This window comes from Oculina patagonica, chromosome 10 (genome assembly GCF_052425735.1).
Source record: "Oculina patagonica isolate OP01 chromosome 10, crgOcupat, whole genome shotgun sequence".
NCBI lineage: Eukaryota > Metazoa > Cnidaria > Anthozoa > Scleractinia > Oculinidae > Oculina > Oculina patagonica.
In genome coordinates, this window is record NC_135767.1 from 14,642,430 (window position 1) to 14,702,507 (window position 60,078).

Genomic DNA, 60,078 nt, shown 5'->3' on the forward strand with positions numbered 1-60,078 from the left:
TATTTTACCTTACGTTTGCCTTAGTTTTGCATTTCTACGCTAAGTCATTGGTTGAAAAAAAAAAAAAACTCGAGCCACCTTCTCAACCAATTAGAAGTGGAACCAAAGCCATTAATCGTCGCTCACTTACTCACGATTTCCTACGCTTTGCACCGGCTACATGTAATTCTTTTGAGTTTTGTTGGCTCACTGGATTGTCTGTTCTTTGTGATTACTGCCCAGAGTGATTATTTGGTTTTTGTTTTACGACACTCAATCGAACATCACTCTAACTTTACATTGATGGTTTTTCTCCCACGCTTCTAGTTCCACAAAGATTATCCATCTGCCAATTCAGAAAACATTAAGGTTCTTTAAGTCAATTACACTTTTTAAGGATCACAAAGTAAAACTGTCTTTTTAACTCTTTCTTAATGTCTCTCTTGAAGATAGCGTAAGCTAACGGGTTAACGGCGGAGTTCAAAACCAGAAGCGGCACTTTAAATTGGTTATCATTACATGGTGTGTTATCACTGAGAATATACACAAAACTACAACGCAAAGCAATTCCGTAACTCACAAGAAATATACCGATGACAACTGCCATCATTTTGACTGCAGCCTTCTCTTGAGTTTTACCCAAAACATGCTGGTTGAATCGTAACTGTTTTGCTAGGGTCCGGGTTGACTGATCGTGCTTCCAAGCAACAAATAACATAGATGCAAAGCAGAAGATTATGACAGCAAACGACAGTAACTCAAAGAACATACACACCCAACCAGAAATGGTATTTAAAATAGGCTTTTTAAGACTCAGCCAGAGTGATGAAACGGACAGAACAAAAGTAACTGGAATTGCCCAAGATATTGATATCATTTGAACGACACGGCGGCGCTTCATAAAAGTCAAGTATTGTAAAGGTTTCACAACGGCCAAGTAGCGATCCAGTACCAAACTGCACAAATTTGCCACCGATGCGTACGCGACAGCCACCTTATATAGTCAATACCGTCAGCTAGTAGGCCTTGCGAGTTGCATCCACTCGAGATCTCGCAGAAGAACTGTGAAGGGACTGAGCTCATCCCCATACAGAAATCAGCCACTGCTAATGAAACGACGAACGCGTTGGTTTTGGTGCGAAGCGTCCGTGCTCTGCAAACAAGAAAAACAATAAATCCATTTCCAGTCATCGTCAGAATAGAAAGAAACCAGCCGAGAGTCTAGAATCAGGCTTCCATGTTCTAGTTAAGATTTTTATTTGTTGTTCAAAACAAAATTCGGGTATTTTAACCCTATTCAGACCGGGCTTTTTTGGACCTTCTCAGACCGGGGGGGGGGGGGGACTTCGGAAGCCCCCCTATGTAACTACCAGGATATTTAAGCAATCACCATGAAACTTATAGGATGTATTGTACGTCCGAAACTCTTTCTTTTGGTATACGTCACGTGGGATGGTGACGTCACATCACGTGACAATTACATCATGATGTAAAAACAGCCGCCATCTTGGATCCGCCATCTTGGATTTCAAAATTTTTCCAAAATGCCAGAAAACCACCCAAAATCATTGCAAAGTACTCAAAATGAATAAAAATGTACTTTAAACCCGTAAAAATGTAAAAATAATGCCGTTTAAGTTGATTTTTATTAACAGAAACACGCAAAATTACAATTTGGGAAAACATGCCTGTCAAAATGCCGTTGCCATGGTGATGTCAAGTTCCTGACACATCATCCAACCCTACCAATTTGTTGCCAGATAAATTTTAGGAAAACTCAGAAAGTTTGGTAGCGTTTGGTAAAATCTTTAAAAAGTTAAAAAAGTTCAAAGTCAACGCGGGCCTCAAAAGCCCCCCCTCCCCCCCCCCCCGGTCTGAATAGGGTTAAAGTAACCATTTTGGTGTTTTGAAATACTTTGTGCTTGATCATAATCCACATAGGGGTCATGAATGGTCCCTCAAAATGTCGCAGTGCTCGCAATGCTCGCAAAATTTTAGTGGCTGCTCGTTTGCTCGTGCTCGCACATTTTTACAAGTGCTCGCATGCTCGTTTTTCAGTGGTGTAACTTTTTGAAAAGTGCTCGCTGCTCGCAAGGTTAACTTTTGTCAGTGCTCGTGCTCGCAAAGAAAAACGCTTTGCTCGCATGCTCGCAAATGCTCGCAAAGACCATTTGATACCCCTCCAAATGAATTAGATTTCTCTCTCTCTCTTCGTTGTAGCTGGATGTCAAATCTTCATGGGGCGACAATAATGTTTTTTGGCTATAATATTTTTAGGACACTTATTTGCAATCAGTTTCTTTAAATCAGCAACTTGCAACAGAAAGTAATTAAATGATTTGGCATAAGTAAAGTTCTTGACACACAAAAAATAGAGGAGACTGTAGTTAAAGCAACCTCTAAAAAATCTGAAAAAAAAAACAAAACAAAAATAAAACGCTTTTCCGATCTCTAGAGACATCCGTTTTTGGTCATCATCATCTCCAGAGTGAAACTGAAAAAAATATCTGATTCTGGATTCTCGGTTTGTCGCTTTCAATCTCTTCCAATGGGTTTCTTCAATGCGTCATCACTGTTAGATTGGATAGAAGAAAAGAAACACATTAAAAGAGTCAAACTCACCATAAGAAAATGTCAATCAAAAATATTTATTAGGTGACTTATATTTTAAGCTTTAAGAGATACTATACCATTATTTATCCGACGAAACAATAACAAAACAAATTTGGCCATCACTGCGGCTGTGGAAAATTTGCGTTAGCATTTAAAACGAGATTTAAAAGAAAAGAGTGAATTTTCCGGCAAGCCCAAATGATTGTATCGACCGACATCACTTCTTTACATAACAGCAGGAACTTATATGAAGCTAACTGCTGTTTGCATAAGTTCGTAATCAGTAAAAACTGAACGGTGCATTTAAATTAGATGCTGGCCCAGGTGGTTAAAAGCAACTTTTATTTTAACAGGATAAAACAACGCTTTCTCGGACTTTTGAAATAGCCGCTCCTGTTTATCATCAAGATATTTTAATCTCTCTTCAGTGTTGCTGGAAAATGGAAACCTGGTTTTGGATTCTTGGCTGGTTTCTTTCCATCTTGACGATGGCCGGAAATGGATTTGTTATCTTTATCGTAATCAGGAAACGCCAGCTTCGCACCAAAACCAACGCGTTCGTCGTTTCATTAGCAGTAGCTGATTTTTGTGTGGGGGTGAGTGTTGTTCCTTCACTGTTTTTCTGCGAGATATTGGGTGGATGCAACTCACAAAGTATGTCTTACAAAGTGATAGCCTTCACATGGGACCTGTTCTTGTACGCATCAGCTGTGAACTTGTGCAGTTTAGTACTGGATCGCTACATGGCGGTTGTGAAACCTTTAAAATACTTGACTTTTACGAAGCGCCGCCGTGTCATTCAAATGATTTCCTTATCTTGGACAATTTCATTTACTATCGATGTAATTTTAAGATCACTCTGGTATAGTTCAAAAACATCCCTCGTCATAAATATTTACGGATGGTTTTATTTAGTTTTTGAGTTACTCCTGTCCGTTATTGTAATTTTCTGCTTTTCATCCATGTTAATTGTTGTTTACAAGCACAGCCGATCTGCCCGCAACCTAGCCAAACAGTTAAATTTCAACCATCGAGTTTTACTTAAAATCCCTGAGACATCTGCGGTTAAAACGATGGCACTTGTTGTATGTTTGTTTCTTGTGTGCTACGGAGTTGCTTTGCGTTGTAGCTTTGTTTATGTTTTAAGTGGTCACAAATCTTGTGATGATTTCCATTACAAGATACCTCTACTAATTTTAAACTCCGCCGTTAACCCGTTAGCTTACGCCATTTTCAAGAGAGACATTAAGAAGGAGTTTAAAAGACTGATCTATTTTGTGATCTAACAAAAGTGTAACTTTCGATCAAAAAATTTGTAAATTGTCGTACTCAAGGTGGTTTTTCTCGGCATTTTAGCGAGGTTGTCTTTAGGACAATAGCGAGCTTAAGCAATGACGACAGGGACACCGGGAACAACGCCATGTGAAAAATGGATTTATGTTTTTTAGTCGAGAATCTCGCAATTTTTCAGATGTATTCAGTATATCTATTGGTTTAAGAACTAGCTCTAGCTTAATATGTAAAAAGAGCGTTTAAAGTTAACCTTCGTCGCTCACGTTCTCCAAAATACGGAGAATTTGGTCATTTCACGTTGTTGTTTTGCAGACAACAACCAAAAGAAATGTACTATAATTTCAAACGCACGTGCAGAATCATTATTATGTCGATAAAACCTTTTTTGGTAACGTTCTAGTTCACGTTGTCGCCGTAGTTTGCTTAAGCCTGGTTCTCATATGATCGTCCCGATCGCCTCTGTCGCTTCTGCCGCTTCAAAAAGTTTGCTTGCTCCAATCACCTCAGACTTTGCTAACGACAGAAGCGACAGAGACGATCGGGGCGATCATATGAGAACCAGCCTTTAAGCTCCCTTATGAAGTTCAATGTTCCCCAACGCCACCAAAATAGAGAAGAAAAACGACAACAACAGCGATAACTGAATCAAGCAGCGTGTGCAAAATGTCAAAAATGTTTCAATTGAATATGCAAGACTAATAAAGCTTTGTTTAGAAAATAAAATGCAAAAACATAAAAAAAAACATATAATGTAATTGAATCGCAGCTTGTTTGAGTGAAGCCTGAATTTCAGACATCCCTCTGTGCTCGCCTACTCGCCAGACGAGACGTCTGAAAACATCTGGGCCTAATGCCGTCCGGTGACGTCACTACTACACTTTGGTTTTAATTCATGCGGAAAAGTTTCTGTTGAAGCCATGAAATTGTGAAAGAAAATCGCTTCAATAAAGGATTACAGGGTATAAAATTGTTTTAATAGTAAACTATTGAAAACTTGAGACAAATGAATGAGATTTTAATCGACTGCAGGCTATATTCTTTTACGGAACCGACTTTAATAATCTGAACTGATTTGCTTTATCTAGCGATCAAAATATAATATGTTACCCAGCGGACAAATCGTGAGTACTTAAATGAATCAATTTAGACGGTAACAGAGGCATCAAGAAACGGAATTCAATACAAAAATATCCTACTTGACCGTGGGCACTGAGTTCAGAAATCACTTGCTCATCGAGGCTGCACTACATAATTAAGCGTCGAGCGGCTTTGTTGACAAAACAAGAATACGTAAAATTTGGCAAAACACTGCATGTCGAAGCGACGAATGCCGCCAACTTAAAACCTACCGATTTCCATTACTATTCTTCATCCGTAGGTAATCTAATAAAGTAATAAACTCAAGGTAAATGACTAATAAATTCATTTCTGGGAAGGTGAACTCATTCCAAACGTTTTCAAATTACAATCCTCGCGCGGTAAAATTCAGTCATAATTTCACATAATTATGCAAATAATTTTTAAATCAACCAATCAAAATCACTACCCGGTTTTCGGGTAGTGACGTCACCGGACGGCATTAGGCCCAGATGTGTTCAGACGTCTCTTCTGGCGAGTAGGCGAGCACAGAGGGATGTCTGAAATTCAGGCTAGTTTGAGTGGATAACGCAGCAATTTATGAATGTGGGAAAGTATCCTTTGCTACAAGCGAAGTCAAAGGAATAAGCGTAACTGCAGCTGTCTGCTGGCCCACCATTAGTGCACAGGTCTACAAAGCCTTAGGCCCCGTCCACACTGACCCGGGTAAATTTGAAAACGCATCTTTTTTTTTCTCCGGTTAGGCCAACCGTCCACACTGAAACGGCGTTTTCGGTCACCGAAAACGGAGCTTTTCAAAAACGCTCACCAATGAGCGTTTGGACTTGGAGCGTGAAATAGTGTATTTTTATATTTTATTGTAAATAATTTTAGAGGGCCACTGGTTTGTTAGTATTTTTTATGTTATTTTAGTGCTACCCTCGTTAAATAAAGACTTTACTTTTACTTACTAATGAAGCGTATCGTTTTCAAATTTACCCGGGTTAATGTGGACGGAAAACATTTTACGCGGCGTTTTCAAATTTCTCCGTTTTCAAATTTACCCGGGTCAGTGTGGACGGGGCCTTAGTTATCAGTCACCATTCTGGTAACAGTATCTCCAGTTTCTCTCAAGTCCGTGGTGTATAAGTACTGACATCTGCAGGCCACGCTTAAAAAGCGTCTTTTCTAAACGCCTCGGTCACCAATAGTCACCAATAGTAACATGGCTTCAAACGCGGCAATTTTACCCCTGGAGTTTAATATTAAAATCTTGCTCAGCAATCATCGCGGAGAACTTAAAACGATGCGAAAAATCCCTGTGTGGTTGCTTGTTTGTTTGAGAACTGTAGTAAACGAGTTCTTGTCGTGTGGATTGTTCCAATTTTCTTTTGGCTTTGTGAATGCAACTTAAAAGTAATTCTCTACTAATTTTCTCTCTTCCGTTTTCTAACATTGATTATTTCATTTTAAAATTTCGCCGTTTTCGTCCACTTGCTTATGGTTTTTAAAAAATTTGAAATGAAAGCCTGGTATGATAATGGTCACGTGTGGTTACGTATTCTAAGGGCCCAATTATATGGCGAATTTCAGCCCGGGCTGAAATTTTTATTGTACATGGAGAATTTCAGCCCGGGCTGAACACCTTTAAAATTGAATAATTATCGTGGCCGCCATTTCCTTTTGTTGAAAACCACCAAGGCGCATCCGCAAGCTCACTTTCAGCCCAGCAAACCGGGCTGAAATTTGCCATGTAATCAGGCCCTTTAAACTACGTCGTGTTTTGAGATAATAAACTTATCGGAAAATAATATGAGAGGTAAATACTGTATGTCAAAAGAATTACAAAGAAAGCTTCGATTACCCAACTAGAAAGCAAGATGGTCGATTGGGTCAAGTTAACCCTTGCCCAGTCAATAAGCTTGAAGAACGAGTTTAAACTAAACAAACGCGCGCAATATGTCATTAAAAATTTGCATTGAAGCGGTCTTTTTTTTCGCATTTTTTGGTTAAAACAAGGAAACTGTCCCCTTTTGTCGATAAAAAGGATTAACTTCACATTTTACTTTCAATTTCTGTCAGTTTATGGTGTTGATTTTGGCAAACTAGAACTAAAATAGGAACTTTGGCGACACGTTATCTGACTTGGAGTCCGGCTTCCCGAATTAACGATTCATGATGGCTGCGTTATCAGTTATATATTTAATAGTTTAGAAACCACTAAAGGGGTCCTACTCGTCGTGCCAAAACGACAAATCTTCATGGGGTGACAATAATGCGTTTTAGTTAAAGATCTTATTTTAGGGCCCTTCTTTGCAATCAGTTTCATAATAACACAGGCAGACAAGTCGCTGTGTTTGAGGCCTCGCGACGTAAGCGTCACGGTACGCGCTATTTGATCCCATACATTCACTGCAATTTGTAACGATTGACTCGCAGCTCGAGTCAACTGATCGTGAGAAATGCTCCATAAAATACTGAATTTCGCATCTTCTGATCCTAAACATTGATCTACTGTAAGCCAGATAAATAAATTGTTGTTTCTAAGCACGATCGATCTGCCCGCACATGAGACAGTTACGTTTTAACCATCGAGTTTTCTTTAAAACTCAGGAGAAGTCTACAGTAAAATTGATGATAGTTGTCGTATGCCTGTTTCTTGTTTGTTACGGAATTCCATTGCGTTTTATAAAATAACTCAGATACTACGCGCGCTCTGATTGGTCAAAAACCTATGTACTATTGTACCGGTAAAGTCCCGCTTCTGTCCCAACATGGCCGCACTACGCTCGATTACGCATAAGGACGAAGAATTAACTTAGTTTAATGTATTCTTTTGGTCTATCTAATGGTTAAAACGGAGGATATATGATTATCGTAAATGATCATTATGAAAATTTACTGAGGGTGGATCACAAAATTGAATTTTCCCGCCCACAACAGTTGAGCAAAGGCACTAGAGAAAACAAGACAAAACGCTGAGACAAACACTGACTGAGTGAGCAGTAACAGAATGAACAGGTCCGCTTTCACTGGATTGGAAAAAAATGGATATGGTTACATTCAACATTAACTCGGAAATGTTATTTAAAAGGAAATAAAACTGATCGAATTTGTCGCGATGAACTAGAATTATTTTGATGGCAAAACCTCACACTGAGTTCTTGTACGCGCTTAAATTATATCTTCAGTTTTACGAGCTTTCAGTGCTTTATCTCAAGTCCGTTATTCGGCGAAAACAAAAGAATACGGAATAAATAAATTCAGAACAAATTTCTAAAGAAGTGTTTGTGGAACTAACCTTTATTCTCAATACCTTCGTCAGTCTGTGAAGTTTGTAAACTTGCAAAGTTTTCGTGCAGTCTTTTACCTGCTTTTACTTTCGCGGTGAATGACTCCGGCCACAATTTGCTAGATTTCCACGTCAAAGAACTTTAAAATCGTTGAATACATTTTATACCGTGACAGTTTGTCTTTTTCCTTTCCTTTATTATGACTTTCATAGCTTTAAAGGAACTTTTAAACGTTTTTGTCGCGTCGAATTGTGGATTTTGTGTGTGGAGCTGAACCTGTGATTTATTCTTTCGGCCGCTGTGATTGGTTTACCGCGTCATTCGATGAACTTGTTGAGAATAAGACATTTGATCACGAAAAATAAAATAGATTCTTATTTCTTTGAAGGACGTTTCCTATAGTTATTTCATAAAAGCAATAAACCACACTTTCTAGGGCTTTACTGGCGTAATAAAGCCACTTGGGATGTTGGGAGAACACTGAAAAGCTTGTAAATCACTCGCCTGACGGCTCGCGATTTACAAGCTTTTCTCGTGTTCTCCCAACATCCCGCGTGGCTTTATTACGCCAGTAAAGCCCTAGAAAGTGTGGTCTATTGCTTAAGGAAGCCTCGGGTGGATTATATCATTAAAGGCGTGAAAAAAGCTGTCGGAGGTATCATGTTAGATGATTTGGCGATAAGTCACTTTAACTACTTTTGTCCGCTGGTCCCTTGTAACACACACTCAGTTACTCTTGAGTGCTATTGTAATCTTTTTCTTCGCATCGATGGTACATGTTGTTTGGAAGCACGCCCGATCTGCCCGCATCCTAGCCAAACAGTTACGTTTTAATCATCACGTTTTACTTAAAACCCAGGACAAGTCTGCGGTTAAAATGATGGCAATCGTTACAGGTTTGTTTCCCCTGTGTTACGGAGTTTTTCTGCGTTGTAACTTTGTCCTGGTTTCTAATGGTGAGAAATCATGTACTGATAATCTCCAGTACAAGGTAACTCTTCAGATTTTGAACTCTGCCGTTAACCCTTTAGCATACGCTATCTTCGAGAGAGACGTTATAAGAGTTTAAAACACTGATCTTTTTTGTGATCTAAAAAAAGCTTAAGTAAGTTAAGAGTCTTTAAAGAAATATATTTAGTTTAGTTTAATATATTAATATGTTTAATATACACTCAATTGTTTTAATTAAGGTAGCTCGCGATCGTCGTCGAGATGTGTACATCTAAACTTCAGCGAAAACAAATTCGTTAAGGAGGACGTAGGAGAAGTAAACGACAGAATTGAAGGTAAGGTTACCAATAAAAATTGTAGAAATGAACAAAAAAATGAAAATGAAAATGTAGAAAATAAAAGCCATGCGACGGATAAGGCCACAATGACTGCGATATCGATTTGCGAAAAGGGTTGTTCTTGGCGAGATTTGAATTGTAACCAAATATCTTGGCAGATGTTGCATTCACTCGCCGAAGATTATACATGAAAGACATTTTTCTTTCATTTGATCCCCAAGACGTTTTAAACTTCCATTCTTTTAATCGAAGAGTTCGATATTGAAAACGTGCCTCAATCCAGAATTCAAGTTTTGATTGGGTTAATGACGCTTAGATTAACCAAGCTGATACTAAAATAACTTGTAAAATATCACACAGTCCACTTTTTTGCATGCAAGTAAAATGGACACTTAATTTACCCCTGTCTTCTCTCAACATTCGCCTTTATCAACCCTCTCAGAATCCCCAAACAGCCGTAATTATTGTTTTGGTATGGCAAGACAATGTGCATAATCCGTGATATTGATATGGTTAAACCATGATCTTCCTTTCAAAAATACGAAGACAAGTTATTGGAACTGAATGGGAGGCGTGAAAGTCAAACAAGCCAATCAATGGTTGCGTCATTTCTGTGATTGGTTAGACGTTAATAGAAAACTCAGTATGTCAAAACGTCAATCGTTCAAAATCTTTTATCCGTTACTGATGCTTTCAGCTTGTTGATAAGGCTTAAAAAACAATAGAACTTGACGTCAAGGCGCATCACGATGATGTTTCCTGATGTAGAATTAATAAATATAATTTAAACTTAAAAAAATAATAGAAAGAGGAAACTTTGCAGTTATTGCCGATACGAAGGATTATCTCAGCTTTCAACAATGTGCGATTTTTTATATCGTTTAGTTATCGAGAACGCAGACAAGAATTAAATGCGAAAACAACTAGTTATTTGAATTGAACTGCAGGTGTGAAATACAAAGAGCCCGGTTTGTGTTTGCGTCATGCATCACTCTCAAGAAGCTTAGAAAACCAATATAAAAATGATCATATCGTCATCAAGCTATGACATATGACATGTCATGAAGGCTTAAAGACTATTTTATTCATCCATTGCCTGCGATTAGAAGAATTATTGGCTATCTCTTGATGGTACGATATCGTTAAATAAACCAGGCATCCAAATATAAATAATGCAATGAATTTGGGGTGTAGATATCAATCAAGAGCTGATTGGTAGTTACGTCATAACCTCTTGTTTGGCAAGGAGCTCGAAAAACCCATAAAATACGTCTAACTCGGCGTGTCAAAACTCGTCTCAAATTTTTTATGGAATAACCAGAAGGGTAAAAAAGAAGCAACGTTTCATGGTAACCATATATATGAGATAAAAAAAGATTACATGTCCAAAATTCCTTTGTCGCAGATTTAAGGCTGATTAATTTTTTTTATTTTTTTTATTTTTTGGTAACTTTGCTTTCATAGCACATAAACAAGAAAAACTTGCTCCTATTGCTGATATGAAGAATGTTTCCACTTACAATGTTTGTATCCCAAATAGAAACTTCGGCAGGAAGTCATCTGACTTGGCCTGGAGGTCGGCTTGTCTAATTAATGCTGCAAAGTGTTTGAGTCATCGCTGTTTGATTGGTTAGAAAAAAGAAACAACTAAAAAAGTCATACTTGTTATGTCAAAACGTCACTCAAAAATCTTTATTGGGTGTTTAATGTTTTAGCTATAGAATATATTTTACCATTTTTAGTTGAACTAATAACAAGAAAAGTTTAGCTATCAATGCGGATGTGGAAAATTTGCCTAAGCTTTTAAAACGTGATTCGAAAAATAAGCGAATTTTCCTGCAAGCCCAAATGATAGCATCGACCGACACGACTTTACCATGATAACTGAGTAGGAGCTTGTGCGTAGTAAGATGCCATTTGAATTAGCTAAGTTCTAATTAAAAATTTGAGCAATGAGGAGCCAGATGGTTATAAAAAAATAAACATTAATATAAATACGATAAAACGACGCCTCGTAGCTCTTTTTAAAAAACGCGTTCCTATTCATCATCAAGATAACTTGAACTCTCTACAGTGTAGCTGGTAATGGAAACCTGGTTCTGGATTCTCGGCTGGTTTCTTTCCATCCTGACGATGACTGGAAATGGATTTGTTATCTTCACTGTTTGCGGAAAACGGAAGCTTCGAACGAAAACCAACGCGTTCATCGTTTCATTAGCAGTGGCTGATTTCTGTGTGGGGATGAGCTTGGTACCGCCAATGTTCATCTGCGATAAAGTGAGTAAGTGCGATTCCCAAGGTGTATCTTCCAAGGTGTTAGTCTCGCTATCGGAGCTGTTCTCGATCGCATCAGGCATGAGCCTATGTACTTTAGTACTGGACCGCTACATTGCCATTGTGAAACCTTTAAAATACTTGACTTTTATGAAGCGTCGCCGTGTCATTCAAACTATTTCCTTATCTTGGACAATTTCAGTTTCTTTCACTCTATTTGTAAGGTCACTGATTTATAGTTACGAAACGTCTCTAGTCATGCAGTATGTTATTGACTGGTTTTATACAGTTCTTGAGTTATTCACTTGTGCTATTGTAATCTTCTGCTTTGCATCCATGTTAATTGTTGTTTACAAGCACGATCGATCTGCACGCATATTAGCCAAACAGTTGCGTTTTAATCAACGAGCTTTCTTCAAAACTCAGGATAAGTCGGCGATTAAAATGATGGCTATTGTTGTATGCTTGTTTCTGGTGTGTTACGGAATTGCTTTGCGCTGCAACTTTGTACGTATTTTTAGTGGTCACAAATTATGTTATGATATCCAATATAAACTGCCTATTGTTGTTTTAAACTCCGCTGTAAACCCTTTGGCTTATGCCATCTTTAAGAGAGACATTCAGAAAGAGTTAACAAGACTAATCTATTCTGTAATCCATAAAAAAGTGTAAGTGTACTTATACAAACTCCGGATAATTAAACTAATTTACAGGGTGGTAAACGGTGAAGCACCAACTGCATTGTCACACCTAGCGAAATAAGCCAGGATTTCTTACAGCCTCAGAAGAAACAATAACATCGTGGTCCCTAGATTTAATTCATACTTTGCAAAAAATTCAATTGAACATAGGGGGGCCATCCTATGGAATGCTGTTTCGTCGTATAATACAGGATCCCAATTTCCGGTTTTCTATCGAAAAGTGAAAAATGACAATTATATTAAGGAGCTTAATTTCAATGCTCAGTCGGTTCAGTCGCTCCCTAGGCATTACAATGACTTTAAATGTTACTGATTGTTATGTAATTAATTATTTTTATAGTAGATACGATCCAATTTAGTATATAAGCATTTAGTTGTAATTTAGAAATCTATTAGTTTATTAGTATTTTGTAATATTTAGTTTAATACACGACCCCACAAGCATTGTGCTTTAAACCCTATCGTGTGTAAATAAAGGTTTTGATGATGATGATGATGATGGTATTTTTAGCTGCAATGTCTTGTCTGTTTTAGTAAAGGTAGATAAACTTCAGATCTAACGTTTATCACAAAGATCAGGAGATAAAATTGTTTACTTCCGTACTTTATATAGGGCGATCTTTGCTGATGTCATTGTTTACATTTTGCCTAATTAGCGCGCATACGAATTTGCGTAGAGAAGGCATGCATCATGCTATAAAATTATACAAAGTGACTCCAGTTAATTATCAGCGAAATTGCCAGCTCTTTGTAATATTTAAGAAGATATAAGCGTTCAAAAACTGCAAAATTTAGGGGTGGCAAAAGCGCTAATGAGCCATTCATTCTTTGTCAAATATCAAGTTTTCAAACCTGCGTCACAGAAAATGTATTTAATACATCGGGCTTAAATGTATAGCGAAAGTTAATCGTACCAAGTAGTTTCAATATTCAGAATTGATATTTTTATAGCTAGCTTTTTCTAGCGCTTAAGCTCATGAGACAAATATTGTAAAGAAAGACTAAAAGCTGCCTACGCAAATATTTTTAACAGTGTACATGTAGCTGAACAAAACCAGAACATTTATATAACACAATTATCTAGACTGTAATTTAAAAATTCGTATTTTTTTCTAGAGCAAGTTTCGCGCGCCAGGGCACACGCTTTAGGCGATCCGCGTCTTGCCGCGTCTTTTCCGCCTGCGTCTTACCAGAAATGATTGTTTAAAGAGAAATAAAGAACGACTGTTTATCGGTCTAAGCGTTATCATGATGCTATTTGATGTTCAAGACATGATAAAATCCCTTAAACTCCGCAGTGTCTTTAATAATGCGTAATGCAATGAAGCTTCATAAGACAGATCATTGTGCTAAAAGGTACCGTATTTATTCGATTGAGCGCCCAACCTCGAATAAGCGCCCACACTGAAGGTAGGAAAAGTTTATAAGCGCTCAGCCTTAAATACGCGCTTACCCCCACCCCCCTAAAAGAGGGCACAAGAGGAATTTTGATAATAATTGAAGTTGAGATTGAAATCGACTAAGTACTACCTAAGAGGCTACCCCGAAGGCCGAGATTGTTTAGTCTTTTTACTGAAAATTTTCATGTATTGAACAGTTAAAATTCAGTTTTGGTGCATTTTCACGTTTAGTTATTATACATTGTTTTCTTGAAAAATAAACATACTACTTGCTAAAAAATGGTGAAAACTTAATAAGCGCCCACCTCGAATAAGCGCCCACTCTCAAGGTGCCAAAAAAGTAATAAGCTCCCAGTGCGCTTAATCAAATAAATACGGTAAACCGAGAACTCCAATAAAAACTTCGACGACAAGTTATCTGACAAGGAAACTTGGGAGGGCGGGGAAGGATCGAATTAGCGCCGTTTGATTGGTTAAGAAGTTTGGAAAATCAATTTAAGGATGACAAAATAGATACGCATGTTAAAACATTAAATAAAACTTTTATGATGAAGTCATTGATGTTTACAGCTGTATGTAAATGATCAAATGTATAATTCAAACTTTTAAAACGAAATTTTTGCAGTCATTGCTTGCGACATAAAGGATTTGCCTTTGTTTCTAACATTGTGCATTAAATCGTGATACTATTGATATGGTTTAACTTAAACTCGGACAGTACAAAACACAATTATTCGAACTGAATGGGAAGCGTGAAAGTCAACCAAGCCAATTGATGGTTGCATCATCGCTGGGATTGTTGGAAGCTAAGCAAACCCATAAAAATTGTCAAACTAAGCCTGTCGTAAATAATGTTTTCAGCTTTTTTATATTTAGGTTTAAAACAAAAATAACTTGACGTCATTGCGCATCCCGATATGTTGTTCGTTGCAGAAATAATAATTTTTATCGGTATATAGTTTTTTTTTAAGAAAACCGAATAGACTTTGCTGCCATTGCCGATATAAAGGATTGTCCTTGTTATAACAATGCAATTTTTTTATATTGTTAAATAAGAACTTAGACAAGAAATGCGAGGACATATAGTTCCCCGAATTGAGTGGCAATCATGATAGTCAAAGAGGCCGATTTGAGTTTGTGTCATGCATCACTCTTTAATTGGCCAAGAAGCTTGGAAAAGCAATAAAAAAATGATCATGCGGTGATCAAACTATGACATATGACATGTCATGAAGCCATGTAGACTATTTTTATTCATTTATTGTCGGCTATTGGAAGAATCATGGGCTATCTCTTGATGGTATCGATATGGTTGAATAAAACAGACCTCCAATTAAAAATATCGCAATGAATGGGAATTGTAGAAGTCAATAAAGAGCTTATTTGTACCTACGTCATAACTTCTTGATTGGTTAAAAGTTCGGAAAACAAGTAAAATATGTCTATGTCTTTTATGAATTGACCAGAAGGGTGAAAAAGAAGCAACATTTCATGATAACCATATGCGAAAAGAAAAGATTGTTCAAATTGCCTTTAACCGGTTGTCGCAGATTTTATAGTCAAAAACAAGAAAACTTGCTCTTATTGCTGATATGAAGGATCAGTGCCTCAAATTAATTAACAATGTTTGTAATCCAAATAGAAACTTTGGCAGGAAGTCATCTGCCTTGGCCTGGAGGACGACTTGTCTAATCAATGCTGCAATGTGTTTCCGTCATTGCTCTTTGATTGGTTAGAAGGAAAGAAACGACTATATCAAAACGTCACTCAAAAATCTTTATTGGGTGTCTAATGCTTTAGCTATAGAAAATATTTTAACATTTTTTGAACTTATAACAAGAAAAGTTTAGCTATCAATGCGGATGTGGAAAATTTGCCTTAGCTTTTAAAACGAGTTTCGAAAAATGAGCAAATTTCCCTGCGAGACTAACAGATGGCATCGCTTGACATCCCTTCTTTACATAACAGTAGTAGCTTGTGCGTAGTTAGATGTCATTTGAATAAGTAAAGTTCCTAATTAAAATGGAACGATGCATTATAATTAGTTGAGACCAGATGGCTATAAAACAACCATTATATAAATATAAGCTAAGACAACGCGTTTTCGGTCTTTTGAAGTACTCGCTTCTATTCATCATCAAGATAATTTGAACTCTCCACAGTGTTGCTGGAATATGGAAACCTGGTTCTGGATTCTCAGTTGGTCCCTTTCCATCCTGACGATGACTGGAAATGGATTTGTTATCTTCATTGTTTGCCGGAAACGGCAGCTTCGAACCAAAACCAACGCGTTCGTCGTTTCATTAGCATTAGCTGACTTTTGTGTGGGGATGAGCGTGGTCCTGTCACTGTTCTTCTGCGAGAGAAGTGGGTGCGACTCCCAAGTTGTGCTTTACAACCTGATAACTTTCATATGGGAATTATTTTCGTACGCATCCGCCTTGAACTTGTGCAGTTTAGTACTGGATCGCTACATGGCCGTTGTGAAACCTTTAAAATACTTGACTTTTATGAAGCGCCGCCGTGTTATACAAATGGTTTCCTTTTCTTGGGCAACTTCTATTACTTTTACTGTGTTTGTTAAGTCACTCGAGTATAGTTCAGAAAAGTTTCCTATCATTAATATTGTAAACTGGTTTTATGTGGTTTTTGAGTTATTTTTATGTTTTATTGTTACCTCCTGCTTCGCATCCATGTTAATCATTGTTTGCAATCACGATCGATCTGCCCGAACTTTAGCCAAACAGTTACGTTTTAATCATCACGTTTTGCTTAAAACTCAGGAGAAGTCTGCAGTCAAAATGATGGCGGTTGTTGTATGCTTGTTTCTTGTGTGTTATGGCATCTTCTTGCGTTGTAGTTTTGTTTATATTTTTAGTGACCACAAATCATGCAATGATCTCCAATACAAGCTACCTATTCAGGTTTTGAACTCCGCCTGTAACCCGTTAGCTTACGCCGTGTTCAAGAGAGACATTAAGAAGGAGTTTAAAAGACTGATCTATCATAAAAAATGTAAATAAATCAGTCGCTTTCATAAAGATATAATGTTAATTTGTCAATATGGCATGTTCGATTCGAATCTAAGGCGGCTCCCTTAAACTGGAAATGGAAAATAAAGGAACTGGCAACAGAAAATAAGTGAGAAAAAGATAAAGAAAACTAATGTAATTTAATTTTACTTGTGTTCGAGGCAATAGACATAGCAAGCGTATCTCTAAATGGTGACGAAGATTTGTTATCTACCAGATAAATCCATTTGTACTTCTAAATAAACGACATACATGAAACAAACGTTGTAATTATTCCTTGTGTTTATGGAACATACAGTTTTTCCTTCTCCCCCCCCCCCCTCCCCCCCCCCCCAACCAACCCTCTTCAAAAAGCTACAAACGTTAACACCATACTTTTAATGCACGACGCATATTCTCTTGTCTATGTATTATCATAGCCCTCTTAGATTTTCTAGAGAAAAAAAAAATTATAACATACCCTACAGTGTACCTTCATTATCGAACGATAAATATGGCAGATCATGATGATTTAACGTCAATACCATGAAATTAAAAATAAATAGAAATTTAAAATTCAAAAATGGAAAATCTGGAACTCCAATAAAATCTTCGATGACATGTTATCTGACGAAGAGACGGGGAAGAAAGGGAAAGGATCGAATTAATACTTGTACTGTTTGTTCGAAGTCATATTGGGCGCGTAATTTAAAACATCACTTTTAAATTTTTTAGATGAAATCACTAATGTTTACAGATGTATGTTTATAAGATGGGAACGTTTGTTTGCGCACCCCACCACCTCCCCTTTTCATGCCCGCTGTGTCTCTTGTGGACGTCCTGTTCCCGTTTTATTGGTTTTAGTTTTTTTTCCCGTTTTTGTGCCCTCACCTTTACTGGGCTAATTACAATTTTTGTGATAAATGTTTTTGTAATAGGTGAGTGAAATTAATTTTTGATTAAATCGGCTGGGGGTCTTTAACTGCCCCTAGCTAGTTTTACTCCATATAGCAGTGTTCTTAGTGTTGTTTGTGCGCAGTAAACAAGCGCGGAGAATGTAGCTCATTATTAAATTATTTTTCGCCGAAAGGGAGAAGGCAAAAATAATTATACCTTCATCAGGCTATGACATAATTATGACATGGCACGAAGGCATGAACACTATTTTATTCATTCACTAACGTCGATAAGAAAAATCAGTGCCTATCTCTTGATGGTATTGATATGGTTCAAACAGACTTCTAAATATAAATTTAACAAATTGACATCAATTTTTTATGCGTCTGTCCTGTTATTGATGATACATTGCGTCATAACATTGTCAAAGTGTTGTAGATCCACGAGCCGCTAGGCGAGTGGATCTTCAACAAACTTTGACAATGTTATGACGAAATTTATCATCAATAACAGGATAGACGCATAAAAAAACTGATGTCAATTTGTTTTTTAAAATAACAAAAAGCCAAAACTGTTTTTAAAACGAAGGAAAGAAATCTACGGTGGAGATGTGATTGCCGTACGCCTGCAGAATCTAAATTTTGTCGCTGTAATTCGGAGAATCACACTCACAGGTTCGTAAATTAAAAGTTTGGTAAGAATACCGCCAGAAATACAAGAGAAAATTCGAATTGTTCAACTAACCTTTAATCCACTGAAAAGTGTTCACAAAATAATCCGCTAAAACGCGGTTTAGCTTCCTAATTTCATTGAGAGCACACATTTCCGCTCACCGCCGATTTTCGGTCTGAATCCTCGATAAACATCCTGATCTCTTCGCTGTCAGGTTGCACTGGTTTCTTAAGTTTTTACCGATAAATTTTAGATGATTTCCTCATTGAAGACTTCTAGTTTTGTGGAATAATTCTCGCCTTATCAAGAATACAGCGCTAAATCAGTGCTGAAAAGATTGACAAAGCCTTCGCTGATTGCGTCAGCTACGAGTTTCATGCGTCTGCACTCTTATTGACAATGAAAATTAGCCAATCAGCGCGCGAGAATTTGCTCAGTTATTGTAAAAATCGAAATGAATGGTAGGTTTATATATCAATCAAGAGCTGATTGGAAGTTACGTCATCACTCCTTGATTGGTTAGAAGCTCAATAACCCATAAAATATGTCAGACTTGGTGCATCAAAACGTCAATCAAAATCTTTATGGACTAATTGATGTTCTCAGTTTGCTTTAATTTAAATTTAAAACAAGAACATGCGAATAATAAGCAGCCTTTGAGATCCTAGATTAAATAAACATCTGCCACAAGAAAAGACCGTTAAAATGTTAACCATTTATGCTTTAACTATTAACAACGAACGTTTTGCTGATGAATGTGGGTGTGGACAATTTGCCTTATCTTTCAAAACAAGATTAAAAAAATGAGCGAAGTTTTCTGCAAGCCTAGCTGATGGTATCGGCCGACATCTTTTCTTTACATAACAGATTTTGCTGGTGCGTAGTTAGATGTCATTTGAATAAGATAAGATCGTGATAAACTAAATGGAACGATGCATTGTAATTAGTGGAGACCGGATGATTTATAAAACAACCTTGATATGAACACGATAAAACAATGCGACGCTTTTTCGGTTGTTTGAAATACCACTCCCGATGCGATAATCATCAATATAAATCTCTACCGTAAGCTGGAAAATGGAAACATGTCTCTCGATTCTTGGCTGGTTTCTTTCCATCCTGACGATGACTGGAAATGGATTTGTTATTTTCATTGTTTGCAGGAAACGGCAGCTTCGAACGAAAACCAGCGCGTTTATCATTTCATTAGCAGTGGCTGATTTCTGTGTGGGGATGAGCGTATTGCCGTCATTGTTTTTCTGCGAGATATTGAGTGAATGCAACTCACAAGGTTTGTTTTACAAAGTGAAAGCCTTCATATCGGAGCTGTTCCTGTACGCATTGGCCGTTAACTTGTGCAGTTTAGTACTGGATCGCCACATGGCCGTCGTTAAACCTCTAAAAGATTTGACTTTTATGAAACAACGTTGTGTCGTTGAAATGATTTCCTTCTCTTGGACAATTTCAGTTACTTTAACTGTGTTTATAAGATCACTCTTCTGTATTTCAAAAATACTTCTTATTAATAGTTTTTGAGTTATTCCTGTGTGTTATTGTAATCTTCTGCTTTGCATCCATGTTACGCATTGTTTTAAAACACGATCGATCTGCCCGCACATTAGCCAAACAGTTACATTTTAACCATTGAGTTTTCTTCAAAACTCAGGGGATGTCTGCAGTTAAAATGATGGCAGTTGTTGTATATATGCTTGTTTTTTTGTGTTACGGAATTCTTCTGCGTTGTAGTTTGTATATATGTTCGGTGATCACAAAACATGTTATAATCATACACTCTTTTTTTTTTTTATAAGAATACAGTTTTTCCGACCCAGGCTGAATATTCTTATTTTTCTGCCGATTTATGCTTAAATATTCTTATGAACATTCTTAGAAAATACCGTTTCACATTTCCGTTTTAACAAGTATTGGGTAATCAATTACAAGTGTTTGGTGTCCAGATCTGTATTGTGTTACATTGTGCACATGAACGATTGCTTTTCGTTGCAGCCTGGTGGTTTTGGCTTTAAACATAGCATTCCTCACAGAGATAAAGTGACGGAAACGATAATACCTGATTTTGTTTCAACTAAAAACTATATTCTTTTCAAAATCTCAGCCTCGGGTTTATTCTTAAAATATTCTTAAAAATTCGCAAATTTCAGCCTCGATATTCTTATAAACTAGATTCTTAAAAAATAAAAAGAGTGTATCCAATACAAAGTGCCCCTTCTGCTTTTGAACTCCGCCGTTAACCCTTTAGATTACGCCGTCTTCAAGAGAGATATTAAGAAGGAGTTTAAAAGACTGAACTATTCTGTGATCCGTAACAAAGTGTCAGTAATTTAAGCTGCAATATTTTTTTAAGTAGCTTAACTTCGAATTCAAATCTAACAAAGCTCTTCAAGAATGTCCTCGAACCAGTTATGGTACGTCAAACACGCTCCATGGACATGGAACAGGAAGGAAGAAAGAAAACTGATGTAAAATAATTTTGTTTTAATCTGAGTCAATAACATAACAAGGGTAGCTTAAAAGGCGAAAACAGTCTTTCTTGACGAGAATTTGTAATCTACGAGACTGTAAATCTATATGTTCTTGGTAATCATTCTTCGCGTTTTCACGACAGTTTTACTTCTCCTTTTACCCTTACAAAGCTTCAAACTTATATAACTATACGTATTCATAAGAAACACGGACATGAATGATGAATTAAGATTAAAATAACAGTTTTCAAGAACTAAATATAGCTCGGTCCTTCCGCACTTTCAGAAATTATTCGTTTTCCACTGAAAGCTAATCCGCCGACTTGAGAGTGAAAAAATGAAAATCGAAATTCCGTGCAGATGATGAATTACGAAAGCTTCGGGTTAATCAAATCATTAACAGCGCGCAAAATGCTTTCTAGGCCTGAAGTCAGTCTTGGTCAGTCTTGTACGATTATATATAAGAAATTCAATTCAGCTGCTTTTGTCCGCTAATCTGTGATAAATGTCCAGTCCGTCATCATGTTTAATACATCCGCATCAAGGCAAGCCACTATTTCAATGATACACATGAAGTCGATTCGCGAGAGACTTGGCCGAAACACAACAAGGTTTTTTGGGAGGGTAGAAAACGCTGACAAAACGATTCGAGTCGTCACGACTCGTGTTACTAAAATTCGACTTTGGTTTCGATTTCTTTTCGAGGCGCGGTGGCCTAATGGTTAGTGCGCTGGACTCCGGGTCGAACGGTCCGGGTTCGAGACCTGGCCGGGGCACTGTGTTGTGTTGGGAAACACGTTACTCTCACAGTGCCCTCTCCACTCAGGTTTATAAATGGATACCGTCGAACTTACTTCTGGGGTTAACCCTGTGATGGACCAACATCCAAACCAAGAGGGAGAAGAAACACAACTAGATGCTTCATGCTATAGAAAACGGGATAAGCTCCAGCCGGATAGGCCATTAGGCTCGAATGCAGACCTCACCTTTTTACCCCTTCGACTCGAGATGGCTGATAACTTTATTTTGTAACAAAAAGCGAAAAATACGGAAGAACTGTTAGAACTTCTTTGCGTTACAGCGTGCTAAGCCTTATGGACCTGAATGCAACGGCATTTTGACAGACATGTTTCCCCAAATTTGCAATTTTTGTGTTCCTATTAATGAAACCTAACTTTAAGGCAATTAATTTCAACCTCCAATTAGAAATTATATCGAAACAAATTGAATGGGTTCGAGGCGTAGAAGTCGATCAAGCGCTGATTGGTAATTACCTCATCACTCCTTGATTGGTTGAAAGCTCAGAAAACCCATAAAATATGTCAAACTCTGCAAGCCAAAACGTCAATAAAACTCTTTATGGTTTGGTCGATGTTTTTAGCTTGAATATACGAAGTTAAGACACTGAATTAAGTATAAACATCTGCGCCAAGAGAAAAAAAAAACGTTTAAAATGATTCTTAGAGGTCTTTTGTCTGTCGCAAATTTTATACAATGAAGCTAAAAACAAGAAAAGTTATAATTCGTGTTGCTTTCATGAAGGATTTTCCTTCGATTCAACTAAAAATGTGCGTATCCTAAATAGAAACTTCGGCAGCAAGTTATCTGAATTGGAGGCCGGCATGTATAATTAATGCTGACAGTGTTTGCGTCATATCACTGTTTGATTGGTTAGAAGAAAAGAAAACCACTAAAAAGTCATACTCGTCATGTCAAAACGTAAAAAGTCTTCATGAGGTGACTATTGTTTCTAGCTGTAGACGATAAATTATTGCACCATTTTATTTGAACTAATAACAACAAAAGTTTTGCTGATCAATGCGGATGTGGAAATTTGCCTCAGCTTATAAAACGAGATTCGAAAAATAAGCAAATTTCCCTGAAAGACTAACAGATGGCATCGGCCAATATCACTTATTTACATACCAGTGGGAACTTGTGCGGTGTTAGATGTCATTTGAATAAGTTAAGTTCGTAATAAAAATTGAACGATGCATTATAATTAGTCGAGACCAGATGGTTTATAAAACATCCTTTATATAAACAAGATAAAACAACACGTTTTCGGTCTTTTGCATTTGAAATACCTGCTTCTGCGAAAATCATCAACATTACTTGCATCTCTCTACAGTGTTGCTGGAAAATGAAAACCTGGTTCTGGATTCTTGGCTGGCTTCTTTCTATCCTGACGATGACTGGAAATGGATTTGTTGTCTTCATTGTTTGCAGAAAACGGCAGCTTCGCACCAAAACGAACGCGTTCGTCGTTTCATTAGCAGTGGCTGATTTCTGTGTGGGTATGAGCGTAGTGCCTCCGATGTTCTTTTGCGATATAGCTAGTAGATGCGATTACCTAGGTTTGGTTTACAAAGTGATTGCGTCCATAAGGGAGCTGGTTTTGTACGCATCAGCGGTGAACTTGTGCTGTTTAGTACTGGATCGATACATGGCCGTGGTGAAGCCTTTAAAGTACTTGACTTTTATGAAGCGCCGCCGTGTCATTCAAATGATTTCCTGTTCTTGGACAATTTTAGTCATTTTCACTGTTCTTGTAAGATCACTCAAGTACAGTTCAAAGATAAATCTTATCAATAATATTGCCGGCTGGCTTTATACAGTTTTCGAGTTATTGTCGTGTGCCATTGTAATCTTCTGTTTCGCATCGATGTTAGTTGTTGTTTGTAAGCACGACCAATCCGCCCGCACATTAGCCAAACAGTTACGTTTTAATCATCGGGTTTTCTTTAAAGCTAAGGAAAAGTCTGCAGTTAAAATGATGGCTGTTGTTATATGCTTGTTTCTTGTGTGTTACGCAGTTGCTTTACGCTGTACCTTTGTGCATTTTTTTAATGATCGCAAATCATGTAATGATGCCGAATATAAAGTGCCTATTGTTGTTTTAAACTCCGCTGTAAACCCTTTAGCTTATGCTGTCTTTAAGAGAGACATTAAGAAGGAGTTTAAAAGACTGTTCTGTCCTGTGATTTTAACAAAGTGTAAGTAAATTTAAGCAGCGGCATCTTTTTCAAGGTAGCTTAACTTCGAATTTACCGAAGCGGAGCTAATCGTCCTTAAACCAGTCATGATATGATAAATTCGTTATTAATAAAAAAAAGAAAGAAAACCGATGTAAAATAACTTTGTTCGAATTCGTTCTTTATGAGGCTTGTATCAACTAGCTAAATCTATTTGTAATTCAAAATAACCCAGTTAAGAAATGTTGTAGTCATTCCTTCAGTTTAAACGATGATTTTTGTTCTTATTTCACTATTAAACTTAAATAATTATACTTCTTTATTTGAAACACAGATATGAATTAATAGTAATGTAATAACATTTTTTAAGACAAATAAACGTGGTTCGGTCCTTTCGCACTTTGAAAATTGTGCATTTTCCGCTTATGAAGCTAGTGCTACATGTATGTCTTGAGATTCTGAAAGTAAGAATCGAAATGAAGGTTGTAACACAATTCCTTGTAGATTTATATGAATCATGGAAACGTGGCTTAGATCATAACATTAAGGGCGCCGAAAAAGCTGTCTAGGGCGGAAGTATCTGAGGTAAGATGGTATGGCAAGACTTATGGTTTAAGCTTTAAAATATGTTTTACCATCTACATTTGAAATACAAATAACATAATTTTTCTGATCAATGCGGATGTGGAAATTTGCCTTACATGTAGCTTTTAAAACGAGATTAAAAAATTGAGCGAATTTTTCTGCAAGCCAAACTGATGGCATCGGCCGACATCATTTCTTTCATAAAAAATGGGAGTTTGTTCTTAGTTATATGTCATTTGAAGTAATCTAACTCTTTAACCCTAGGACGTACAAGGGGGGGGGGGGGATGCGCCCCCCCCCCCCCAGCTAAAGATATGTAACGTTTTGTCATTCTTCGTTCAAATGGATCAGTCGCTTCAGGTTTTCAAACACTTAAATTGAAAAAAAAAAAAAAAAAAAAAAAAAAAAAAAAAAAAAAAAACTAACAAAATTTGACCAGCAATGCACAGACAATTAATGGCTATGTTAACTATCCTTTGTCAAATTCGGTCATTGGAATACAAACAGGAACAAGTACTAGAGACCAGGTGCTGTTTAAAGCAATCCTCATATGCATATATTAGGACAAAGCTCTGGCCTCTAATAGAAAATTGAAACCCGGCTTTGAACTTTCATTCGTTTCTTCTTACCTAAAAAAAGGTTAAAAAAAAAGGTTGTTTATAGTGGTCATGCACTTAGCTTCATATCTCTTCGAGATAGCTAGTTCACAGGAATGCCACTGAAACAGAGGAAACAGAAAATTAAATGAAAATTATCGGCGATGACCAAAGAAGTAGTGGTTTGTTTGCTAAATATCATTTACATATACGGTGCATCAGACAGGCAAATTATAGTTAATATTAATAAAGCGTTTTAGCTGTAGACGTTACCTCACTATTTTTAATTAAACTAATAGCGAGAAGGAAGTTTCGCTAACGTTTGTTGTGATATGAAAAAAATGCCTCAGTTTCTCAACCACGACTGGAATAATAACCGAACTTTACCAGCAATGCCCAACTGACGAAAACGTAGTAGGGTGAGTAAATCGGAAATACGTTCATCAGACGACTAGATATCTTAAAATTAGCCTTAATAAAAGCACGGTAAAATCTCTCGTCAGTGCAGCTTGACGTAAAATCTTTAAGAGGTGACAATGATGCTTTTTAGCTGTATATTGTTTTGGACCCTTATTTGCAATCAGTCTCATAATAGCGGCAACTTGCAATTGAACGTCGTTAAATGCATTTGCATAAGTAAAGTTCTTAACAAAAAGGGGAAGAGGTGTCCAATAGATGTGACCAGATGGTTTGAAGCAACTGTTAAACTAGTGGTAACCACAGGTCAGAAAGTGCGGGCCTTGACGCACTTAGAAAAGGTACTGGTACGAGAGTGCGTAATTTTAGATGGCAGTGTCGATGAATAAATGATTAAATGGACAAAAGACAATTATCCCGAGTAACGCGTCACGCAAGGAATGCATGTTTTTATCGTTTTGGGAAGTGTAATCGAGCACGCGGTGTGAATTGAGATGTGATTTTTCTCAGTCGGTAAACTCGCTATGTTGTGCTCGCCTTTTATTAACGTGGCGCGATTAATGATAAATCACGCTTAATTGCCGTTAACCGGCCGCGAACCAGTCAGAGTTGTTTTTTGTCGGATTGACAGTTTAGTGAAGTGTAGTCGAGCACGCGGTGTGAATTGAGATGTGATTTTCCTCGGTCGATAAACTCGCTATGTTGTCAGTGTTATAACGAATTTCTCGAGAATAACCGTTGTTGGAATCATTCGCTTTGCCGTGGTTTATGCGTGATACAATCAGAGCAAATTTTCGCAAAAGCAACACCCGTAAAACAAGTCTGCAAATTGTAATGTTTGCAATCTTACATGTGACAGAAGCCTAGATCTTATGTGACAATCGTTCTTGGAGAACAGATTTTCTCTTCCGGTGTTACGACAAACTGTCGTGATTGACACATTTTTCGCATTTCGATCGTTCTTAGTGGAAGAACAAAATTTTCAACTTCCGTTTTCTGTTCGCCTTTTATTAACGTGGCGCGCACGCGTAAAACGCAATCCGCTGGTCACTGTCAAGATTAGGGTTGCGGGCCTCTCTTGGGCCCGCAATAAGTACGATTAAATACCGCTTTTTCGATCTTTAGGGATACCCATATTTGTTGGTCGTCATATCTCCAGTGTAGCTGAAAAATGGAAACCTGGTTCTGGATTCTCGGCTGGTTTCTTTCCATCCTGACGATGACTTGAAACGGAATTATCATCTTCATTGTTTGCAGAAAACGGCAGCTTCGCACCACAGGCTTCCCATGCTCAAAAGTCGTCTTTTTGATGTGTTTTTGAGAGCCCTTCGGGCGGCCGACTCTACATACGTGGTGTATGCGACAGCTTGTGTATATAGAGAAATGTATGGGAAAATTACGGATTCTCTAAAATCGGGTAAATAACTATCTATTTTGAAATAAAGTTTGCTTACCTCAAATGTGTCGCTTACTTGTGTCTTGTGCCGAATTCGAAGCCATTTCGACGCCATTTAGCGAAGTTATTCGAAGTCGTTGTCTCCCCTTCTAAAAAGAAGGAAAGGCAGACCCTCCATCGATAGCTGGCCAGAGCTCACTCCACAAATCGCTCTCTCCTCAAAAGGAAAAGTCCCGAATCGCAATAAAACCAACAGTTCCATAAAGCCCAATAAATTTCACTCCACATACGTGTGCTTCGGCGGTCGAATGACTCGTAAAGAACGAGAAATTTTGCTTTAAATTCGCCTATTCGGCTTTCCAGATGTGTGACCGACCTCGCGCCAACGGTCAAGTTTCACGCTAGGGCTCCCAAGGGATGTTTTCTGAAAGCTGTATTGTTCGCCAATCACAGCCATGTTTACATATGTCAGGGAAAAGCCGCGTAAAGATAAATCTGACACCTCCACGTGCAGAATAAAGCAAGATATTCGCGAGCATTCAAGACAAGAGAATATCCCAAAGTCGCAGGAAATTTTGTTCGATCACCGGATCGCGTCGATCAAAAACTACATTTTGTACGATTGCGGCTTCAGGGCTTCAGCCCTAGCGTGAAACTTGTTGTCGTCTTGTCAGAGCGTGACTTGGTTCTAATGGACCAAACAGAGTTGAGGATGAAACCAGATACTTGTCGTTGAGTAACGACCGTTGGCGCGAGGTAATATAAATATCGAAATGAATGGGGGGGTGTAGAAGTCAATCAAGAGCTTATTTGTAGTTACGTCATAACCTCTTGATTGCTAAGGAGCTCGGAAAACCCATAAAATATGTCCAATTTGGCATGTTAAAACGTATCCCAAAATTTTTATGGATTAACCAGAAGGGTGGAAAAGAAGCAGCCTTTCATGATAACCACATGCGGCAAGAAAAGATTGTTCAAAATTCCTTGAACCGGTTTGTCGCAGATTTAAGTAGTAGATAAAATATGAGCGGGAGATCTGTATAGGCGTTTACAATGGCGAGCCGATAGGCGAGCCATTGTAAACGGCCATACAGATCGGACGCGAATATTTTATTCTACTTGTGAAATGAAAACAATAAATTGAATGCAATGTCTTGTTATGCGAATCAGTAGAGCTCTGTATCAAAAGTTAATGAATACTAATTAGCTGAGCAGGAGTCTGTATCAAAAGTTAATTCTATTGTTTGATTTGTATTGGGGTTTATAGCGGAGCTCCACGCGCCGAAGGCGCGTAGCGTAGCTCCATTGGTAACATGCGGGTACAAGGGAACAGACAGGGCAAATGGTATCCTATCGAACCGAGAAATTTTGGTTGTCGCGTACGTACGTACGTCCGTCCGTACGCACGGATTAGGCCTGGGAACGAGCTAGGCTCCGGTGGCAACCCGCGTCTTTTGGCGGGAAAAATCATTACTATCAAGGCCTTAGCAAAAAAGTTTTTTAAAAACGATTTCTACTCAGCTAAGCTTTATATAGTAGGAAGTTTTAAACGCGAGGAAAAAAAAATCATTCTTAGCTCTTGTTGACAATGTTAGAATTACATGAAGGGGAGACTAACTTGAGGAAGTCCGCTGTGTGAAAAGTCAGGAAACAATCTCACAGCATGCCGATTTACCAAGCGTACGCATGAGTTCACTACTAACAGCTACTAAAAGCATGAAGACTCCTCGATTAAAAAGCACACGAAGAACTCAGTTTTAAAGACAGTTTATTACAGATACTTTATTTCTGGATATATTCCTCGTTTCACCCGCGATGACAACCATAGTTAGTAGAGGAGTAAAGATTGTGGCCGATCGAAATGGAAAATCTTTCAAGCTTCTTGGTGAGTTTGAAGTAAAGACGGTCAAGGACAACATTCCTTTACGAAAACAAGGTGAGCTATTGATGTTCATTTTTTTAACAGATTAGAAAAGTCTTTGGTATTTAGATTAACCAGCATTCAACCTAATACACTGTACATCATTTTTAAGCGATGGCTTGACATCGCTTTTATGCCATCGCACGATCGGTTCGTTTTGTCTGTTTGGCCCGATCGAACAGAAATCAAGTTTAACTTAACAAGAAATCGCGGCGTAAAACACAAAAGCAAAATACTTCTGTGCAGTTAGAATGGAAAACTACAATGTATGAACGAAAGAGACTTATTATATATGATGGAATCTATTAGATTGAGTCACACTGATTGAGTAGAAGAAATTTCTAATTCTTAAAATACAAAGGGCCGCTGTGAGCAAGAGACCGTTTGACCTTAAAAGCTTGCTCGCGCGTATCGTATGTCGTTTATCCGTGATATCACACTGCAGTATAACGCAATCTTTGTTGAGACAACATAGGGAAATCTAAATAAATAATAAAAATATAAAATAAAGTATTACTGTTGTTCAATTGAGCAAATCTACGAAGAAAATGTATTATTTGCATCCTTGGTCTGTGAATTCATAACAACTGCATTTATTTGAATTCCATCAGATCCTCGAACTATACTATTTACACAATCACTAACATTGCTTCTTATGTTAAAAAAAATGTAAGATGCAGTTGGATAACAGTCTTTTCGACACACAAGGTGTCAGCTACTATTATTTACTTTAAGTTTTCCTCAAAATTATGTAAGACCCATTGTGAAACGCGTGCCAGTTATTAAACGAAGCTGGGTTCTAGCTCTCAGTCGTGTACCGGTATGTCAAACAAGGACATAGACTTAATGAACTGAAATTCGTTTTGTCTTAAACACGAGTTGTATTCAAAGCATACCTTACTTCTGGTTTTTCCTATCCGCGTTAATTTGTTTATTCTGTAGTTAAATCACCGAAGTAGGAAGAACACACCACTTTTAAACGTTGGAAAGAGTACAGAACAAGTAGAGAACTTTACATGAAAATTTGTAAGAATGTGGTCGAGTCAGATGCAATACAGTATGGGGCCCAGTTCTCGGCCACTATAGACGTAAACTAGTATTTCTTTTCTCAGAATAACCAAAGAAACTTGAAATTTCTCCCAGAGCTTTCTACATTATTCAGCTTTTTGGTGTAAAGCTATCGACCGGTTAATAATTAATTATCCCGAACAATAATAAAAATAAAATCTCCTTTTGTGGGCCCAGTTCTCGGCCACCAAAAAGCTTATGCGTAATTTCCGTATAAAAAGGCTCAATTAATTTTCACAGTCATAAAATCACTCTGTAAACTTATTTATGTTATATCGATCGCAAATTATTTTTATGAGGCTTTTTGCAGGTTCTTGCAAAACCGCAGAATTGTGTTGTGTGACCAATGCATTTAGGTGGTTTACTTTGCAGTGGAAGGGTCTTGAAAGAGTTAGGTGTTGTAGAAATAATAAACAAGACAAGAGTTAGCTCAAAACTTAGAGATGTAATTGAACTTTATTTTTAAAACATTTCTTTCTTTTATTCTGGCTGCAGTAGATGAAATTATATTAAAAACCAAGCGCTAAGCTGTGATAGCGAGCAGGGTGGCCGAGAACTGGCAAATACGCAAAAGTCGCACGGAAAAATTCTGAAGTAAATTAAGACCAACAAAATATAAAGGAATTAACGAAAAGTTAACTTAAGCAGAAAGCTGAATTATTTTACGTTTCACATGCAAAAAATTAGCTCTTTTGGTTGGGGCTTTCGGATAAAATACGAATTTAACTGCATCCAAGAATTTTAAGGTGCCTTAAGAATCAGTCTATCGCAAATGTAAATCTATCGCTGGATGTAAATAACTTTTTGTTTTAATTCAACTGAGGCGTGAAAAAACGCATTGAACACAAAGTGGCCGAGAACTGGACCCGGCCGAGAACTGGGCCCCATACTGTATAGGGGACATTGCTAGCTGAGAGTCTTAGCGAAATATAGTTTCTCCATGACCTCTGTTATTTTTCACTGAGAACTTTGCGTAGTCTTCCTTATTTTAGTTTTTATATTTTTATCATATGAATGTTATGAGTGAAAACGTTTTGTGAAAGTTTTGTATTTCTTATTTGATTTTACAGCCTTTCTCAGAATAAATTGATTAGTTTTTTCATATTTTTATAACTTACCGTATTTAATCGATTAAACGCCTCCCTCGAATAAGCGCTACATGTTAGAACAGAAATATTAATAAACGTCGCCCTCAAATAAACGCCGCATCATGATGATGCAGCATTCATTCGAATAACAGACTTGGAAAGCAAAAGCAGTAATAATCAAGCTTGGAGTAGGCCAAAAAAAAATATTTTTCTTGATTGTAACAAGGTTTTAAGGTATTGAAATTGACTTTTCAGGCATGCACTAAAACATGTTTCTGTTTTTTTTTTTAAATTTAAATGTTCAGTTACCATACTATTGGAATTTTAAATGAACGCCGCCCTCGTATAAACGCTTTCCTCTAATAAACACCGCACTCGAATCACGAAAAATTAAATAAACGCCGTGGCGTTTAATCGAATAAATATGGTACATAAAAGAATATAGCACAGATTCTAAAATGTTATGCAAAAGATCATGAAATTTTCTTAAGTTATAACAACCAAGCTGATCCTGAAGTTATAATGTAGGATAAGGGCTTGGAAAAAAATAAATTCCAGATTGCCCTGTGGTTAACAAGCAGCTCTCAAATTTTGCTTGCCTAGGACTGTGCATGATTATGTTTCTTAGTAAACTTGTGACTGTATAATTTACATGTAGACGACTTGCCTGGGCCTTTTAACCTAAATTACGCAAACAGGCACGAAAAATTAATTGCTTGACAGAAAAATCTACTTGCCCCAGATAATCAGAGGGTACTTTTTTAGCCCTGTGGCTATGAGCATTGCTTTCTGGAAGGTTGCACATGACTCATACAATTCTTTAAGCCTTTCAAAGTTTTCCAACTTAAAGCAGTGACTAAATCAAATATTTTTGCCAATTTTTTTTCTGCAAGAGAAGTAGGATTAGTTTTTGATCGTGAAAAAAATAAGTTCAAAATGGGCCTGTCTGCGATGACTTGAGGATTATATAATTAAAAGTAAATAATACAAACATGTATTATTTATTTAAACATGTACAACAAGTTTTTTGAGGTCAATTTCAGTGAGAAGTATTTATGGAGGGTGTAAGATGCAGTTTGAAGTTATCATTTATTTTGGTAAATCTGTTGTCTTTCTAAAACTTGCTGTTAGGATTTCCATACTTTTTGCCAGGATGCAAGTTAAGAATTTTACAGGTTTTTGATATGTATAAATTTTGTTTTCAGTGCAGGGAAAACAGTCAAGGGGTGCAGTTAGTGAAATTGGTGATGCAGGTAATCATTACATAAGTGTCAGCTTATACCTTTCTTTAGCTAGATATTAAAGAAGCTCCATGACACATTAGTGCATGAAACTTGTTTTTCAAGTGTAAAACTTTTGGGTGTGAAAAATGGTACTGTATGCGTTTTAACCCCTTGGTAAGTTAACATTGTATATTTCCCTAAAATCCTCGTTCAATTGAGGAATTTAATATACACAATTTATATGTAACAGCACATGTACATAAAATGTTTTCGTTGTTCATACAATGCACCCTTCCCCCACCGTGGAGGAGGGGTATGAGGGCAAAGAACCAACAAGATCTGCTACCTGACCCGACAAAATACCGGAATACTTGTAATGATTTTGTGGGAGAAGTGCAAATTGACCTGTTGTGTTTGAATTCCTTTTGTTAATACCTTAATTAAACCTTAATAGCTAATAAGCTCAAGCCCTAACTTAACATAAATTGTCTTGTTGTGGTACCAGGCAAATGTAGAAATAGAACTTAAACTCAGCTGAAATTTTACGTGAACACAAAGACTTAGTAAAATTTTAGAGCTGTTTAGGCCAGAAAAGCCAGCTGGGCTTGTTGATGAACCGGCTAAGTGTTTTCTTAGCTACATCCCTGATAAAAGGTTTAGGGAGAATATGTAAGCTTTCCTGGACTTAATCACAGTACTTTCAACAGCACCTGTCAGAGATAAATAATTATAAGAGTCTCAAAAGACACATCATTTTGTAGGGAACTCTTGAATTAAGCCGGGGTTTCACACCCCAAAACATTCATCAAAGCCTTGCCATGTGCCGGGTCTTTTTGATAGCACTATTAGTGTCTTCAGTAGGTAAAAAAAGGTTTTGCTGACACACTCACTCTGAAAGGACTTTTTGGTTCTAAACATACATGTATCCCCCAACACATTCCCTGGCCCATGCAAAAATTGGAAAAATAACTCTCTTTTTTATGTATCTGTATAATGTTCTGAATAAATTCAATTAAAATTATAAATATTCATTTGATGTCAATGATCATCAACAAAATGGTATCTGTTATTTTCCCTTTTTCAGGGTTAACACGAGTAGCAGAATTTCCACAGAGAGTTGCAGACACAGAGAGAGAGAGATAAATGAACAATCAGAATATATTATTTCTTCATTGCATGTACAACTAATACTTATGTACTCTGTGTGAAATACAATTTATGTGGTCAGGTGTAATTTTAAAGTTAATGAAATAGAGCCAGATAAGGCTCATCCATGTACGTATTTCTTAAGGGATCTCTGACAACACAATATAAAAATCATCCGGCTACCCAAACATTTGTGGGAGGTTTGGTGACGTAATGGTTATTGTGCTGGACTCCGGATCGAGCGGTCCGGGTTCGAGACCTGGCCCGGGCACTACGTTGCGTTCTTAGGGACTGGTCAATAAGTACAGGGGGGGGGGGGGGGTGGGCCGGAGCAGAAAGGGGGGTGGGTCATCAGTTTTTGAACCCTCGAAAAGGGGTGGGTTATGTAGTTTTGATCTACACGTAGGGGGTGGGTCATCTTATTTATTCACTAACTTTTAACTGTTAGAGTTCCAAGAAAAGTTGTATTCATCAGTATATAAAATTGATAAATTTCTCCATTTAAGCAGTTTTAAATGAATTTCTAGTGATTTCAAAAAGCCCAAATATAAAAATTTCCCGGGGGAGCATACCCCCTAAAAATTTCACCCCCTAGATGGCTTGTAATAATATTATTAGTTTTACCTGACTCTCAACCTGCATAGATTCACGCTGGGCTTTAGGCCTTTTAATACCAGTAAACTCTTTTCTCAAACGATTTGCAAATATGAATGATGGACAGTGGTTGTATTTTAAGTTATTAATTTCTGTATAAAAATATGAACTCTTCAATAATTGATTATGAATTAATATCATACATGTATACCGATTAAGCTTTTTGCATATGTTTGTGTCTAAATTTCCCCATGGACTTTACACACAAATATGTGGAAAACTTACAAAAGGCTAGTATGAGAAGTGATAAATTCATCCTTTTTTCACTTTTAAGAAATGGAAAAAGACATACACGGGGAATTTCAATTTAAAAGCTGAAGTCAAATTAAAAAAATCTCCAACCCCTAACAGATGATAAAGAAATGATAGGTCCCTTGATTTTTTTTAGCAAAAGGGGTGGGTCATGTAATTTTCAACCCCCTGTCAGGGGTGGGTTAGTCAGTTTTAAGCCAGACGGAAGGGGTGGGTCACAAATTTTCGAGCCACCACTTTTCCAATTGCTCCGGCCCACCCCCCCCCCCCCCCCCCCTGATACTTATTGACCAGTCCCTTAGGCAAGACACTTTACTCTCATAGTCCTTCTCTTCACCCAGGTGTATAAATGGGCACCGGCTTATTTACTGCTGGGGGAGGGGGGGGGGGTTAACCCTGCGATGGACTAGCATCCCATCCAGGGGGAGTAGAAATACTCCTAGCCGCTTAATAATGCTGCAGAAACCTGGTTACGTTCCAGCCTGATGAGCCACTTGGCTCAACAGCAGGCTTTACCTACCCAAACATTTAATTGCCAGTGCCCACACTGTGAAGAACAGTAATCATGATAATGAGATACATGTACACAGTTCATCAATCTCTAAATTAATCTCACATGTTGCAATACAATAATAACTGATAAAATATATGTTGTTCATAGGCAAATTTTTACTTCACCAAAACCGAACTCAGTCATTAAATAATAAAACATTAAACACAGCTGTTTTGTTTTGTGGGTGTGTCTCACAGATTAGTTATTTGTTGTTATTTATAGTATCGGGAAAAAATACTGTCACTGTTCCAATAGGGCCCCCGTTTGAGGGGGGGGGGGGGACAAGCTACATGCAAAACTTTCCAGTTGTATGCTATGTACAGCTATAACATACCAGTTATGGTGGGTGTATGGATATTTTCTAGAGCAACGCTTTCTTTGTTCTAGTTTCTCTTTGAGAGTTTATATATCTTTGGGAGGTTATGCACAAACTGCTAGATGATCATCCTCTTTTGATTGATCAACTATTTTTACTTTTATTTGGTGCTGTTGTTCATGGTGAAAAACAATCCATAATATATATAAAGAAAATAACACGAATAAAAAATCATTCTAAAAAAAATGTAAAGGGCATATAACCGGGGAGCTCCGCTTTTAGGCTTGCCTAAATCTATATATTAGTTGTGTACATGTGATCTGAATACAGTGCTGGGATTGGTTTGCAACCTCATGAATACTTAATGAATTTTACAAGGCTGTTTTATTTTTTTTTTTTTTTGGTAACTTTGCTTTCATACTGCACATAAACAAGAAAAACTTGCTCCTATTGCTGATATGAAGAAAATGTTTCCCCTAAAATTAACTTACAATGTTTGTATCCCAAATAGAAACTTCGGCAGGAAGTTATCTGACTTGGCCTGTCGGCTTGTCTAATTAATGCTGCAAAGTGTTTGAGTCATCGCTGTTTGATAAGTTAGATAAAAAGGAACGACTAAAAAAGTCATACTCGTTATGTCAAAACGTCACTCAAAAATCTTTATTGGGTGTTTAATGTTTTAGCTATAGAAGATATTTTACCATTTTTATTTGAACTAATAACAGGAAAAGTTCAGCTATCAATGCGAATGTGGAAAATTTGCCTTAGCTTTTAAAACGTGATTAAAAAAATGAGCAAATTTCCCTGCGAGACTAACAGATGGCATTGCCCGACATCACTTATTTACATACACGTAACAGTAGGAGCTTGTGCCATTTGAATTAGCTAAGTTTTAATTAAACATTTGAGCAATGAGCAACCAGATGGTTATAAAAAAATAAACATTTATATAAACACGATAAAACGACGCCTCGTCGCTCTTTTGAAATACGCGTTCCTGTTCATCATCAAGATAACTTGAAATCTTTACAGTGTAGCTGGAAAATGGAAACCTGGTTCTGGATTCTTGGTTGGTCTCTTTCCATCCTGACAATGACTGGAAATGGATTTGTTATCTTCACTGTTTGCATAAAACGGAAGCTTCAAACGAAAACCAACGCGTTCGTCGTTTCATTAGCAGTAGCTGATTTCTGTGTTGGGATGAGCTTGGTACCGCCAATATTCATCTGCGATAAAGTGAGTAGGTGCGATTACCAAGGTGTGCCTTTCAAGGTGTTAGTCTCGATATCGGAGCTGTTCTTGATCTCATCAGCCATGAGCCTATGTACTTTAGTACTGGACCGCTACATTGCCATTGTGAAACCTTTAAAATACTTAACTTTTATGAAGTATCGCCGTGTCATTCAAATTATTTCCTTATCTTGGACAATTTCAGTTTCTTTCACTCTATTTGTAAGGTCACTGATGTATAGTTACGAAACGTCTCTCGTCATGCAGTATATTATTGACTGGTTTTATACAGTCCTTGAGTTATTCACTTGTGCTGTTGTAATCTTCTGCTTTGCATCCATGTTAATTGTTGTTTACAAGCACGATCGATCGGCACGCACATTAGCCAAACAGTTGCGTTTTAATCACCGAGTTTTCTTCAAAACTCAGGATAAGTCGGCGATTAAAATGATGGCTATTGTTGTATGCTTGTTTCTTGTGTGTTACGGAATTGCTTTGCGCTGCAACTTTGTACGTATTTTTAGTGGTCACAAATTATGTAATGATATCCAATATAAACTGCCTATTGTTGTTTTAAACTCCGCTGTAAACCCTTTGGCTTATGCCATCTTTAAGAGAGACATTCAGAAAGAGTTAACAAGACTAATCTATTCTGTAATCCATAAAAAAGTGTAAATATTTTAAGCTGCAATATCTTGTCTGTTTTTGTAAAGGTAGATCAACTTAAATCTAACGAAGCTTTTCGAGCAGACGTTTATCACAAAGATTAGGAGATAAAATTGTTTACTTCCGTACTTTATATAGGGCGATCTTTGCTGATGTCATTGTTTACATTTTGCCTCATTAGCATACGAATTTGCGTAGAGAAGGCATCATGCTATATACAAAGTGACTCCAGTTATTTAAAGGGCTTGTGAAACTTAATTATCAGCGAAATTGCCAGCTCTTTGTTATATTTAAGAAGATATAAGCGTTCAAAAACTGCAAAATTTAGGGGTGGCAAAAGAGTTAATAAGCCATACATTCTTTGTAAAATATCAAATTTTTAAACCTACGTCACAGAAAAAGTTTTTTATATATCGGGCTCAAATGTATAGCGAAAGTAGTACCAAGTAGTTTCAATATTCAGAATTGATATTTTTATAGCAAGCTTTTTAAAGCGCTTATGCTAATGAGACAAATATTGCAAAGAAAGATAAAAAGCCGCTACGAGAGTATTTTTAACAGTGTACATGTAGCTGAACAAAACCAAAAAATTTATATAACACAAGTGAAACCTAGAATTATCTAGACTGTAATTTAAAAATTCGTATTTTTTTTCTAGAGCAAGTTTCGCGCGCCAGGACACACGCTTTAGGCGATCCGCGTCTTGCCGCGTCTTTTCCTCCTGCGTCTTACCAGAAATGATTGTTTAAAGAGAAATAAAGAACGACTGTTTATCGGTCTAAGCGTTACGATGTTCTAGATAAAATCCCTTAAACTCCGCAGTGTCTTAAATAATGCGTAATGCAATGTAGCTTCATAAGACAGATCATTGTGTTAAAAGGTACCGTATTTATTCGATTGAGCGCCCAACCTCGATTAAGCGCCCACCTCGAACAAGCGCCCACACTGAAGGTAGGAAAAGTTTATAAGCGCTCAGCCTTGAATAAGCGCTTACCCCCACCCCCCTAAAAGAGGGCACAAGAGGAATTTTGATAATAATTGAAGTTGAGATTGAAATCGACTAAGTACTACCTAAGAAGCTACCCCGAAGGCCGAGTTTGTTTAGTCTTTTTACTGAAACTTTTCATGTATTGAACAGTTAAAATTCAGTTTTGGTGCATTTTCACGTTTAGTTATTATACATTGTTTTCTTGAAAAATAAACATACTACTTGCTAAAAAATGGTGAAAATTTAATAAGCGCCCACCTCGAATAAGCGCCCACTCTCAAGGTGCCAAAAAAGTAATAAGCTCCCAGTGCGCTTAATCAAATAAATACGGTAAACCGAGAACTCCAATAAAAACTTCGACGACAAGTTATCTGACAAGGAAACTGGGGAGGGCGGGGAAGGATCGAATTAGCGCCGTTTGATTGGTTAAGAAGTTTGGAAAATCAATTTAAGGATGACAAAATAGATACGCATGTTAAAACATTAAATAAAACTTTTTTGATGAAGTCATTGATTTTTACAGCTATATGTAAATGATCAAATGTATAATTCAAACTTTTAAAACGAAATTTTGCAGTCATTGCTTGCGACATAAAGGATTTGCCTTTGTTTCTAACATTGTGCATTAAATCGTGATACTATTGATATGGTTTAACTTAAACTCGGACAGTACAAAACACAGTTATTCGAACTGAATGGGAAGCGTGAAAGTCAACCAAGCCAGTTGATGGTTGCATCATCGCTGGGATTGGTTGGAAGCTAAGGAAAAATTGTCAAACTAAGCCTGTCGTAAATAATGTTTTCAGCTTTTTTATATTTAGGTTTAAAACAAAAATAACTTGACGTCATTGCGCATCCCGATGTGTTGTTCGTTGTAGGAATAATAATTATCAGTATATAGTTTTTTTAAAAAAAGAAAACCGAATAGACAATGCAGTCATTGCCGATATAAAGGGTTGTCTTTGCTATAACAATGTGATTTTTTTTATATTGCTAAACAAGAACTCAGACAATAAATGCGAGGATAACTAGTTCCCCGAATTGCATGGCAATCATGATAGTTAAAGAGACCGATTTGAGTTTTGCGTGATGCATCACCTCTTTAATTGGCCAAGAAGCTTAGAAAACCAATATAAAAATGATCATACGGTCATCAAGCTATGACACATGACATGTCATAAAGGCATGACCACTATTTTATTGATTCATTGCCGGCGATTAGAAAAAAAAAAATGTTTAACTAAAATATATTTAATTAGAAGAATCATTGCCTATCTCTTGATGGTGTTGCCATGGTTTGAAAAGACCTCCAATTAGAAAAATCAAGATGAAGGGGGCGGAGGAGTCAATCAAGCACCAATCGGTAATTACGTCATCACTCCTTAATTGGTTAGAAGCTCAGAAAACCTATAAAATATGTCAAACTCTGCACGTCAAAACCTCAATCAAAATCTTCTTGGAGTGACTGATGTTCTCAGTTTACTTTTATTTCAATTAAAAATGAGAAGATACGAATGAGAAGCAACTTTTTAAGACACTTAACTATAATCATCTGCGGCAAATTTTATAGTGGCAGACTTTATAGTTAAAAACAAGGAAAATTGATGGCATCGTTCGACATCACTTATTTACATAACAGTAGGAACTTGGTGCGTTGTTAGATGTCATTTGAATAAGTTAAGTTCGTAACGTCAATCAAACATTTTCATGAAACGACTAATGTTTTTAGCAGTAGAAGACACTTAACCATTTTTATATGAACTAACAACAAAAACGTTTTGGCGATCAATGTGGATGTCGAAGATTTACCTTAGTTTTTAAAACAAGATTAGGAAAGCGAGCGAATTTTCCTGCAAGCCCAACTGATAGCATCGGTCGACGTCACTTCTTTTTATGACAGTGGGAGCTTGTGCGTAGTTACATGACATTTCAATAAGTTAAGTTCCAAATAAAAATGGAACGATGCATTGTAATTAGTTGAGACCAGATGGTTACAAAACAACCTTAATATAAACAAGATAAAACAACGCTTTTTCGTTCTTTTGAAATGCTACTCCTGATGTGAAAAACATCTAGATAAATTTGAAATCTCTACAGTAGAGAGCTGAAAAATGGAAACCTGGTTCTGGATTCTCGGTTGGTTTCTTTCCATTCTAACGATGACTGGAAATGGATTTGTTATCTCCATTGTTTGCAGAAAACGACAGCTTCGCACCAAAACCAACGCGTTCGTCGTTTCATTAGCAGTGGCTGATTTCTTTGTGGGGATGACCGCAGTGCCTTCGCTGTTCTTTTGCGAGATGGCGAGTAGTTGCAACACGCGAGGCCTGCATGCTGACGGTATTGACTTTATAAGGTGGCTGTTCATGTACCCATCCGCCGCGAACTTGTGCAGTTTAGTACTTGATCGCTACATCGCCGTTGTGAAACCGTTACGATACCTGACTTTTATGAAACGTCGTCGTGTCATTCAAATGATTTCCTTATCTTGGGCAATCCCAGTTGCCTTTATAGTGTTGGAATCCTCTCTGTGGCTTAGTTTAAAAATACCTCTTATTAATCATATTATCGGTTGGTTGTGTATGCTTTTAGAGCTACTCTTATGTGTTATTTTAATATTTTTCTTTGCCTCAATGTTGCATGTTATCTACAAGCACGCCCTATCTGTCCGTACCCTAGCTAAGCAGTTACGTTTTAACCATATAGTTTTCGTTAAAGCTCAAGAGACGTCTGCAGTTAAAATGATGGCAGTTGTTATAGGTTTGTTTCTGCTGTGCTACGGATTGCTTTTGCGTTGTAGTTTTGTAATGATTCTTAGTGATTACAAGCCTTGCAATGATCTCCAATATAAAGTACCTATTCTGCTTTTAAACTCTGCCGTTAACCCGATAGCTTACGCCGTCTTCAAGAGAGACATAAAGATGGAGTTTAAAAGACTGATCAATTTTGTGAAATAAAAAAAGTGTAACTTATAAGAAACAGTCATACAACCTGTAAATTGTTTTACTGAAGGAGACAATCGAGTATTCCAACATCACCAATAAAAATAAACGGCATGCAATACATGCTGAAAAGATGACGTTTCACAAGGGGTTAAAAATACATTTTCTTCGTAGATTTGCTCAATTGTACAACTGCAGTAATATTTTATTTTATATATATATATTTTTTTTGATTTCCCTATGTTGTCTCAACAAAGATTACGTTATATTATAGCGTGACTTGCGACAAACGACATACGATACGCGGGAGCTAGCTTTTAAGCTGCGAGAAAGGTCAAACGGTCTCTCAGTCCAAGAACTAGAAATCTCTGTCTACTAAATCTAATAGATCCCATCACATAAAATTTAGTCTCTTTCGTTTATACATTGTAGGGTCCCATTCTTACTGCACGGGAGTATTTTGCTTTTGCTACGCGGCGATTTCTTGTTATTAAGTTAAACTTGATTTCTGTTCGATCGGGTGCCTGCATTAAAGCGATGACGTCATCAGTTCACGTCATCGCTTAAAAATGGTATCAAGCAACTTTAATAGTGAATGGCATCGAACAAATTTAAAAAGCAATAGATTGTTAGTCAAATTACTGACACTACATATGGAACAGGAGCCGTTGAATAAGAGGTTAAAAATTTATATTGTTTTATTCAAAATTTGCACGTTTGTCCGGTCAGACACAGGAAATTCAACAAAGTGACCCACTCAGGTAAACTGAGACGACGAGAAACTCGAAGGTTGCCGGTTGGCATTTCTTCAGAAACCGACAATTCAGGACTCAAACTTGTTATTAGTCTCATAACAGCAGCAACATGCAATTGAACGTCGTTAAATGCATTTGCACAAGTTAAGTTCTTAACAAAAAGGGAAAATAGAAGTTGTGTAATAACTGAGACTAGATGGCCTAAAGCAAGCGCAATGAAATAGCGCTATTTAGATAAATACCCATATTTGTTCATCATCATGACCTATACAGTGTAGCTGGAAAATGGACTAACCTGGCTCTGGAGTCTAGTCAAGTCTCTTTTAATCTCTTTCAATTCCTGTCTTTCAATACGCCATCCCTGTTTGCTTGGTTGTATCGAAGAAAAAAAAAAACATGTCAAAACATCAATCACAAATCTTTATTGGGTGACTATATTTTAACTTTAGAAATAACTTAATCATTTTTAGTTGAACGAAAAACAAAAAAAAAGGTTCTAAGAGAGTGTGAAAAATTTGCCTTAGTTAGCTTTAAAACAAGATATATTTTTTTTTTTAAAAAAAGTGTATTTACCTGCAAGCCCAACTGATTGTATCGAGCGTTATTACTTCTCTTTACTTATTAACTGTGGGAGCTTGTGTGTAGTTTATTTGAATTAGTCAAGTTTGTAATCAGTAAAAACTGAGCCATGCATTATAATCAGTTGAGCCCATATGGTTATAAAACAAGCTTTGAAACAAACACGATAAACGACACATTTCGTTCTTTTGGAATACCTGCAGTGGTCTTCATTAAGATAACTTGAAATCTCTACTTAAGCTTGAAAATGGATACCTGGTTCTGGTTTCTCGGCTGGCTTCTTTCCATCCTGACGATGGCTGGAAATGGAATTGCTATCTTCATTATTTGCACGAAACGACATCTCCGAACGAAATCCAACGCGTTCGTCGTTTCATTAGCAGTGGCTGACTTTTGTGTGGGGATGAGCTTTGTTCCCTTGCAGTTCTTCTGCGATAAAGTGAGTAGGTGCGATTCCCAAGGAGCGTCTTTCAAGGTAGTAATCTTGTTGACGGAGCTGTTCTTGTACGCGTCAGCCGTGAGCTTGTGCAGTTTAGTACTGGATCGCTACATGGCTGTTGTGAAACCTTTAAAATACTTGACTTTTATGAAGCGACGCCGTGTTATTCAAATGATTTCCTTATCTTGGACAATATCAGTTTCTTTTGTTGTATTTGTTAGAACATTCAAGGATAGTTCAAAAATACCTAAACCTTATATTATAAACATCATCGGCTGGTGTTATGTAGTTTTTGAGTTTCTCTTGTGTGCCATTTTAATGTTTTGTTTCGCAGCCATGTTAATTGTTGTTTGTAAACACGGCCGATCTGCCCGCACATTAGCCAAGCAGTTACGTTTTAATCACCGAGTTCTCTTTAAAACTCAGGAAACGTTTGCAGTTAAAATGATGGCAGTTGTTGTGTGCTTGTTTCTTGTGTCCTACGGCCTTTTTTTGCGTTGTAGTTTAATGCATATTTTTGGTGATCGCATTGTGTGTAACAGTGATATTCAATACAAAGTGCCTATTGTTGTTTTAAACTCAGCTGTAAACCCTTTTGCTTACGCCGTCTTCAAGGGAGACATTAAGAAGGAGTTTAAAAAACTGATCCATTCTGTGGCCTTAACATTTTGTAAGTAATTTAAGCTGAAATATTCTAGCTTGTCAAGAGGAAATCATCTTCAAATCTAACACAGTTCTTTGAGTGAATCTTTTTTCCTTGAATCAGTTATGGTATACGGCACTACATGGGCATTGCCACGAAAGATATATTATAAAACGAAAGGAAACTAATGGATCTAATAGAAAATATTTTTACCTGTGTTCGAGTCGATAACATAACAGAAGTCAGAAACAATCGGTCCTTGCTTCATAAAGATTTGTAATCTACTAGATTAATCTGTTTGTACTTAAAATAAACGACTTAAACCTTGTAGTTTTGCCTTGTAATTAGTTTCATTTGAGTACTTCTCTTAAACCACTCCATGTGACGAAAGCCTTCTCTCGAAAAATAATTTATTTATTTTTCTGTTGTTGTTTTCTTCCATTATTTTCACAACTTACATCTTTTTCTTTATGCGTTTTTGTTCAAAACACATACTTTCTTGTCTATTAATTATCATGCACCATGCTCTTAGATGTTCTTGAAAAAATCGATATCCTTGGAACTTTGTAGCGTCGCAGTGTCTTTAACAGTACGCAGTGCAGTGTACCTCTATGACTGAAAGAAATTGTTCCAGACTGGTATTAAATGGTAAGGCTTGAACTCAAGTATAAACTTTGATAAAAAATTATCTGACGAAGAGGCGGAGATGGATGTGAGATGATCAAATTAGGGCTGTTTGATTAGAAAAGAATTTTAGAAAATCAATTTATGGAAGTCGAACTCAGGCAAGAAATACGAAAACAGGTTTTTCGAATTGAGTGAAGTGAAGGTCAAGAAGCCAATCTAATAGTTACATCATTACTACGATTGATTGGAAGCCACGTAAACCCCAAAAGTGTCAAACTCGGTTTGTCAAAACTTCAATCAAACTCTATCCCGTCAACAAGTTGGCATTGGCTGTATTGAAATTTCAAAACCTGACGTCATTATCCATCCTGCTATGATGTTTTCGGTTGTATTAATATCAATTAAATTTTCTTGCTTCTACTTGTCCCCGCTACACGTCCTCTCAGTGTGAACAACGCATTATTTTGTCGTTGTTACATGTTGCTGCGACGTGTCCCTCCGACATGTCCCACGTGTGCGGAGTCCTTTATTGCGTTGTTCTGTAGGACGTGAGATCTGTAGTTTAAAAACCAACTAACTACATCTAGCATAATATTATTATGGCGACAAACAACGAACCCTGATAAACAGAAACAAAGAAAATTGATCGAAATCTATCAATCACAATCGAGAGACATGACCTTTTGAACCGGTTCAAGCGAACTTCTCGCTTAGATGTTTGAAGGCAGCGACACGAACTGTTAACCATGGAAACCCGTTGATTGAACGGAGTTCGTATGTTACTGAAAGGGGAAGTAATATGGTTAAACCAGACCTTCAATTAGAAATATCGCAAAGTAAATATAAATAGAGGCGTAGGAAATCGTTCAAGTGCTAATTGATAGTTACGTCCGGATCACCTCTTGATTGATTATAAGCCAAGAAAAGCCTTTTAAAGTCAAACTCCCAATGTCAAAAATCTTTTAAACTCTCAGGAGACTAACCGATGCTCACAGCTTCCTTTTAAGGCACTTTACTAAAACTTTCGACAAAATGGACCGTTTAAAATGACCTTTGTTCGCAGATTTTGTAGTTGAAAAACAAGAAATTCTCCTTTTATTACTGTTATGAAGAATTTACCTCAGATTTAACTAACAATGTGTGTAACCCAACCAGCAAGTCATCTGACCGGGCCTGATGACAAGCATGTCGAATTTACGCTACATATAGTGTTTGCATCATCACTGTTTGATTGGTTAGAAAGTAACAAAAAAAAAAAACACTAAAAAGTCATATACATCAGTTCACAACAACCTGCAAGCCCATTTGAACGATGCATTAAAATTAGAGGAGACCAGATGGTTTATAATACAGCCTTTATACATAAACACAATAAGACATCGCTTTTTCGGTGTTTTGAAATACCCGTTCCTGATCTAAGTAATGATTACGATAACTGACTATTAGCTGGTGGCTACTCTTGAGAAATATGTCATGACGTGAGTAAAATGCGTAACAATAATAGAAGGACGCCTATAGGAAAACCAGATGGCTCAAAACAGCCTTTATAAACACGATGACATGACGAATTTTCAGTCTTTCTAAATACCTGTTTTTGGTCATCGTCTAGAATTTGGACTGCAATCCTTTAGAGTTTCTACTAAAGGAACAAGACAACTAGCCCTCATTTCCTAGCTTTGGGCGATATTCATCTCGGCTGCGCCTCGTTGACTATGCACTCATAGAAAACTCGTGATCATTTTCTAATTGCCAATTAGTTGTGTATTTTGTTTTTGGATCTTATTTGCAATTAGTTTCATAATAGTAGCAACTTGCAATTGAATGTAGTTAGATGTATTGGAATAAGTTGAGTTCTTAACAGAGAACTTATGTTTAGGATTGAACGCAAGTATTTACTTCGTGTCTGACTGGGTTATTTAGATTACTTCATATTTGACAGAATTTGGTTTGTTTTGGTAAACTTTTATTTATGAGGACACTTTGTGATGCTTGTCATAAAAAAAACGTGCATCTACTTAGCGTTCAAACTGGACATATCTGTAACAGAAAGGGAAAGAGTGTTCTAATATATGTAGTAAGAAGCATATCACCTAGATGCGTCTAACTTCCCTTTATGACCTAGCTTGGAACAATGCTGGGGATTATTAGCTAACCAATAAGAAACGCGGATTTTTTTTTGTCCTTGTATGGAATTACGTGCTGCTTCCAAAAAATGGCGGCTGCTATGGGAAACCCACAAAGAAGTCAAAGAGGATGGTCTCAAAAAAGCAACGATTTAGGCGATTCTTACGGTTAGCCAAGCTGGAGAGACTAAGGCAGAAGAGGATATGTTTGTAATGGTCTGCAGGGAGGTCACGGACGCGTTTGAGGTTTAATTTGGAGCATTATCTTTTTTACTTATTTTTCGAGAAGGTGAAGGGAAACTCTGACAGGTATTCAAGGTTGCAGGTAAGGTTTAACGAGTTTGAGCAGCAGTGATGTAGGTCGTCTTCGAGCTGAAACGTTTGAAGTCGTTCATGTTTTGTTACCTGCATGAAGAGCTTGTTCAGTGTTAGTTGAGGCACATCAACATGTACGTTGATGAGGACCATGCTTCTTTTCTAAAACTAGGTTTTGTCGCCGTGCGTATTAAAATAAATGAGAGGAATGGGAGGCGACAGGAGAAAATCAAGAGCTGTTTTGGTAGTTACATCATCACTTCTTGATTGGTTGAAAGCTCAAAGAACCATTAAATGTCAAATTTGGAATGTCAAAACGTCCCGCACTCAAGTTTGTTCAGTTTACATGAATTTCAATTAAAAACAAGGAGCGAAATGTCTGCGACAAAATAGACGGTTTTAAGTGGTTTTTGATCGCCGATTGTAGTTGATAATTATTGTTATTGATAGTTATTGCTGATTCGAAGGATTTACGACAGCAAAGTATCTGATTTAGGGGCCATTATATGTACCTAATGCTGCACACTGTTGGCGTCGTCTAGGGCTTTCCACAAGTTGCTCGAGATTTTCCAAAAGGTTGCCAGCAATTTCTCAAAACGTTGCTCAAAAGTTGCTTCAAAAATCCAAAAAGCTGCTTTTGTTACTAAAAGTTGCTCGAACGTTGCTCCGAAAAATCCAAAACCCTGCTTCTTATCAAATTTCTCTAAATATATGCTCATTTTTCCTACGAGGGTAAGATTTCTAAGCAGTTTTATGCAATTTTACAACATAAGAAGTATCTAAATAACATATTAAGTGGAAAGTTGTTAAATAACAAGGATTTCTTTAACTGAGAAAAATCGTGAAGATATCGCTGACGTCATGTTTGCTTACGAGGTTTGTAATGTTTTAATACAGAATGAGCCGAGGGTCTTCAGATGTTCTCGACAATTTTCGACAAACCTCGCCAATCTTCGGAAACGTTCGTATGGCCTTTGAACAACACTCAGATAATCTTCGGAGATCTTCGGTCTGGAAATTGCTCAAAATTCAACAAGTTGCTCGAGAGGAAAAAAAATTGCTCAAAGTGGAAAAAGTTGCTCGAAATACGAAAAGTTGCCAAAAAGTTGCCGAGCAACTTGTGGAAAGCCCTAGCGTCATCACTGATTGATTGGTTAGAAAAACACCAAATAATTCATACTTGTCATGTCAAAAACGTCAATCAAATATTTAACCATTTCATTTAAATTAATAAGAATTTTTTGCTGAACAATGTTGATGTGGAAATTTGACTATTAAAGCGAGATTCGAAAAATAAGTGAGTTTTCCTGCAATATGAACTGATCGCATCGACAGACATCACTTGTTTACTTAACAGTAAGTGCTTGTGCGTAGTAACATGCCATTTGAAAAACGATACATTATAATTAGTCGATACCAGATGGTTTATGACAAATTTGAACCGAATTCCATCCTGAGCACTTGTTGGAATCTTTATTGAAAGGGTACAGTGAAGCGTAAAACTCAAAACTAAATTAAACTTGCACTTTAGTGCTTTTTTTGTTTGTTTGTTTGTCTTTTCATTTTAATTATGAGAAGTTACAATTGACCATCATCGTTCTTTTGTCAATGTCGACCCGGACTCTGGCCAAGTCTAACTTGTAAGACTGCTATTTACGGACTTCCGGGCGCTTATCCTCAAATCCAATTGGCTGATAATTGAAAAGGAACACTGTGCACATGCTCAAAATACGTACTTTTCCAAAGTCCTCGTTCTTGGTAATGACAAAAAAAGCGGGCTTTGTTGACAAGATTGATTTTTTGTAAGTCAACAGTATCGATCGATCCTTTGCACTTCGGCTTCGTTATCCGTTTTCCATGTGATAGTGCTCAATCTTCGAAGTTCACATTTACACGGATGTGCCAGTTGTATCTGAGGATTTTCATACTAACAACGAGTTAACTTCTATCCAGGCGGTTTAAAGTACCGGCCCAAACGGGAAATTTATTGATGCAAACGACACATTTATATCCTGAAAATCTTTTTGCTCGCAGTCCTAGCATTGCGTGTTCATCCGAAAGGACAATCATTACAACATTTATTTCAATGAAATCCTGTGTGAAAACGAGACATTTTTTTTTCTTTCCAGACAAAACAAGACGTGGCCAATCTCCTCACCTTTTTCGTATAACGGCCCGGGTTGTAAATAACGACTGACATTGACGTTAATTTGTTAAAATCACCAAAAACGTCTATGAAGCGTCTTCAATAACAGGTTTTCCGACGGGTTGAGACATAAAGAAGAAGCAATCAATCATGTTTACGTCATCACTGCTGTTTGGCCAAGAAGTTAAGAAAGATGTCAAACGTTAATTAACTCTGTATCTTAAAACGTCAGTCAATGTATTTTGTGAAGTGAGTGATGTTTTCATCTAAATATACCATTTAGTTATTTTCACTAAAGATATTTAAAGCTTTGCTATTTTTCTGGTACTTTTGGATAATTCTGTTTTGGTTTTCAACCATTTTCATTACAAAATTTGACCAGCAATGCAAAAACAATTAAATGAAATTATTAGTCAATGAGAGAAGAAAAAATTGTTTGTTATCTTAATGTGACTTAATTATATATTAAGTACATGGTGCATAAATTAGGCTAGGTTATAATATTAAACGTCATCTTTCTATTTTTAAATTTAATAGATAGCAAGAAAAACTTTTTGCAAGCCTCAACTGGAAAAATAAACGATTTGTTTAGTTTTGTCCAACTAACGGGAACGTACAATCAGAAGTATCGTTTCCTGCTCTAGGATCATTTTTTAAAAACATAAAATTGAAAAACTACAGGTACGAAGTTTGATGTTATAACGTGAGTAACGTTTGTAATAAAAACGGAAAGATGTCAAAAGGACAACCAGGTGGTTTAAAACAGCCTTTATTAAAACACGATGAAATACTCCTTTTCGGTCTTTAAAATACCTGTTTTTGCTCATGATCAAAATAAAAAGTTCTTTCTTTTTGCAGTGTCGCTGGAATATGGAAACCTGGTTCTGGATTCTCGGCTGGTTTCTTTCCATCCTGACGATCACTGGAAATGGATTCATCATCTTCATGGTATGCAGAAAACGCCAGCTTCGCACTAAAACCAACGCGTTCGTCGTTTCATTAGCAGTGGCTGATTTCTTTATGGGGACGAGCGCGGTTCCTTCACTGTTCTTTTGTGGGATGGCGAATGGTTGCAACACGCAACGTCTGCTAGCTGACGGTATAGACTATATAAGGTGGCTGTTCATGTACGCATCCACCGCGAACTTGTGTAGTTTAGTATTAGATCGCTTTATGGCTGTTGTGAAACCTTTACAGTACTTAACTTTTATGAAACGCCGCCGTGTCATTGAAATGATCTCTTTATCTTGGGCAATCCCAGTTACCTTTGTCGTGTTCGTGTCATCACTCTGGCTTAGTTCAAAAGTGCCTATTATAAATACCATTTCTGGTTGGGTGTGTATGTTCTTTGAGTTACTGTCGTTTGGTGTCATAATCTTCTGCTTTGCATCTATGTTATTTGTTGTTTGCAAGCACGATCGATCCACCCGTACTCTAGCCAAACAGCTACGCTTTAACCATCATGTTTTGATAAAAACTCAGGATAAGTCTGCAGCTAAAATGATGGCAGCTGTTATTGGTCTATTTCTTGTGAGCTACGGAATTGCTTTGCGTTGTAGTTTTGTTTATATCCTCAGTGATAACACACCATGTAATGATAACCGATTTAAAGTGCCGCTTCTGGTTTTTAACTCCGCTGTAAACCCTTTAGCTTATGCTGTCTTTAAGAGAGACATTAAGAAGGAGTCTAATAGACTGATCTATTCTGTGATCTTTAAAAAGTGTAATTGACTTGAACAACGTTAAATGTAATACAAATTCGATCTTGTAGCAGAATTGTACGTCAGATTACTAATCAATTGGAACACCAAATGTAGAAAAAAAAACAGTTTACGTAAACTATATCGAACATTATAGTTTATATTTGGGTCACTGTCTTTCGTGCGCCATGCGACGCTTAAGTCGCTAATTTAAACATAACATGCAAGAAGTTTAATATTAAAAAAGAGATAGCAAGTAAGAATCTGACAAATTTTTTTCTTTGCATGGGAATCAAAGTGATTAACAACAGATGCCACTGTCTTTCTTCACTATTTCCTTTTTCAACCCTCTCAAAGTACTTAAACGCATTATTCCTGTGTTAGAATTGTGTGAGAAGTTATGAAAGAGTGGCTAGTTGTTTTCCACATTATGTCACGAAACTTTTAGTTCACATGCATTAGGCGCAAGCTGCATATCAGAATTTTCATACGAGCAATTTTTTTGCTGCCATTCGACGCTTTTCTTGTTGATAACAAGAAAGTATAAAAAAGATAAGAAGCTTTATTAACGTGTCAATACCACATAGCTTGGGAAAATCCCATACACAAAATAAATAGATCCAAAAAAAACATAGTTAATAGAGGGAAATGGTTATGAAGCCCGGCAAAGTTCTTTGTTATAGGTTTTGTTCGTTATTAGCCGTTTTTATACTATAGACGAGTTACCCGTCTGGACGAACTTCGGCAATTTTTTTTTGCTCGTCTGGTTATGCGTCTCTAGTATAAAGACGGACACAAGACGAGTTACCCATGTAGACGAGCTACTTTTCGAAATACGTCTTGAAAGACGGATAACGAAAGAAAGCTCGTCTAGACGGGTACAGTAAGTCGTCTTGTGCCCGTCTATATACTAGAGACGCATAACCAGACGAGCAACAAAATGTTTGCCGAATCTCGTCTAGACGGGTAACTCGTCTCTAGTATAAAAACGGCCATTTTAGGGATTGATAGTGCACAAAACCTGACAGAATACAACAGGTGGCTACGTTTGTTTATGCAGCTAACCAATAAAAACATTGCGATGACATAACTAATGCATAGTGTATAATATGAGCGCAAAACGGAAGATATTCACCGTCATGGACCTTCAAAATTAAACCTTGGCTTATTTGTTTGCTTTTTTGATGTTTACCGGGCTTCCTAACCATTTCCTTCTATTAACTATGTTTAAAAGACTATTAAAAAATATTGAAACTGTGTAAAATATCAAATAATAATATAAAAAAAAAATAAAACAAATCTTACTAACAACAAGGTCTTTGCAAGTGATTGGTGGCCCGCCATTACTGCACATGAACACCAAATTCTGTTAAGCGTACATCCGGCGGATCAGTAATAATAAAATAATTTCAAAATCGACTAATGTGAAATTATCTTAGCTTTTTTTTGAGTTAACAACATCAAACATCGGCCCTTTTGCCTCGATGACTAATGGCTTGTTTGAAATTCGAATTGATATTTATAAAAAAGGTGTTCTTTGACAATAGTCTGTAGTGTACGCCAAAGATGAAATAGAAAGATTTGATGTAATGTTGTATTCATTCGACGAGTTCACATGGCAGATGTTTTTCCCAAGTCTTTACAACGCCTCAAATCAATCCAAGTACTTTACGAACTAAAAGTCAAATTTTGATTCAATGCCTAGTTTGACATTTCAGTGACGTGCGAACCCAAGAGATTCCCAATATTTGCATGGTAATACGTAAAATGATCGACAGCAGTTTTATTTACACAGGTAGGTTTTGCCGTTTCCAATCATCTTTTTCTTCGTCTTTTTCAACTCTCTTAGAACACCACAAAGCCCAACTCCAGCTGTAGTTTAGCGAGAGAAGATAAGGAAGTGTTGCAAAATAAGAACAATTGAGTAACAAGTATTGTGCTGCGATTGTGCAAACGTTCTTTTTAATACATCGGTCCTTGTTAGCAATATAATGCCTCATGGCATTGTCTCAGAGCTGCTGTTTAGACAGGCACACGGGAGGCATTATCGTGTTAATGTTGCCATATCTTGTATTGATCACTTAGTGCGAGATTCAGTGAAAACAGTAGGGCTGGAGCAGAAATCTTTGCCTTGATTCCATCTGCTATGGTGAAGCACAAGTCTTTGTAATTTAGCAGAAAAAGTACAATTTTAGAAACAGCGGTTCGTTTATCAAAGTCGCGAAAAGATTTCGCACCGGAAAAGTCATAGCAAAATCTCAAATTTAAGATTGCAGGTGACTTTTATTCACATATTTTTAATATGAACAGAAGCTCTCATCGTACAGAGTTTTAGGTTTTGTATACTTCTCTTCATTTTAAAGATAAAGATAACTAAGAAAACGGCTTCGCGAGTACGAAAAGTGTCAGAGGCTTTCGATAAACGGGACTCAAGACTTGTTCCTTCTTTCCGAGTTACAACAATTGTAACACTTTTGACAGGGGTGAACTTCAAATTCCCTGCAACCGAAAATACAAGCTTTACTTATAATTGGGTGCACACCCCCTGCTAGTTCTGCTATTGCTGGACATTCATTCTCCGGCTTGCGAAAAATCAAGTCATATCTGATTTGCACTTGTGCACTTGCATCATGATCTCATACTGATGACATCTGTTTAACCTTTGTTACAAACACAAAAGGAGGATGTTCCAAGGGTGCATCCTTGAATACCAGAATCAATGAACACGGTAAGAGGCCAATAAAACTGAGGTTAAAAATCGGGTCAAGCTAAATGACGTGGGTGGGTGGGTCGTGGGTCGTGGGTCGTGGGTCGTGGGTCGTGGGTCGTGGGTCGTGCGTCGTGGCACGTTCGCCCACTATGCCAAGGAGCATTCTCACCGTTTCTTTTAATTAACAAAAAACATATATGTTTTTCATGTCTGGCGCACCGTTTCGCTTTTTTCCCTTCATGTCTGCCGGACAGTATTACGGAAGCGGCCCGAAAATTGCAAATATTTGATCGACCTTGGTGTGTATGCTGCTTACCGAGAATTTTCTGATCGGCAGCGTTTTGGTAGCAATCAATTTATTGAACGATTTTATGTACGTAGGCTTTGGTGGTTCTTCATTCCGTGTCGAGTAAATGATCATGTCATTCATTTATTTGTTTTTCCAATTTTATCAGGGAAGTCACGCTAGCCAATATAGTCTATAATTTATAAAAATTCGTGGATTTTCTTGGTCTTTTCAAGTGAAAAAATTACAACTACTCGAGTATTTTTTTTTCTTTTTTTTTTAACTTTAAGACATTTCAACAGAACACCAAATGGAATTTTTGTTTTCCTGTGCATTGTTAGTTACCTACCAGTGAATTAGTAGCGTGGGAACGCTCAAGTATGATTGGTTAAAAATAGGTGAAATGTACATGTTTGCTGAAAGCATTTGCAGAAGCGTCATCAAAACTTGCACTGTCTAGGACTATAGCGAAAGGAACTCTTTATATTATTGAACGTTAACTGACTTAATAATTGTACACCGGTTTTAACATAACGGAGTTTTGTTTCACAAGGCCAAATCGATGCTGCTGTTTCAGAATCCGAACTTGCAGGTGCGTCGTTGACCGCGGTTAAACGACAGAAATGTGCCAAAAACAAGACGTTTAACTACTTCAAAGATAAGGTTTTGATTTTCACAGTTCCAAGTTTGATACATTACGGTATCGCAGGGTGGTTAGGGGGCGTCCCAATCACGAAACACGAGCTTAATTTTAAATCACCGACCACGTACAATTTTTAGTCTATTTTACGAATCACGTATTTAGCATATATTATCGAAGAAAATGAGCTTTAACTGGTTAGGTAATTTGCGAAGCATTTAACTTTCAATAGAGTCGTAGCAAAACGTGATCCCTCAGGCGAGCTTACAGTGTGAGACAAGTCCTAAAGAGCATAACTCAATAGAAAGCGTCTTCCGCATTAAATCAGTCTTTAGCTTCATTCCTCGTTTGTCAATTTTCCTTCACTACCATATTTTGATTTATGAGTACGTAATTTATCTTTGGTTTTCACGAACGTGTTCGGCCGGAATCACGAATCACGGTCTTTAAAATAAGCAGATCACGCGTCTTTATAGACTGCAATTCACGGATAACGCCCAGATTTGAACTGTTTTCACGTGTAACGCGCTAATTTTCGCCCTAATCACGCGTCACGCATAACCCATTTGCCACCCTGGTACTGTGACAATTTACCAAACTTTATTAAAAAATTCTACTTGTTTGAAAATGGTGATATGTGGACTTGACTGCGCCATTTTGTCAGAGGACTTTGGTTTAATGGTTTAATGTGAAAAACTTTTTTCGCGTAAATATCCCAAGAAACCCAGTGGAAATATTTTGATACTAGTTTCCCACTGATCCACACAGTGGTCCCTGATTAAAATTCCGATTTTACACAGATGAAGTGGCAGCGTTAGAAGTAACTGATTGGCTTATTAGAAAGTTGTCCTTGTCGATGCAATCGTTGTAAGGGTGTTCTTGTTTGTTTAAGATTTTTCAGTTTTGCTGCGAACTAGCGGTAGTCTCATGCAACGTAACACCTCCATCCGAGGTCCTTGAATGAGTGAATTCAAATTGCCGGCCTTGTTAAGCACCACACATTTTAAGATAAATTTAAAATCCAGAGATAGCTGGTAACTAGGCTTATACACAAGAAATTCAAGTGGGGGGGGGGGGGGGGGGGGACCGCTGTTGTGAAATGGCATGTGAAACAGCAAAAATAATGAATTTGATGTGTCAATTATATACGACCCACGACGCACGACCCACGACCCACGCCCATTAGATAATCTCGGTTAAATCAGAGTTATAATGTACAACCGCGACTGGTGGGGAAATCGAAGGGTTTGAGAATCATGCAGGAGAAAAATTTTACCAGTGTTTCCTGAATGAAATCAGTTGGAGCACGCCCTCTCCCAACCACAGCCCCAACCTGGATCCGCCTGGATCCGCAAATGTTTCCTTTTCCATGCACATGTCGCGTATTTAGCTCGACAACATTTTTGATTTGCCAAAGGGTTCCTGCTTAGATTTCAAGGTTAAGCGTGCTTTATTAACATAAATTAATAAGACAAGGATACGGGGTAAATCACTTGCACTTTTTTTAAATCACAAAAAAATCAGTCTTTTACACTCTTTCTTTATGTCTCTCTTGAAGATGGCGTAAGCTAAGACCAATCTGGCACGAGGACAATATGCTGCCCTCAGATAACATAAGTTTCTTAAAGAACTCACCACCCAAGTAAGACAGAATAATGCAGCACGAGGTCAATACGCTGCTCTCAAATAACATGATTTCCATAAGGAACTCACCACCTAGGTTAGACAGAATAATCTACCACAAGGTCAATATGCTGACCTCAGACAACATAAGTTCAATCAGAACACAACACCCAAGTGAAACAGAATAGTCTAAAGCGAGGTAAATATGCTGCCCCCAGATAACATGCGTTCCGTAATGAACTCACCACCCAATTAAAACAGAATAATCTAGCACAAGGTCAATATGCTGGCCTTAGATAACATGAGTTTTATATGGAACTCACCACCCAAGTTAGACATAATGACCTGGCGCGAGGTCAATAAGCCGCCCTCAGATAACAAGAGTTCCGTAAGGAACTCACCACACAGGTAACACAAAATAATCTAGCAGGAGGTCGATATGCTGACCTCAGATAACATGAGTTTTACAAGGAACTCAATACTCAAGTAAGAGGGAATAATTTTTCACGAGCTCAATATGCTGACAAGAGATAACAAGAGTTCCAAAATAAACTCACCACAAAGATAGACAGAATAATCTAGGAACAGTTCAATATTCTGACCTAAGATAAGATGCGTTCCATAAGGAACTCGCCACTCAATGAAGACAATAATCAAGGACGATGTTTAAATGCTGCCCTAAAAAAAAAAGAGTTCCATAAGGGAACTCACCACCTAAATAAGTAAGACAGAACAATCTGTAACGGAGTCAATAGGCTGCCCTTAGATAACATGAGTTCCATAAGGAACTCACCATCCAAGTAAGACAGAACAATCTGGAACGAGGTCAATACGCTGCTCTCAGATAACATAAGTTTGCTAAGGAAATCACCAACCAAGTAAGACAGACCAATCTGGCACGAGGTCAATATGCTGCCCTCAGATAACATGAGTTCCATAAGGAACTCACCATCCAAATAAGACAGAACAATCTGGTACGAGGTCAATAGGCTGCCCTTAGATAATATGAGTTCCATAAGGAATTCACCACCCAAGAAAGACAGAACAATCTGGAACGAGGTCAATATGCTGCCCTCAGATTACATTAGTTCCACTAGGAACTCACCACCTAAGTAGGAAAGACTTATCTTTCCAAGCAAACTCATTTTACACTAGTTTTATCTCCCCCCCCCCCCCCCTCCCTCCCCCTTTATTACCTGCTCCATGTTTATGAAGCATATTTCTTGAAATGATAACTATTTTAAGAGCATTTCCAATTCGAGAGAGCCTATATATTGACATTAACATATCAACAAGACTTTTTCTTTAAAGGTTCGGCTTGAACTATTTACACTTTTTTAAGATCACAGTATAGATCAACCTATTTAACTCCTTCTTTGTCTCTTTTGAAGATGGCGTAAGCTAAAAGGTTAACAGCGGAGTTTAAAAGTACAATGGGCGTCTTGTCATAGGCGTACGGGCGATTCTTTGCCAGGGGGGGCGGTGAGATATTTGCCCAAAAAATTCTCGCAAGTTGCCCAAATTTTTACGAAACAGTCGAGAAGAAACGAGGGTCATACGATGCACTAACACAGGCTTACAAATGAAGTGAAAATTTCTTACATAAGAATCTATCATATGGGCTCATAAAACATGTTCAGGTCATTGCCCTGTATTGCAGTGCGCATCCTTACTGCGCAGAATTTTACGCGTAATTAGCGCGCGCGAGCGCGCGCACATAAACAAAATGGCGGCTTTTTTTAAACGAGTCTGGTGACCTATCAATTTTTTCTCATCTTTTGGGTGTAGCGATCAAATTGTTTCTGTAAAATGAAAACAGATCAATTCCTATGTTTGAAAAATAAATTATCGTTAAAAAAGTGTACTTTACCAGTACTCACAGAGGAATTATAAAGGGATTGTATGGAATATACATGGTCTTCCTGCTCCTAAACGAATCTGGTGACACCCCTTTTTTATTTCAAAATTTAAGGTCCCTTAAAGTAATAAACCAGTAGGCGAAGTTTGGTTAAAAATCTTTGTTCAGTTCTATTTCAGGGTAATGACCTTAAAGGAAATAGCTGTCTCTACCATTTCGACGGCCGAAGATATCAACAATACGATCCATGTCATTGTTGACTAGTTGTGATGGCAGGTAATAATTTAGGCCAAGTAAAAAAAAAAATGTTTTGTTCGTTCTAACTTTACCAAAAACAAATAATAATAAAAAAAAGGCAGCCCCAAAAAATGAAGCGGGCGGGGACGAAAAACATTTGTCTTGTTTGTTTTTTGTTGATACGTTGTCGCCCCATCAGGCTGCGGAGGTAAGTTTAGTCAATCTGCACAACGCACTGAATGATCGTTCTGCAGAACACCATGTAACAGGTATCACTGCATGGTGCTAAGCAACCACTGTCTCATGTGAATTTAACTGGCTTTAACACGCCGATTTCAGGTTAAAATAGAGAGTATATCTATCTCTTTGAAAAAAAAAAACTTCTTTAAAAACTGGGTTTGCTCAAATTTCTGTTGCTGCCCAAAAAATCTGAGTTGCCCCCCAATTTTTTTTTTTTTTTTTTTTGGGGGGGGGGCTGCAGCCCCCCGGCCCGTACCGTACGCTATGCGTCGTGTAATGTCGATCATTACATGATTTCTGATAATGGCTAAAAATGAGCACAAAAATGAAGTAGAAGTCCGTAAAACACAAGAAAGAAGAATACAACAACTGCCATCATTTTTACCGCAGATTTCCCATGAGGTTTAAAGAAAACTCGATGGTTAAAACGTAACTGTTTGTCTAATGTGCGGGCAGATCGATCGTGCTTGTAAACAACAATTAACATGGATGCAAAGCAGAAGATTACAATAACACACAAGAGTAACTCAAAAACTACATATAACCATCCGTAAATATTCATGATTAAGTGTTTTGGAACTATACTTTAGTGAAGATACAAACACAGTAAACGTGACTGAAAAGGCCCAGGCGAAGGAAATCGTTTGAACCACGCGGCGTCGCTTCATAAAAGTTAAGTATGTTAAAGGTTTCACAACGGCGATGTAGCGATCCAGTACTAAACTGCTCAAGTTAACGGCAGGTGCGTACGTAACAAACTCCAGTATAAAGGTTATCACTTTGTAAAGCACACCCTTTGAGTTGCACCCACTCCCCATGTTGGAGGAGAACAATAACGGGACCAAGCTCATCCCTACACAGAAATCAGCCACTGCTAATGAAACGACGAACGCGTTGGTTTGGTGCGAAGGAGGCGACTTCTGCACACGATGAAGATAACAAATCCATTATCAGTCATCGTCAGAATTGAAAGAGACCAGCTGGAAATCCAGAACCAGGTTTCCATATTCCATATACACTGAAGAGGGAGATATTTTTTTCTATAGGGACAGGTAATTTAAAAGACCGAAAAAGCGTTATTTCATCGTGTTTTTATAAACGCCGTTTTGAGTCATCTGCTCGTCCTATTGACGTCTTTCCAATTTTATTACAAGTTCTATTCACGTAAAGACTTCTAACTCAAGAGCCGCTGCTAGTTGTTATGTAAAATAGCCATGTCTTCAATTAACCGTCAGCTGGGCATTGCGGTTCAGATTCGTATATTTCTTTGCGAATATGGTAGAATAACTGACTAGAGGCAAATTCTATTCTATTCCAACGACAACGTTTGACGACAGGTAACTAAAATGGCCATTTATTGTTTCCTCTCTGGTTCAACTTTGTTATTTTTGTAGCGAAAATGTTTTTAAACCCGAAGTGAATCATCCATTAGTCTGTAACTATAGCAATTGTTACATTTTTTGGTTTAAAAAAAAAAAACTAAATGATGTCCTGAAAAAGCAGTATAACGGTTGATTCATGTTTGACATACTGAGTTGACATCTTTTAAATCGCTTTCTCGACCTCTTGCTCTTGGCCATTCATACTGTGATGACACATCCATCATTGATAGCTTTTTCTTTTATGACTGTATCTAACGGTGAGAGCAAGTGTTGTTGTTGACATTTTAATAGTAGTCCTTCCGTGGATAGAACTAATTGTCGCCGTTTTTAATGAATCAGTCTTTATTGGCAATAAATTGCGTCAAAACATTGTCGAAGAGCTGCAGTCCCACGTCCGAGAGGGTAAGATGACAGACGCACGACAAATGTAAACAAGTTGATTCTTTCGTCGTCTCTTCTTTCCTCTTTTCTCTTCGTTCCTTTTCTTTACATATCTTTTTCTTCTTTTCTTTTTTTTAATTACCGCGCGGGCCTACGGCCCGGTTGTTGCTCTGCACGGACTTTTTTTAGTTTTGTGTAGGTGACTAGACCTGAAAAAAGTTCCACTCGGCCAAATGGTCAGCGGGACTTCGAATCACGCAACCTGCGATGTTTCTTCCTATAAGCTATTGAAACATTAACCTACTCAAAATTGTACGAATATTCTACTCTTTATTAAGTATGAAATATTTGGTCTTTTCCTGTTAGTAAAGCATTTAATTCGAAGCGAGTATTGGA

At 37.4% G+C, this 60,078-nt stretch overlaps 7 protein-coding genes, 1 long non-coding RNA gene and 1 pseudogene across 8 annotated transcripts; 8 read left to right on the plus strand and 1 right to left on the minus strand.

Annotated features, from left to right (window-relative positions):
* Positions 1-358: 358 nt before the first annotated feature.
* Positions 359-1,200, minus strand: LOC144628731 (neuropeptide S receptor-like; the record flags this gene model as incomplete). The annotated part of the gene is given in 2 exon segments (XM_078486857.1): positions 359-966; positions 969-1,200. Coding segments are annotated over 2 exon segments (840 nt in total), but the record flags the coding sequence as incomplete, so codon positions are not given.
* A 1,832-nt stretch (positions 1,201-3,032) lies between these two features.
* Positions 3,033-4,529, plus strand: LOC144667097 (histamine H2 receptor-like). The gene has a single exon (XM_078528475.1). It carries the CDS (start codon positions 3,033-3,035, stop codon positions 3,876-3,878), a length of 846 nt encoding a protein of 281 aa, XP_078384601.1. The 3' UTR covers positions 3,879-4,529.
* Positions 4,530-11,594: 7,065 nt separating this feature from the next.
* On the plus strand, positions 11,595-12,490 carry LOC144667277 (5-hydroxytryptamine receptor 7-like). Its single transcript, XM_078528672.1, has one exon. It carries the CDS (start codon positions 11,630-11,632, stop codon positions 12,488-12,490), a length of 861 nt encoding a protein of 286 aa, XP_078384798.1. The 5' UTR covers positions 11,595-11,629.
* A 3,603-nt stretch (positions 12,491-16,093) lies between these two features.
* Positions 16,094-16,942, plus strand: LOC144667278 (trace amine-associated receptor 5-like). The gene has a single exon (XM_078528673.1). The coding sequence runs from the start codon at positions 16,094-16,096 to the stop codon at positions 16,940-16,942; it is 849 nt and encodes a 282-aa protein (XP_078384799.1).
* A 6,183-nt stretch (positions 16,943-23,125) lies between these two features.
* LOC144667279 (histamine H2 receptor-like) lies at positions 23,126-23,986 on the plus strand. Its single transcript, XM_078528675.1, has one exon. It carries the CDS (start codon positions 23,126-23,128, stop codon positions 23,984-23,986), a length of 861 nt encoding a protein of 286 aa, XP_078384801.1.
* A 4,350-nt stretch (positions 23,987-28,336) lies between these two features.
* On the plus strand, positions 28,337-33,724 carry LOC144628071 (uncharacterized). The gene is made up of 3 exons (XR_013566199.1): positions 28,337-28,887; positions 32,234-32,281; positions 33,336-33,724. It is a non-coding gene; the product is annotated as an uncharacterized LOC144628071 (long non-coding RNA).
* A 2,452-nt stretch (positions 33,725-36,176) lies between these two features.
* Positions 36,177-37,380, plus strand: LOC144667091 (5-hydroxytryptamine receptor 7-like). Its single transcript, XM_078528472.1, has one exon. The coding sequence runs from the start codon at positions 36,217-36,219 to the stop codon at positions 37,075-37,077; it is 861 nt and encodes a 286-aa protein (XP_078384598.1). The 5' UTR covers positions 36,177-36,216; the 3' UTR covers positions 37,078-37,380.
* A 2,738-nt stretch (positions 37,381-40,118) lies between these two features.
* LOC144629344 (trace amine-associated receptor 5-like) lies at positions 40,119-41,058 on the plus strand. Its single transcript, XM_078487581.1, has one exon. The coding sequence runs from the start codon at positions 40,168-40,170 to the stop codon at positions 41,011-41,013; it is 846 nt and encodes a 281-aa protein (XP_078343707.1). The 5' UTR covers positions 40,119-40,167; the 3' UTR covers positions 41,014-41,058.
* Positions 41,059-49,460: 8,402 nt separating this feature from the next.
* On the plus strand, positions 49,461-50,371 carry LOC144667280 (octopamine receptor beta-2R-like; annotated as a pseudogene).
* The last annotated feature ends 9,707 nt before the right edge of the window (positions 50,372-60,078 follow it).

Excerpts from the sequence above, each read along its gene's own strand:
- LOC144667097 (XM_078528475.1), top strand. The coding sequence starts at position 3,033 with ATGGAAACCTGGTTTTGGATTCTTGGCTGGTTTCTTTCCATCTTGACG.
- LOC144667277 (XM_078528672.1), top strand. The coding sequence starts at position 11,630 with ATGGAAACCTGGTTCTGGATTCTCGGCTGGTTTCTTTCCATCCTGACG.
- LOC144667278 (XM_078528673.1), top strand. The coding sequence starts at position 16,094 with ATGGAAACCTGGTTCTGGATTCTCAGTTGGTCCCTTTCCATCCTGACG.
- LOC144667279 (XM_078528675.1), top strand. The coding sequence starts at position 23,126 with ATGAAAACCTGGTTCTGGATTCTTGGCTGGCTTCTTTCTATCCTGACG.
- LOC144667091 (XM_078528472.1), top strand. The coding sequence starts at position 36,217 with ATGGAAACCTGGTTCTGGATTCTTGGTTGGTCTCTTTCCATCCTGACA.
- LOC144629344 (XM_078487581.1), top strand. The coding sequence starts at position 40,168 with ATGGAAACCTGGTTCTGGATTCTCGGTTGGTTTCTTTCCATTCTAACG.